Source organism: Medicago truncatula, chromosome 8 (assembly GCF_003473485.1).
Source record: "Medicago truncatula cultivar Jemalong A17 chromosome 8, MtrunA17r5.0-ANR, whole genome shotgun sequence".
Classification (NCBI taxonomy): domain Eukaryota; kingdom Viridiplantae; phylum Streptophyta; class Magnoliopsida; order Fabales; family Fabaceae; genus Medicago; species Medicago truncatula.
Window position 1 is genome coordinate 13,195,403 of NC_053049.1, and position 70,213 is coordinate 13,265,615.

At 30.8% G+C, this 70,213-nt stretch overlaps 3 protein-coding genes across 12 annotated transcripts; 2 read left to right on the forward strand and 1 right to left on the reverse strand.

Annotated features, from left to right (window-relative positions):
* The first annotated feature begins 13,148 nt into the window (after nt 1-13,148).
* On the forward strand, nt 13,149-46,573 carry LOC25500990 (MADS-box protein SOC1). Of its 7 annotated transcripts, XM_039829326.1 has the most exons (9): nt 13,367-13,621; nt 14,057-14,258; nt 20,305-20,389; nt 21,297-21,358; nt 21,471-21,570; nt 21,682-21,723; nt 22,328-22,369; nt 22,683-22,853; nt 46,329-46,573. In XM_039829326.1, the coding sequence occupies exons 2-8, from the start codon at nt 14,077-14,079 to the stop codon at nt 22,842-22,844; spliced, it is 675 nt and encodes a 224-aa protein (XP_039685260.1). In that variant the 5' UTR covers nt 13,367-13,621; nt 14,057-14,076; the 3' UTR covers nt 22,845-22,853; nt 46,329-46,573. The 7 variants fall into 7 exon arrangements, with proteins under 7 accessions (XP_013444984.1, XP_024627717.1, XP_039685260.1 ...); XM_013589530.3 differs by lacking the exons at nt 13,367-13,621; nt 46,329-46,573 and adding an exon at nt 13,149-13,353 and having other exon boundaries at nt 22,683-23,051; XM_024771949.2 differs by lacking the exon at nt 46,329-46,573 and having other exon boundaries at nt 13,366-13,621; nt 21,300-21,358; nt 22,683-23,051.
* On the forward strand, nt 31,989-46,579 carry LOC25500991 (MADS-box protein SOC1). 4 transcript variants are annotated; one of them, XM_024772066.2, is made up of 8 exons: nt 31,989-32,128; nt 32,918-33,117; nt 43,621-43,705; nt 44,826-44,887; nt 45,006-45,105; nt 45,182-45,223; nt 45,827-45,868; nt 46,145-46,555. In XM_024772066.2, exons 2-8 carry the CDS (start codon nt 32,936-32,938, stop codon nt 46,304-46,306), a joined length of 675 nt encoding a protein of 224 aa, XP_024627834.1. In that variant the 5' UTR covers nt 31,989-32,128; nt 32,918-32,935; the 3' UTR covers nt 46,307-46,555. The 4 variants fall into 4 exon arrangements, with proteins under 4 accessions (XP_024627834.1, XP_024627833.1, XP_013444986.2 ...); XM_024772065.2 differs by lacking the exon at nt 31,989-32,128 and adding an exon at nt 32,157-32,379 and having other exon boundaries at nt 46,145-46,579; XM_013589532.3 differs by lacking the exon at nt 31,989-32,128 and adding an exon at nt 32,215-32,438.
* A 2,506-nt stretch (nt 46,580-49,085) lies between these two features.
* Nucleotides 49,086-53,928, reverse strand: LOC25500993 (agamous-like MADS-box protein MADS3). Its single transcript, XM_013589533.3, has 8 exons — nt 53,739-53,928; nt 51,689-51,770; nt 50,919-50,980; nt 50,620-50,719; nt 50,315-50,356; nt 50,094-50,135; nt 49,829-49,980; nt 49,086-49,338 (listed from the first exon to the last, which is right to left on the reverse strand). Exons 1-8 carry the CDS (start codon nt 53,918-53,920, stop codon nt 49,245-49,247), a joined length of 756 nt encoding a protein of 251 aa, XP_013444987.1. The 5' UTR covers nt 53,921-53,928; the 3' UTR covers nt 49,086-49,244.
* Nucleotides 53,929-70,213: the final 16,285 nt, after the last annotated feature.

Genomic DNA, 70,213 nt, shown 5'->3' on the forward strand with positions numbered 1-70,213 from the left:
TTAGATATTGGCAAGGACTCAACAACAATTTATTAGTGCCAAAACTCTGCTGAAATTGTTCTGCATTCAAAGTTTACTTAGAATTTCTTATCAAAGCTCATATCTTAGAAATTCTAGAGTCTTAAGAGTCTGTATCTGATTTGTATTGTTCAACCTCAAACATTTTTCTTTGTAATTCTGTTTGAATTAAGAAGTCTTTTGCAGTTGTGCTTGAGCATTAGAAGTCTTTTGATTGTGTTTAGGAGCATAGGAAGTCTCTTGCAGTTGTGCTTGAGCATTTAAAGTCTCTTGCTAAGTTTAGCAGTGAGCAGTTGTAATCAGATATTACATTTTAGTGAACTCTCCTTAACAGTGCAAGGGGGACATGACTACTTCCGGTTTGTGGAAGGAACCTGTATAATTGCTTTGTGTCTTTCTTCTCTCTCTCTCTCTCTCTCTGTTTTATCCGCTGCTACTTAGTTCTGGAAATCACTTTAGAAGCAAAACTCTATTTGCTTCTGATCAGTGTTTTCAGTTTAGGAGAAAACGAAGAAAAAGCTAACACAATTCAACCCCCCCCCCTCTCTCTCTCTCTATTTTGCACCTTTATATTGTAACAAACTATGCATATCTTTTTCTTATTAAAAAAACTAAACATATATGTTTCCATGATACCAACAAATATAATATCATATAATATAAATTCCAACATTTATAATAGTAATTTTTTTTAAGAAATCATCGGGCTTCTTCATGAGATTGTCAAGACAATGCCAATTGGGGCTAGAAAGAAACTGTGTATGAACATTGTGTTCAAAGATAAAAGATATTATTTTATAATTTGTCAGCATAAGATGATAGGATTTTGTATAAGTTTGATAATGACCTAAAAGATGTCTTTCCTTATGCAGTGAGAATATAGTTGATATAACACTATGGGAAAAATATTACGTAGCTTTATCATTTACCATCTATTTACCTTGAGTTCTTTGCTTCCATTTTATAGTCAATGGCAACCCAAATATATATAACAATTGGTCAGGTTCGAGGCTGCTCATCAACCTACATTATCCGGTTGTTGAGAAGTTTAAGACTTAGTAAGTTTGCATTATGATTTCACAATACGGTGTTAGAGTAAATTATTATTTCAAAATCTGATTTGATTGTTTTTTGACCATGTTTCTTGAATTGTTGTCGTGACCTTAACACTTCTCAAGCTCAGAGTCAAAGCATCAGTCAGAACTTAAGTCAGAGTTCGGCTTCTTCTCAATGTACTTCATACAATGATTTTTTCAATCTGTCTCAGGTTAGGTCAATTGTTGAATTTATAAACTTAGTCAAGGTCTGCTTTTTTTATGCAAAAAACATGCTTTGAATTTTTTTACGCATAAATTAAAAATACATATTGCATTATTCTTTATTTCATGTGCATAAATTGTGTCAGGATACATATTGCATCACTATTTGGAAAGCAACTAAATTCAATCCTAACCAGTTCGTAGACATCAATGTCAAATGGTGCTAGCTATAGATGCACATGCGGGAGCGATGCTTAATTTCCATAATTTGTTTCAACAATTTTAATTGGTTAACGGGTTCATATAATGCACATGAATGCATTTATCTAGCCTTTTTAGGAAGATAATAGGAAGATAAATTAGAAGTCATGATACAATTTTTTTAGCTTAAAATCAATTATGCTACCTTTATTTTATAAATTATATATAACTATATTCGCATACGTCTTATCCATGTTAATATGAATTAGACTAATATTGTTGTTATTTTCCTGTTTAGCATTTCCCAAACGAGGTGTCAAGAACAATTCTAAAAGAAAAGCGCAAAACAATCACTCTCATTGATGACCAGACACGGAGAAAATATAAGTACCGCCTCATTACGGCCGAAAGAGAAAGCTATGAAAAATATTTGGGCGGCAGTGGTTCAATTTCTGCAAAGAACCTGTGATGGAAGAAGGTGGTAAGCTCATCTTTGATTTCGAAAAGTCACCGAAGAACTTGCATGTTTGAGTTGTTCCAAAGTAGATCTTTGTTGCTGAACTATTTGAACTTATACTATTTTGACGCATTGTTTTGGACTGTAATCGTAAATTATCTTGACTTTGGGATGCCGTTTGTTCTTTTCATTTTGTCTGATATAAATATTGGCAAAAATCCCTTTTTGGTTAGTCTATGACACTAGCAGTCTTTTTTATAAACCTAACTATTATGTAACGTTAATCTGCACATTGTTGGTTCCTTCATTGATTACAATTAGTATCAAGTTAATTATAACGTTGTTTTCCTAATCTCTTGAACAAAATAAAACATGTTCTTTTCCTACAACAAATCTTTACAATGCTTTGGTAAATGTTTTAGAAATGTATAAGTATCAAGGACATTTCGAAAAGGAACAGGGAAAAAATCACACTCATCGACAAACAAACTCAAAAAAGGTATAAGTGTCGCTTGATAACGGCAAAGAGAGCAAGTTACGAAAAATACTTAGGGGTCAATGGTTCAACTTTTGCCGAGAACATATGTTAGAGGTAGGTGATAAGCTAATTTTTAATCCTATATATTATGTCAATTCCTATATATTAAACAGATTATATGATCTCTAAATCAGCCTATACTAGTACTTTCATGCAATTGTTTTCATCCTATATATTATGTCAATTCCTAATCTCATAAACAGATTATATGATCTCTAAATCAGCCTATACATATTTTATGATGAATCACAATGTTCCGTCGTTTTAACATCTTTTCTTTCGAAGAATTAGGTTAAAATTAGAGCTGACATTTTGCATAAATTAAATATAGGGTTAATATAGTAAAGTCACGCGAAAAAATAGGTTAAATCTAGGGTTAACATTGCGTCACAGGTTAACATTTAGAAATAAGAGATGACATTTTGCATAAATTAAATCTAGGGTTAATATAGTAAAGTCACACGAAAAAATTAGGTTAAATCTAGGGTTAATATTGCGTCACGGGTTAACATTTAGAAATAAGAGATGCCATTTTGCATAAATTAAATCTAGGGTTAATATAATTTGTTTAGTAAAATTAAAGAGAAAAATTAGGAGCGATTTGTTTATTTTGATTTTCCTAACAATTAACGTTAACATTTTAATTAAATTAAACAGGGTTAATTAAATAGGGTTAATACAGTAAAATTAAACAAACAAGTTAGGTTAAATCTAGGGCAAAATTTTGCGTTCGGGTTAACTTTAAGAAATAAAATAGGTTAAGTATAGCAAGACGGGTTAACATTTATAAGTAAGAGATTAAGTTAAGTATATCGAGACGGGTTAACGGTTATTCCTTTCCAAAAAAATAGCATATAATTGAGAACATAATTTTATTTTACTTTAGATAAACATTAAATGCAAAAGTGTAGAGCGAAAAATTAGGTTAAAATTAGAGATGACATTTTGCATAAATGAAATCTAGGGTTAATATAGTAAAGTCACGCAAAAAAATAGGTTAAATATAGGGTTAATATTGCGTCACGAGTTAACATTTAAAAATAAGAGATGACATTTTGCATAAATTAAATCTAGTGTTATTATATAGTAAAGTCACACGAAAAAATTAGGTCAAATTCTCACCAGCTATACTATAAAGAATTGAAATTGTGAATTTTTCTAAGTATCTTCCGCAGCAAGCCCCAATAGTTCTCGTGCTATTGAACTTCGAAAGTAAGCCAACCCTATGTTGTTAATGGTTTGAATAATTCTGCAAACTAAAACAAACAAAAGTTTTGGACTTTTTGGAAAAGAAAAAATTATGCAATTCAAGTAAAAACAACGAGGCTAATCGCGAGTTTGCAATCAATAAAACTAAAAGAATTATGAGATGGAGTGACTTTTTAAAATAAATGGTTGAAAATAAATTTATGAATTTCCTCCCATTCAATGCATATTTAACGTGTGAGTTTGACGCGTATGTCTAAGTTGTTAATAATATGCAACTGCTCAATTTTTTGTAAACAAAAAAAACAAATTTCTTCCTTTTCTATATTTGTTATCGATTTTGAAGGATTATATATCATAAATAACCATGTAATATGTTAAATTAGAGTCATTAAGAAATTGATAGGGGCACATTAGTAAATTTGTTTGACATTGATCTTAATACTAGATATTGAACTTTTTTCGTTAATAATATCCAACTGCTTTACTTTTTGTGAAAAAAAATCTTTTTTTTTTGTTTGTTATCGATTTTTAAGGATCATGTATTGCAAATGATCATGTAACCCGTTAAAAATTAGGGTCATTTAGAAACTAACCAAAAACACATTAATAATTTTTTTTTTAATAATCTAGTGACTATAATTCATTTTGTGAATAAGTAGGTTGTCCGGGATTTGAACCTCATTCTCTACATATAATAATGTATTGTCTTTACCAACTGATCTATAATCGTGGGACCATTAGTAGATTTGTTACACATAAATTTTAATATAGTAGTAGTATATCAAATTTTAGTGAATTAGTCAGCTTCTTCAAAAAATACAGTAAAGATATAAACTCTAATTCACAAAAGAAAATAATTGGTAGTAAATTTTATGTAGTAAAAGTTACTTTTTGGTATTTCAATAAGTCAAATATACAATTTTCAATATAAAATTTTTATTTTTAATTTCTAAACAAATGCCTAAAGACATTTGTTAGCATTTCTCTTTAAAAAATACTCCTTCCCTCCTTATATCTAAGCCTCTTTTGTATTTCTCGCATTTTTAAAAAAAAGTTGTTAATGCAATTAATGTGTCTATTTTGTGTGTTAATATTACTAAATTGTCCTTTGTTTGTATGTGTATTAAATTTGACTTTTCATATTTCAAGACAAGTTAGTAATATTAATTAGGGGTATCTTTAGGAAAAAAATAATAAATGCATCTAGTAATTTGGAAAGGGTTTAGATTTAGGGACAAAAATAAAATCAAATGGATGTTTAGATATAAGGACGGAGGGAGTATTAGAATACTAATGAGTGTCCTTGAAACAAAAAGTTCTGTAATTATTCTTAATACAAAAGTAAAAATTTGTATTCTCAAGAAAAAATTATATTAATAGATTCCTTAACCATCGCGCTTAAACATTTGTTAACAAAACCTTAAAAAATAGGAAAATGTTAACAAATGCCCTAAGGGCATTGTTTAAGCATTTAAAATTAGCAATTTTTGCATTTTTGTACTGTTATAACTTCAACAAATATTTGACTTATATTTTCAAAGCATACTTTCTTTTTATGGGTTCCTTAAACAATGCCTTTAGGACATTTGTTAACAAGACCTTAAAAAATACTCCTTCCGTTCCTTTTTAAGTGTCACTTTTGGAGAAATTTTTGTTTCAATTTAACCGTCACTTTCAAAGTTCAATGCAACTTTAAATGTTGTTTTATCAATATTACCCTTAGTTATTTATTGCGGAGAGAGAAATATATGAAATGAGATATTAAATGAATAATGATATTATAGTAAAAGTATCAATTATTGTATCAAAAACAGTAACATTTATTGATTGTCTTAATTTGTGCAAAATACTCCCTCCGGTCCTATTTATAAGATAATTTTGGGTCAACAAAAGTTGATGTATCTAGTTAAAAATTCAGTCCAAATACATTCACTTTTGTTGACCTAAATTTCTCTTATAAATAAGACCGGAGGTAGTATCGCAAAGTGATAATTAAAAAAGAACGAAGGTAGTATTATATACTCGAAAATAGGAAAGGATTACCCATCAAATAGTACAAAAGGAATCTCGATGATACATAAAAGACAAGGTGCTTCGTTTACGATTTCTGATTGGTTACTTCACGTACGTTGTTGTACGGAAGACAGTGACGTGTTTCTAACATTGTACCATTTCCTTTGATTTTGCCGCACATTTCATGCTCTTAAAATCTTTCATTTTTTCGATTTTTTGTTTCTTCATGTTTTCAAAGGTTCTTCCTTATAAAAAAAAAAAAAAAGTAAATAGTCTATTTCTCTCGTGAAATTGTAGGTTTCGTCAATTACCCTTTTGAAATTAACAAAACTTCAATTAGCCACCTGAAATTGCATAACGTTAATCAATTTACCCAATTCGTCAAATTTTTCTGTTAACTGTTTACGGATATGATCAAATACCCCCTGAAATTTTGCACTTATGTGCAAAATGCCCCCTAAACTTGAAAATTTATATTTTTTTTCTCTGACTTAAAAGATATTAAAGGCAAACAATTAACAATTATTGATCATATAAATCATTATGGAATGTATGTTTATGCAGCTATTGGTCATATAAATCTTTATGGAAGGTATGTTACTCTCATGTGTTTTAAATATATACATACATAGAAGACTTTTTTTTTACACAGGCTGATAATTATGTTAGAGTATGCAGTCATAAAGTACACAAGTCTTTGATAATTGTGTGTCCATAAAGAAAATTCATAGGTTAATATCTGCAGAAGGAAGAAGAAACAAGACTTAGGTTTGTGAATTTGCAACTTAATTAATGATATAATTTTTATAATGCAGGAAATGTCATATCTATTAGCTGCAACATGTTAAATAGATTATGTCATAGACCTTCTGCATGAAGTCGGTATATCACATTGTATTACAAAGTTATGTGATAGATATCAATTTTCTGCTGCTATGACATTCTTGTCTTGGTTTATTTCAACAGCTTGATATCTTTTTAATGATTGATTTTTAGTTTTGCATTCTTTGTAAAAAATTTATCTTGCTCCTTGTTAATAAATATGAAATATGAATGAAAAGGCTGCACATGACAAAACCATGATTTCTTTAGCATATATTCATTCATTTTCTTATGAATAGAATATTTATGACAATAGGTACAATATACTACTTGAAGAACTAAATTTTTAAGTTTAGGGGGCATTTTGCACATAAGTGCAAAATTTCAGGGGTGTATTTGATCATAACCGTAAACAGTTAACAGAAAAATTTGACGGAGAGGTAAATTGATTAACGTTATGCAATTTCAGGGGGTAATTGAAGTTTTGTTAATTTCAGAGGAGTAATTGACGAAACTTACAATTTCAAGGGGAAAATTGACTATTTACTCAAAAAAAAAAAAAAGTATACAAAGGTTCTTAATTGTTTAATTAAACCTTCCAAGTGGAGGAGTCTTAACTTAATATTAAGACTTGTTGAATACTAAAAACCCAATAAGACTTAATAACATCAAATGAAAAACGATTTTTGTAAAACTATATGATAACTTTTGAAATTTAATAAGAGTTAAAACCCAATAGCTACATTTCTTTGTTTATCTTTGTTTGTTCCATAATTTATGGTAAAAATGGTTGTTCAAATAACATATTTCACATGATTAGATACTTCTACTATGGAAAAAAAAATTAGTACTTATGAGTTATAAATATGTCTTTTGCTAATCCCTCTCCTTATGAGTGGGATTATAACCCAATATATGTTAGTTGGAGCATATACATGTTGAACCAAAAATCTTTTTGATGAATGTTTTAATGATAACAAATTTTATGGAATAAACACTAAGTTTTATGAATGGTGATCTACTGATGTTTGCACTTAAGTCTTTTCAGAGAAGTAGACAAGAAATAAGTCTTTTACAAGTGCATATATATATTCAATGAAAGAATACCAAAACAGTAGCATCACAAGCTCAAAGAAGATATAGAAAAATATTGTTTGAATCAAATGAGTGTTGATTGAAGATTCAACAAGAAGATGTATTTTATGATCAATTGACTCATCCTCATCACCACATGGTTTTCAACAAAGCATTAAAAGATTTGAGGAATAAAGGGTTAATATTTGAAAGACACTTAATGAACAAGAAACATTGTGTGGAATCACTAAGAGGAATTATGAGAAGAATTGTATCATCAAACAATTCAAGGTTAATTAACCAAGAAGATATTGTCTTCTTATATAGAAGAGAACATTATCAACTTTGATGAAAAGAAGGTTCTCATGATGAAGATGATTATTACACTCGAAATTATTCTCATCGAAATAATTAGAATCAACTTTGAAGAGAAACCAACCGATGAATAAATTATTCATTAAGTCATTCATTAATTGGAGAACTATCAAGGAAGACAAATCATGATCATATGCATGAAGATTCTATCATAAAAGACTTAGGATGATCCAAGAATCTTCCATCATTTTTCAAGATATAATTTGGGAGAATAGAAATCAATAAAAGGAATTTTTACTTTGAGAAAGGTTTCTCATGTTCTTACAAAAGAACATTTCGGTCATAAAAAGTGAAGAGAACATCCTCACTTTATGTTTTAAAAGATAACACATATTTACATTTATTATCTTGTTATCTACTAATGTGTTTTGTGAGAATGTTTCAGTGAGAATGTTTTCGAGAACGTTCTGACCTCGCAAAGATAACAAAGCATCTTCAACAAAGCAAATGACAAAAATGATCTTTTGATAAATGTCAAGAATGTGCATAATCAAAGATCAGGAATAATTGCTATTCTCTTTGTCTCATCAAAAGAAGGATCAATGATCATAAAAATCAAGATCCTTAAAGGCAAGAAATCAAGACAAATCAAAGTATTATGACACATAGGCCATGATAGCAAAAGAACAAAGATTTCATCATAATGGCCTTAAAAGAGTGAAAATATTCATTAAAGAAATATCTCAAAGTTGTTCCTTGTGGAAAAAGCATATGACATCATCATATAGCATCAAGATGACATTAACCCATCTTCTCAAGTGGCTAGCAAGCTTCTACAACAATATTACAGCTGATAACAACTTGCAAAACGTGTTCCTTCTTTGTACAAGTCTGGCTGGTACAGAGAGAACGTTCTGGGTATGAAAAACCATCAAAGAAAGATCTCAAAGTTGTGCCTTAGGATATGACATCATCTTATGACATCATGCAATGACATCAAGCTTGCATCATCTTAAGTGGCCTCCAAGTCTTCTACAATCAGGCATACAACTCATTACATCTTGCAAAAACGTGTTGCTTTGTGCCCAAGTTATGGCTGGAACAGAGAGACCGTTCTCGGTGAACAGTTTCATGCTTTCTCTCCAAGCATCAAATGGAGCCAATTTATTTTGAATTTGAATTGAGCTCCAACAGCTCTTTTTTGACTTGTTCTCCAAGGATACATCTCCTATAAATAGAGGACGTCCATGAAGGTAAAAAGCAAGAGTATTGATATACAAAAGCTTTGACATCTCTCTCTCAAAGCTAAAGAAATCATTCTCTTCATCAATCTCTTCAACATCTCTTTCGACAATCACAAAGCAAACTCCATAATCTTTCACTATATTTATCATCTTTATCTCTCATTGAGAACATCTTTATGAGTTTGTATTTGTACAAGGATAGTTTTTTTGAGACGCTAGATCCAAACAACATCTTTCTCATTTTCGTTTGAGACATTAGATCCAAACAATCATCTTACAAAAAGATAACTAGATCTCAAGTCTATTGAGCTTAATAGTTTGAGATAGGAAGAGTTCCAACCTTTCTTGTGCGAAAGCAAAGAATTGTAGAAGCCTGCTGAGGTTGATAATACAGGGGTTACGGACTGATCTGGTGTGATCAAGACCTTATAGTGTTGGTTAGAAGTTTCTACCAACTGAATACTATAGTGGATAATCTCACACGAAGTGTGGGGACTGGAAGTAGCCGGGTTTGGTGAACCAGGATAACTCTCATGTGTTATTCTTCTTTCTCTCTCCCTCTCTCTATCTTTTACTTTTACACAATATGCACACACTATCACACGCATTAATATTTATTTATCTCTAAGATATACTCGTCCTAATTAATCACAATCAAATTAATCCAGAGTTCTCTGGTCCTTAAATAAACATTAATATTGTTTTATCATTCAGATTAATAATTAATTATAACTGCTTTATATTTATCCAGAGTTCTCTGGTCCTTAATTAACCATAAGATTATCTTATCATTCAGTTTAAATAATTAATTATATAATTATTATCAAGAACATTCTGGTCCTTAGTAGAATTGCTTAATTATTTAAACCTTACTTTATCCAAAACATTCTGGTCTTTGATAAAACAATTGTTTAAATATCTAAATATTTTATAATCTTCTTTCATCTAACATTTACCAAGAATTTTCTTGAGTACATAAACTTGTTAAGTTTCAGGATTAAATTTAAAAAGGGTCACAATTCAAACCCCCCCTTTCTTGTGACTATTTCTTCCACTTCAATACAATGATGCGTACTTCACTTATTTAACATCAAACTAAATATCCAATTGTGCAGAGAAAATATTGGGAGTTTATAGAGAATGATAGCTATGTGCGCACTTTTTTTTCCACAAAATAAAAATATTTAATACAGGAGGAATAAGATTATTTAAAAATAAATCTTAGGTATTTTTAGTTTTAACCTTCCCACTCTCTTGAGGGCGATCCTTATGACCTGTTTGGTTTGGCGGCGGGAAAGCCGAACTCGTGGTTTAAGGAGCAACTTTCGTGGAAGTAGAGAAGCTTGCTTTCCTAGCTTTTGATGTAGTATTTTTGCATCAAACAATTGTAAGTATTTATATCGTCTCCTCAGCGACTAGTGCGATATCACGGACCGTTCGACACCAAATATCATTCTAAGTTAAATGATAATTCGTTGTTTGTTTTAATAACTAAATTGCAAATGATAAAGTTGAGATTAATAAGGCGTGAAACTTGTTAGGATTAGAGTTCTTTGATCAAGCTTCACACGTAACCTAATGATTATACATGGATTCTAGATTTTCTTTGATATTATCATGTATCCCTCGACAAGACCATTCGTGTCCAAACAATATTGTGAAATCAATTGTATCATTCAATCGTCGATGTCTCAAACTATTGAATGATTCAAGAGTCGGTCTTATCATTTAATCGATGATTTCTCAATCTATTGAATGATAAGAAAGCTTTAAGTTTGGATACAAAAGGTGATTATCAAAACATCAATTCCATGTCTAGAACCTATGTTTTGATAGATGATTATTCTAAACCTAGATTCAAAAGTATTTCTCAATCACAATTAAATCAAACATATGCATTAAAGTGCAAGAATAACATCAATATCAAATCAAACGCTAGAACCATATATTTATAGATCAAAAGATTACATGTTAAGCTAAGATCAAGTACCTCTAATCCCAACAAAGGAGATTTAGCTACTCATTGTCATGGAAGCCTTGCAAGAATGAATTGAAAGGGAAGGATCCATTACACACTTGTGATCTCTCAACAAAATGATGTAGAATCCACTTTCTATCACTCTCACTCTATCAAGAACTCTCTCTCTCTCTCTCTCTCTCTCTCTCTCTCTCTCTCTCTCTCTCTCTCTCTCTCTCTCTCTCTCTCTCTCTCTCTCTCTCTCTCTCTCTCTCTCTCTCTCTCTCTCTCTCTCTCTCTCTCTCTCTCTCTCTCTCTCTCTCTCTCTCTCTCTCTCTCTCTCTCTCTCTCTCTCTCTCTCTCTCTCTCTCTCTCTCTCTCTCTCTCAGAATATTACAAAATGAAAACTATGAAAAACTAAGAGTCAAAACTCCTCCCATTGAAATGATTGAATGAGCTATTTATAGAATTCTAAATCTGCATCCACTAAATCTGCATCCACTCACCTCGCGAGCTCCTTCATTCGCCATGGCGAGTTGAAGTTCCTTCACCATTGGGTTTGTGCCACGTCATCTGTGAGAGGCCTAAACCACCCTAACTCGCCTCGCGAGTACTTTCACTCGCCATTGCGAGTTGGTGGCGTGTAATCTTTGTTGCTTACTGGAATTGCTCGCCTTTGATGCTCGCCATGGCGAGTTGGAGGCGAATGATCTCATTTTTCTGCCTCTTTGTACTTTTCTCCATTTTCTTCTCTTTGCTTGATGTCTTGAGTTCGAATCCTGCACAAATGGGTGAAGTAAGATAGATAAAGCGTAAAAGGGCAATAATCACTTATCTCTCGGCTTTTCCCTCAATAACTTGCAAAACAAGAACACAAGTGCCTAAAATATCATTTAAAATACAACTTTCTAGCACTTATCAGCTTTCACGGCAACGAGATTCCTTGCCACAATTTTGAGAAATACAACGTCATTTCAAACGCACACTTAGAAATTCATTTAGGAGGTAAGAACAGTATTCAAACTCATGTATTCCCGGTTGAATCAATCATTGTTTGCATAAGTATGAATTATATGTTACTATCATAATTATGTGAATATAGTATTTTTAACATTTTACATATAATAAAACATGTAGTCCATTGTCCCCATGAGCTTAGCTCAGTTGATAGGGACATTGCATAATTTATGCAGGGGCCGGGGTTCGAACCCCGGACACCCCACTTCTCCACATTTAATTGTGTGAGCTCTAGCCACCAGACTACCCGACCCAAAAAAAAAAAAAAAACATGTAGTCCATTCTATGAAAATAATTTGGATTTTTTTGTTAATCATATTATAAATGTGGTTTGAAGAATAATTTTTGCTGGAAAATCTAATTGACTATCTATATGAAGGTCTTTTCGTCCAACTACACGTTAAGTGAGAAGTTTGAATGTCAATCATCAGTAAATCACAGTAAAGAACAAACATACTATACATTTTTATCCATGAAATTTGAACTCGGTTTATTTCTTAAAGAAGATTAAACCACCAATTTTTTGTCTTGAATTTTAAATGTATGACAATTTGGGATTGATCACTTCAATTATCTATCGTTGGTCAAAATAATCTCTGACAAGCAATTTGTTAAAGGTGATAATGTGTCTTGGATTGTTAAATTGTCAAACACTTGCAATTAACAAAAAATATGATGATTTGCTCTTTAAACAACCTAAGTTGAATTGTAGTGAACCAATGTAACTATAATAGTTATACAAGTTTAAATATCAAATTAAATGCATACCAGATTCTTATTTCTATACATCTTTGGCAAAAGTACAAATGACAATTCACCATCAAGCAATTGAAACTGGCATTGGGAGATGAGTTGGCAATGCATGATATATATATATATATATATATATATATATATATATATATATATATATATATATATTACCAAAGAATCCATATAATTCATTGATCACTACAACCAATATCTGTCCTTTGCCTCCAAAAGAAAACCCATATCTGTCCTTTTTTCCATACAATATATTTTTTTCCTTTTCCTTTCATAGAAAATTTGGCAGTATCATTTCCAAATTACTATTGACTTTAATCTAGAAATTTCTCTTTTTGGGGAAGTAGAGTATGATTTTACCAAAACAAGCAAATTATAAAGTAATACCAAAACATCACTTGTTTCTTAATATGGTGGGGTAGCTTGTAGAAGCAAGATGGGATCAGGTTGATTAATAAGGAAAGGTAGGTTTGTGTCTTTGCTTTCCTCTCTTTGCTAAAAAAGATAGTCAAATCCAAATCCAATCCTTTTCCTTGAATTTACCTCAATTATGTATCACTACTTTTGGGGGTGCTTAGTTTCTACTTTCTTTTGATTCCTTAACTCTTATTCATTTTCTAACCTTCCCTTCCTTATTTTCCTATTCTAGACACAACCCTTTATACATTTATTTTCTTTGATTTTGCCAATTTGGTGCAAATCTGTTTCCTTTTGAAGTTGCTTTTCTTGCTGGTAAGTTCAACCTATATCAATTAATCAGAAAAGCCCTTAAATCTTTATAGGTATTTAGACCCTTTTTTCTAGGAAGCTATTTTACACCATTTAATTTAGTCATCAAATACTTTTAAGAAATTTTTTCATTAACTTCCCGTTTCTTTCATCCTTAATATTTCAAACACCCTTCTAAGAGTTTTTGTTCCTTTGGTTTTATTGGGTGGTAAGTAATTCTAATTCTAATCTCTTGCAATATTTTTTCCATTTCCCATAACTTTCTAGATCTTAAAGGCTAATATTTTCTTCCCTTTTTCTTTACAAATTTTAAATTTTGTATTTTTCCTTCTTGGTGATCAAGACTCTCTTGTTATATATTAAACTTTGGTTTCAATTTTTCTTTTTATAATTATTTTGTTATGTTCATACTATTTTTTTTTTTTTTTGTGATTTTAGCAAAGAAAAGAAAAGGAAAAATGGTGAGAGGAAAGACACAAATGAAGCGTATAGAGAACGCAACAAGTAGACAAGTAACATTCTCAAAGAGAAGAAATGGTTTGTTGAAGAAGGCCTTTGAACTGTCAGTGTTATGTGATGCTGAGGTTGCTCTTATTGTTTTCTCACCAAGAGGGAGGCTTTATGAATTTACAAGCTCTAGGTATGTACTTGTTTCAGATTAATTAATTAATTTCTTTGTTCACAAATTGTGTGATTATATTACACATGGTAATAATTAATTTATTCATCAAGGGTTTCTTTAGAGTTTGTTTGCTCTATGTGAAATTTTTTCTATCTATTTTTTTTTTTTTTTAAATAGAAAGTAAAAATATATATAACGTTTTCACAAAGTAAAGTTAGCCTTGATTTTTAATTGATCTAATAAATTTCTTGCAAACTTTTGTGTTTTTCAGTATATGTTTAGTACTCCTTTTATAAATATGTTATCTTCCGTCACTATTATAAACAAAAATAAAAGATATGATAAACAAGATTATAACGGTTTAATTCTTGATATGAGGAGTGTTATGAACATTATTTTTTCAAACTCATCCATGAGTAAAGTTAATGTACCATTTTATGTGAGATATATTTTCAAAATATATCACTCAATAAAAAAGAGTAGGTTAGATTCAGTATTAAAATAGATCGTATTTCTTGCACTCCTCTTTTCTCGTGATTAGTGTTTATGTTAGTTTGCAGGGTTCTAACTCTAGATTTCTAATATTGAAATGACAACAAAAAGTCCTAACACATAAACCCAACAAAACCATTAAAAAAAAGTACATAAAACTTATATTTTTAACACAATCCACAATCCAAGACCAAAATCAAAACAACCGTCAAATAGAGATAATTTTAACTCAATGAAATTAAATAATATTCTAGTACAGTAGAAACTCTATAAATTAATAATGTCGGGACCGGAGAAATTTATTAATTTAGAGAGTTATTAATTTATCGATAAATTAATAATTATTAATTTAAAGAGTTTTTAAGTAATTATACTGTACATACCAAACAAAAAGGCAAATTAGTCTATGTCTCTTAGAATTACGTTGCACCAAATCTTGGGACTCAATGTAAATTAATAAATATTGTATTCATATCCATTGGAAATATGACTTTTGATTTTTGAAGTGTATAGTAAATGTAAACAAGTGGAATGTTCAATATATTCTTAAGCAAGTTTGGCATATATAAATTACATGAATGTGTTAAAAGTATTCAAACCATATCTCACTCACGAAGTGTAATATATTTTTTTTTTCAGTTTCTATGAATTATTAATTTATGATTTTCTTGGGACCGAAAATTATAAAGGAATCTCCCAAAAATTATTATCTTATTATTTTATCGAATTATTCAATTTTTTACACTGGCCCAAATCGGAACCGGACAAATTTATTATTTTAGAGAGTTTATTAATTTATCGAGTATTAATTTAAAGAGTTTCTACTGTACCTCCACCATAACATTAAGTTACATTAAGTTGAACTAGCACAGAAAGAAGCAGCACATCACATGTAACAAGTACTGACATACAGTGTATTAAGATGAAGTGAGAGATCATACACAGTTAATTAAGAGAGGTACTATCCTTCTACATATGAAATATTAATTTAGTTATTAATTGCACCACATAACGAAGACTTGATTGCTCCTAAACTAGAAAATAGGAACTAACACTAAGTTTTAGTAACTAACCTAACCTAATCGAAAAACTAACCATAAAGTAGGATATGACCCCGTTATGTAGCAGTCGAAGTATTAATATTATATCATTGTAATTTAACCAGTTATTATTGCGGCGTTTTCTATAGATGAGTCGAAACCCTAAATTAATACTTAGAATCGATTAAAACAATTTAATTAAGAAACTTAGCAATTTACCACTGGTTCAGACGGAAGTAGGGTTGTCAATCCTATAATCCATCTAGAGATCATTTTTCATTGTTGGTTTGAAAATGCATTAGAAACGTGCATATACAAATTAAATCAGACACTTGAATTATAAACTGAATAAAAAACTTTACTAATTGAATCTAACAAATAATAAAAGGTTCATCTTGGAACCTTGATCAAAGAGGTTTAGTTGCACATGGCAACCTTCATCATTACAAAACAATAGAAAAACATAATCTAGAGAGAACAAGAGTAGAAGGAAAATCTTCTGCCTTGAAGTTCTGATGTTTGACCCTTGTCTTGTACCACTACCTTCTGAATAAATAAAAAAGTGTGTGCAAGGCTGTCTATTTATAGTGCATCGTTACTTAGGGTTTAAGATAAAAGAACCAAACTTTTTCCATCATCACTTAGTCCATCATTACGCATGGGCACATGAAATGGTGTGAATCGACACATGGGGTAGTAGTCAGGACTTCCACGTGCACATGGCACAACAGCTCCAGTGAGAATTTTGCACTTTTCGTCGCTTTTCAAGCGTTCTTCCGTCTTGAAATGCCTTGAAATTTGAGATGAATTTTTCCCAAACTTCTATTGTCTTCAAATATTTTAAGACCATTGATCTTCAATCTTGATTATCTTTGATCTTCCACGTGATGACTTGTTTTTCCGATTTACATTATTTCTTACTAAAAAGTACTAAAAACACCTATGGTATTGCATGATTTAGGATAAAACTAAATTACAATGACTCAAATAAAAATAATATAAAATGTACGTCAAACCATTGATAACCCCGCTAAGTGACCTCTTATTTGTCTTCAAATGCTAAAAAAATAACTAAAAACAAAGCCAAAAGTATCATATGATGCTCCATTATCATAATACCATACTATCTTGTGCCTTAGAGAGAAATAGTTAAGTGATGTTGTGAAGGAGATTGTGTTATCCAAAAGGCTTAGTGAGTCTATAGAGACGTTAAACACCAAAGAATAGTCAGGAGATAAGGAGGTAAGAATACTCAAAATCAATCTGGAGAGGCAGATGTAAGAATGAATACGATCAACATGAGAGGCGGAGGTTAAAAGGTGAAATGCATCGTGGATGGATGTACACGATTGGAAACTTTGGTGGAGAAAACTCATATGGAAGTGGAGTCTTCCATTAGTGGGACTAGGAGTAGACAATCAAAGGTGGAACAAAAACGGTATAACTATGGAGATTTGTGTGTTAAGCTCTTTTGGAGAGAAAGGAATTCTTCAGAAGGACAGAAGACACACTGGAGGTTGTAGAAGATTTCGAACAACTTGTGAGATTACCTCAAAATCCAAAGGAAATTGGAGGTAATGGGTCTTTAGGAGGAAATAACTGACCACTATTAGGGCTTAAGCGGTTATGATGAAACTTGTGATGCTGTCTAAAAAGCATAAGGTAGTTAGGCCCAAAATATTAATTCGAGAGGGCGGAAGGCATTGCGAGGGCTGAAGAGCTAAAGGTGAAATCTTGTAGGATTTCATAGTATAGCTGGATACAAGGAGATCAAACTTAGATGCTTGTGGGACTATTAAATGTGGTTTGATGCAAGTGGAGGTCGATATCTAGATCAAGGTTCATGAGAGGCTTGGACTTGATCGGTTTAGAATTGAAAAGTAGTTCAAGGATTGAGAGAGCAAGGTTCAAGTGGAGTTTTGAATCGATCGATCTTGATCGATTTAGGCTTGTTCCAAATACACCCCTTAAAAGAAAAAGAAATGTAACACATGACATGTATAATCAAACTCAAACATATATCTTTTGGAGAGTATGGAGAATCCAACCAAACATATATCTTTTGGAGAATGTCAACGAAGAATGCCAGACAATAATTCAATAATGTTAAAATTTCAAACAAAACACAAGATGACAAGCCACTAAAAACTAAGAAAGAAAAAAAACCCAAATGCCGAAATAGAGAGAGGAGAAAGGAACAACCAAAGAATGAACTCAATTATACCTATAAGAATTCATAGTCCATTAGTTAATCTCAATTTGGAAAAAACTATACATGTAAGAATTCATATTGCAACTGAATATGGCAAGTAAAAACTTTCATGATCATCTATATCTTTTTCCCCCTAAAAAAAAGCAAATAGACGAGCAAGGAGTGTCCGTCAACCACTCTACAATGGAAATTTGTAATCATCAATAGTCTATCCTCGTTGTTCTGTGAGTTTAACTTAGTTGACAGAAACATTGTATAATATATGTAGGGGTTGAGGTTGGAACCATTAATTGTACAAAATCAATTCTATTATTTTGCAAATTGAAATCCCCAATCTTACGTCCTCAAGTAACCTTTGATAAAATCGACAAACTATTGATATTTTGTTAAGTTATTCATGTTGAATATATATTGGTTTTAAAATGATTTTTTTTTTTAACATCAAAATTTATTATAAATATTAGAGAAATACAAAGGGTACTTAGCTCTAAAAAGAGGAAAAGTATAATTGATATTCGACCCGTTCCGAATATATATAATCACACCCATTCCTATCCACTTGAAAATCGAATACTAAACCCTCCCAACAAAAACTACATCTACAAAACAAATGACCCTCTGCCTCGAGTTGGTCCGAACAAAGCACACAATTCAAACCTGCTCCATCCGCTAAAACTCCCCTTCTAGTTATGTTTATGAGAATAGAAAGTCTTCTAAGAATTAATTGCCAAGTGAACATTTAGACCTTTTGTGGTACAATATTAGTCCAAATTCCTCTTAATCCCCTTCAACCAGACAGACTCAAACGAGGAGTAACATCCAAATTCACCTTAAAATGTCAACTAATCTCTGTACAATATATATCTGCACTAAAAACATAAGACATTGAACATATAAATCACCATCTCTTTTTTATATCATTCGTTTAATCCTTTCATACTTGATGAGGGAGAGTAACTACTCACACTTGTACTCCAATGATCTGTCTCAAGTGAATCTCCCACATCACTATACTTTGATCCATTGCATATGGATCCATCTTTCTCCTCCACCAAGTCGAACCAGACTCTAATATACAACTTGTTGGAAAATACGGAGGAGCACGAGCAACAAGAGACAAATGATCAGGAACACCATGAAGACTTGAAATAACATCTCCACTCAAAACATTAAGACATTGAATTTAAGATTGACCTCTCTTCATTTAGCTCATTCATTATTGAGGTAAAATTAACAACTCACATTTGAACTCCAAGAAGAGGCACAAAATCATCATAGGGAGCATATAAAACTCACTTGAATATCAGTCACACATGTAAGAAAGTTTTCTAATAAGAGCTTCCCATGAAAAAGTTGTGACCTAAAAGCTAAACTCTTGGACAACACGTTAATAACCATTTCCTTCAAGTCCAGTTTTAAATAATTTTTTACCTTTTTAAAACAAAGCTATATATCCTCATAGTGATTATTAAGACAAAAATTGCAGAAGTTATTTAGTTCAACCAAACTATTTTCTTTCTACACCAAAAGTATCCTCCTCCAAACAAACATGCAAACCTAAATGTCATCCAACCTTTTTCTTGCTTCTGCAATCAAAACAGTCTTTATTTTCACAAATATTCATATGCAGTTGAGGAAAGAAATCTTACAATGAAGAGTAGCCAATTTAAACACCCTTCCAAAATGACACTAAAGGCACATTTCTTTTATCCAATAAGCCTCCAAACCCCTACACCTCCCAATAGAGCACATTTCTTTCCACAAAACAAAAAGGAATTTAAAATTCCCAAGTAGAAAAATCTGGACTGTTACAAATATCATCACCTTATTATTATTATTTTTTTCCATAAATTTACACCAAATTAAACTCCTAAATTTCTAACAATAACGTTATATCCACTTTCCAACCACACTCACAATTCTTGACAGAATTACTAATTTAATAACTGATTGTATAATTATAATAATATATACAGATAGAAAAACCCTAATTATAATAGATAGTATCATAGTGTCCTTGAGATGCAAATTGGGATTGCTTCTCCAATGACTCTAGAGAATGAAAATGAATACCTTACTCTATAATATAATCTCTCGAAAACTAAAATAAAATTAGGTCATTAATAATTCCTTTCTAAATTACTGAAAAATATCTGTCTTATCTATTTTCTCTATATTTTACTTATCCCATTTTCATTTTTTCGCATGTACCCTTGTACGTGTTTGCTCATTTTTTTAACTATTTAGCAAGTACCTATATATTTTGTTAATACTTGAACTCTGAATTAATAATAACATTGTCTTGTCTCTAATGTTACAGCATTCTGGAAACAATTGAACGATACCGCAGTCATACCAGGATTAATAATACTCCAACAACATCTGAATCAGTTGAAAATACTCAGGTTTATTTTACATATACCTTTTATTATTGCTGTCTTCCTCCTCTCAAAAACAAATAAAAAAAATTGCTGTCTTCCTACTCATCATCCAGAAATTAAATATTACTTTTTTAAATGTTTGATTTTTTTAGAAGCATATGCAATTGTATTCACACCTTTGAGATGAAATGATAAGTTAAGTACTAATGCCTCTCCTCTTGTCCCACATTATTAAATAATCCACTACTAGTTCCTATACTATATATTTTTAACATAGCAATGATAAAAAGATGCAAAAGAGTTGAGGACCTTTCCAATATTCTTTCTCTGCTCTGGAAGATTCGAGCTCCCTCCAAGGTTCAAGTTTTCTGATGGCAACTCATTCTTGATAGGATCCCGACTAGGGTGAACCTGCTTCGGCGTCGGGTTTTGACCTATCAGGCTGCTTCTTTATGCACTTTTTGTGGGGAGGAGCCAGAATCGGTTAGTTACCTATTTGTTACCTGTGGGGTCGCTTCTAGGGTTCGGAATATGATTTTTAGGTGGTTAGATTAGGAGTTGGTTCTGGAAAGGGATTTGATGTGTCTTTTTTAGGGTTGTCTTGGGTTATCTGGCATGAGATGTTAAGGTGTGGTTTTCTTTTGATCTGACATTCGGTAGTGTGGTCCATCTGCTCTGCTCGCAATGATCTGGAGTTCTCTAACAGGTCATTAGATGTTGAGCAACTAGCTGATAAAATCCAGGTCACCTCTTGGTACATGCATGTGACACGCATATTGAAACATTTCGAGTGCAATTTATATCGTAAAAGTTTAAAAATAATGGACCTTGTAATCTGGAGTTCAATTAATTACTATACTTGCTTATTTAGACACTCCATTTCAACTTAAAAGACTTCAAAATTTGAATGAATTTGCCTTACATATTACAGCAGTTGAAGGAAGAAGCAGAAAACATGATGAAAAAGATTGACCTTCTTGAGACTTCAAAACGGTTAAATATTTTAAATTTCTATTCATGTTGACAAACTTCTTTAAATTTAATTTTTAACTATCCTTACTTATAACGAACAGACTATGTTGCATTTTTAATTTCATTCCCTCAGGAAACTCTTAGGAGAAGGTTTAGGGTCTTGTTCCATTGATGAACTACAAAAGATTGAACAACAGTTAGAGAGAAGTATAAGCAAAATTCGAGCAAAAAAGGTTAGCATGATAAATCAACAACCCTATATAATTTTTTATTTATTTTTATTTAAGCCTATATAATTTTAAATTTTATAGATATTTTTTTAATCTGAACTTTCTATTATTCAGACTCAGGTTTTCAGGGAACAAATTGAGCAGCTAAAGGAAAAGGTAAGTTGTTTATAAATTTAACAAGGTGGTTAAAATTTGCATCTGCTTCTTTGAACAAAAAAAATGTTTGTTATCAATTAGTATCACTTGATTAGGGTTTTAAATAGCAGTTGCGATTAATGCTGCGATTGTTTATATTGCAGAGAATAACGGTCCAATGTGAGAGATGCAGCCTCAATTGAGATTGTATCTTGCTTTTGACGACATAAAAAACCATTATGTTGCGATGCAGCCACAATTGAGATTGCATCTTGCTTTTGATGACATAAAAAACCATTATGTTGCGACCAGATTGCAGTTTCGAACCTTTATTCTAAAATATAAGATTTGTTACAAAATCAATTGCATTAGGATTAATTCAAATCCCAAAATCAATTGCATTACAATTTATCATTTTCTTATAAGATTTGTGGTCAAATTCAGACTACAATACAATTATGACTTGAAATGCTAACATTTTTCTACTGTACAACTGTGTTTACTGTTTAGTTACATGATACATGCCAAGAAAATAAAAAAAGCTTCATAAGTAATGCACATTGAAAGTATTCCCAGCAAGCATTACATCAAAAAGATTCTGACAATTATTTTGAATACAATTCAGGAAAAAACCCTAGTTGCTGAAAATGCCATGCTCGCAGAGAAGGTAAATTCACTTTCTATTCGAATTAATTCCCCCCCAAATTTGCTCGTTCAAAGCATCCAGATTCATGGAAATCTTGAAACTTCTAGAAAAAGTTCAAATGACGACGGAAATTTATCGATTTAAAAATGCTAGATTTGTCTCTAATTTCATTGTTAAAAGTTAGCGATGTCGATTTAGACATCTTTTTCATTTTTTATCGTCTCTATTTCTGTTATTATTTCAACTTTTGCTAGCTGTAACTTTAACTTTTGATATCAAACATGAAATATACAAATCTTTCAATTATAGAATGGAAATCCAAATTTGTGTGCAGTATGGTAACTATTCATCACAGGAAGCAACAAAGGATCAGAGAGAAAATATAGTTGAAGCTGAAACTTATGCAGATCAAAGTAGTCCAAGTTCAGATGTGGAAACTGAATTGTTCATTGGTCTTCCAGAAACAAGAACAAGGCGCATTTCTCCAAAGGTGTAGCTAGTTGAGGACTAATTAATCCCTCTGACTATGCAAAAGAAAAATAAGGGTTAGGAAAAATGTATATTTATGTTTCCTATATTTATAATGTATGCTATCATTCAGGTAGATAATAGTGGTGAATTGTAAGAGTAGTTATCTCAAACCTATGATCTAAAATTCTAAATGAGTATAAGAAGTACTCGAACCAATACAAATCAAGCAGGATACAACATCAAAACCTAAAACCAACAAATAATACACCAATAGAAGACTGAGGCCTTAATTTTTTTTTGTTTTCCTTTATTAACTTACACGATCGCTCATATATTTTTATTCATTTATTTGACAACACATGATTAAATACGTGTAAAATATAGTGATAATGTATCCCTTCAAAAAAAATGTGTATAAATTAATTTTTTTTAATAGAGATAAATTTGATTTAAAGAATTAATTGTAGGGGATAGAGTAACTTAATACAGCAAACATTGAGAATTAGCATTGTTGGAAAAATAGAGGATCAATATTGTATGCATTTGGTTAATTGACTCTTTCAACCGAATCTCTCCTATTGATTCTAGTCTCTCATATCTATTCTAGTCTCTTCATTTTAGAATGAGTGTCATTTTAGTTAAAAAAAATTGTTTTAAAATTAAAGTCATTTTTATTTTTAGTGTAAATTATAAATTTTTTTTTCAATTGTACCCTCTAATTAATACCATGTATACTACTTTTAAAATATTATATCTACTTTACATTTCTAATGGTGGGAAACCCAATTATAGATAATAAGATTAGTTTAGTAAAAGTGTGATGTCTTTTGACAATTTTATTGCATAATCTGTGTTTAATATCATTAAACAATACTCTTTTTAAATGGAGAGAGTAATACAACGAGTTATATCAAATTTATGTGAAATCATCAAATTTAGTGAAGCCCATTTGAAAATAATGTATAAAACGAGCAAAGATTGAGTTTAGCATAAGAGGTTACACTTTCACAACGTGGTTAACCAATATTTGATTCCTCGCTGGTGTGTCCACATTTAAATAAAAATTGTATTAGAGAGAGGGTTATTAGTATTATTCGTTTAGGGTTTAAGGACTTGTTTGGATATGGTTTATTTGAGCTTATTAACTGTTATAAAGTCTTCCCTTCAAAAAATATGGTATACGTCTTGTGAGACTATTTTGAAGAACTTATGAAAATAGGCTATGACATTGTTCATAAGCTCTTTTCAGCTAAGTTTCATAAATGATCTAAGATATCTTATGAAAACAACTTATAGCTAATTAATTACATGAAAACAATTTAACATTATTTTATATTTTTTATATCGGTTTTTTCTACATTACCTCTTGATGAATGTGGAGTAATTTACCATATCAAAGAAAAGTCCTCTTTTTTCATCTTTATTCTTACAATCAATTACTATTTTCAACTCAAACAAACTTATACATTTCTTTCATTCAATGTGTGTTATCCATCTCCTACGTTTCAGAATCGAATTCTACTTGTCATTAGAGGTAATTTATCCTCAATTCATTGAGGGGTAATGTTGGTCTCACCACATATATCATTAAACATAAAGATTCTCTCAAATTTTATCTCTCAATTTTCTCAAATTTTATCAATTTCACCGTTGAATAGAATAGACAGATAAACTTTTAATATAAAAATGAGAGTAAAAATTTAACGGTGATATGGATAACACATACATCCTTCGGTCACTAGCTATTATAAACAAAAATATAATTTTTAGATTCATTAAAAAAAGGGTCTTGTTAACGAATGTCTCCGGAACACTCTTTAAGCATACTAAAATATGCAATTATTCTTTAAAAAAGTTGAATATTTCGATTTCCAATGCAATTAACACACACATTTTCATAAATATTTACCACTTATAGTCCTTAACTAATGTCCCTGGGGCACTAGTTAACATTTTCCTTAAAAAATGATGTATATTGTTCATATATAGATCACATACATCATTTATTAAATAAATTTAAAAAGTGAATTTTTTTTATTTACATTAATGAGGGAAAGGTGTAAGTACAATGAAAGAAAAAATCTGAGAGAAAAATGAATCCTCTCTGCCAAACAAAAACTCTCAATTTTATCATATGTTATCAATTTCAATGTCATCATTAAATAGAATGTGTACCCCATAAAGGAATGGGGGGACAATATTCCAAAGAGTACTTTCTTTTAGGTATAACATTCCAATGACTATTATTTCATCTGAACTGAGAAGAAAAAAAAAATCTGACTACCATCTCTTAAATACTAGTTAAAGAAACAATTATATTCATAATCTCTTAGAATTTATGTAATCAAATATTTAAAAGTGTAAGAAACATTATTCTTAATGTAAAATTTATCTTTTTTTGTTCATGTGGGCACAAAATTAGTCGCACAAAGATCAGAGAAAAGGTAACAGCAGCAGGTTTAATAAGAAGCACACATAATTGTGCAACTATATATATCATCATCTGATTGATCTAACATTTTCAAAGGCATGGAAACAAACAGCTCATGCACGCTGCTCAGTGGTCCCCTCCACACAACAAGGCATTACAATTCACTGTTCCTTGGTTACATTAATTTGATACTTGATTAGTTTTGCGTGCTGTCCACTGACACGTTTCGAGAGTAGAAGAAACCTTAGTAGTTTTACATAAATGGTATTTTCTTCTCTCGCCATTCCCAGTGTATGACACGTGACATGACAGCCAATTCCACTTTCCGCAAATATACATCTAGGGCACTAGTGCTCTTAAAATTAAAATTAAAAGAGAAATGATATTTGAACATCCATTTAATGACAATTTTTGTGACAACTTTATCTCTTTTATTCACATTATTTTTACTTTATCTCTCTATTGTTTTGGTTTCCGTACAAATACCTATTTTTTCTTTATAAATTCCAGTTGTCAACCAAATTGGTTGTTCAAATAACATTCCTCCTCTTAAAATAACATTACACTATGAGCACTCGTCAAAATATGGGCTTCTTCACATCTAATTTTTTTTTTAGGGAAATTAATTTCATTAAAAATTAAATCGGTAATACATATGGGAATCTCATCAAAGATACGGAAGTTAGTATTAGATGTAGTTGCCTTAGCTAATTCATGTGCAAACCTCATTTGTTTGCCTTCTAATAAACTCCACATGAGAGTTTTAAATAGGAACTATAGAATTGGATACTACTATCCATAATGGAACCCAATTCGGTGACATCTCCTCGACCTTTGTTAAATAATCAGCTACTCTTTTCGAATCAACCTCAAAAGCAACATTTACGAGCTGAAATTTATGTATCCATCGAATTGCATGATATAGACCCAGGGCCTCTCCAATGTCAACATCTAAAACTATAAAGGATGTTAGTTAAGAACGACATATAGTCGAATTCTGCTCTTGTCCTATACACTTTTTCTCATTTCCACCTTAACTGTCTAAAATAACTTCAACGTAGATTGACTCATGTTGAACCAACGTGAGTTAACTTGCGTTGGAAGTTAACGTGAGTTAACTTGTGTTGATTTTAGGTAAACTAACAAACCATCAATTTTTGACATACATATTGTTTTTTTAAGCTCTTAAACGTACAATATGTTATGTTCATTTTTTAAAAGCATGTCTTAGCTTAGAAAGAACATTTCATTCGCTAATACATTAAATTAAATTCGTGGTTGTAATTTGCTAAAAATGTTGGCATTATAGTGTCTTATACTTGGTGTAAAAATTTGCAAGTCTTTTTCAAAACTCAAAAGAATGAAGAGAACATGACACATGTATTCTACCAAGTCAGTTATACATGTTCTCACATCGAATTCCTTCATATAAGATGAGTAGTAACGTACACGTATGCATTCCAATATTTTTTTTGGACTTAATCATACTGGTCTGCCAACTGACAAGTTTCAATTAACAAAGGAGCATGATCAAGCTCAAAACAACATCTTAGAAATGCATTCCCGTTTGTCACACTCATCTTATACGAAGAAATTTGATGTGAAAACGTATATAGTTGATTCGGTAGAATACATGTTGTATTCTCTTCATTCCTTTTGAGTTTTGAAAGAGACTTGCAAACCTTTACACTAAGTATAACACACTTCAATGCCAACATTTTCATCAAACTATCATGAATTAAACTTAATTCCAACAAAATAAACACACTACATAATAATATTACCTAAACATCTTCATCTAGTCGAATCAAACTCTTGTTAATATCTTCAGGTGATCTAAGCAATGAACAGACGAAGCATTCACCTCGATCATCGGGAACATGTTGTGCTGACCAAAAATCGAGAACATGCTCCTCACGTCGTCGTCGTCGTTTGCGAGCATCATTCGGTTGAACGACAATATGCCAATTGAGTCGAATGATGGACATTCATACCAAACTTCTTCCACCCTCTTTGTGTCTCCGTGGTTGAGTCATTGGTTGATTTCATCCAGTTGATCCTTCAGATCTTTTAATATGACATCGACCCGAACCCTAAACAATTTGTTGGGATTTCGACCAATGAAGCAGACTTCAGCTTACATTTTGTTCGGATCTATTGGATAATTGGTCATTACTTAAGATCTACACCATAAGAAATTAATAACAATCAACGAAAAACTCATTAAAACATTTCATCAAACAATTGGAGTGCAAAATATACTTAAACCCTAAAGCTAAAAACAACAACATAAACATGCAAACATCTAAATATTTAATCAACATAATATATTTACATGTAAAAATTGAATCATTTCTTATAAAAAAAACAAAATCTAAATAAACCTTAAAACTAAATCATTTCTAATTTAATAAAAATTGTAAGATATAAACATAAAATATCAATGGTAATTGATTATGAAAACTTACTTGTTATTCGAGTGGTGGGTGATTTGAACTTGATGAAATTTGGGGTTGGATAATTTGAGAGTTTTTTTAGAGATTTGAGATGTAAAATGGAGAAATGAGGCACTAACTGAGCTATAAATCAACACAATGTGACTTAACTCATGCAGGTTATAGCCCAACATGAGTTAACTCACGTTCTGTATGTGTGATTTGGCAAAACAACATAACTGAGTTATTTTCCATGTTTTCATTCATTCATTCTTCCATACACTCATTCATTCATTTTCATCCATGTTTCATCCATTCATTCAATCATTCATTCAAGATTATAACATGCAAAATGAAACTGAAAAGTAATCATAATGTCATAATAATAGGCAAAGGCACAAATGTAAACATATTACATCAAAATCCGCCAAAGTGTCATAAAAAAAACTAAAAATATACAAAAGTCATCAAAACACTAAACAAACTATCCTACTGCTCCTAACTATGGCTTCGCCCTCTATCATCCCTTTTAGTCCTCATCTGGGGAACAAACCCCTCCTGGATCATGCGATAATCCTCATCTATGCTCATCAACACATTGTGATAGTATGGATGTGGTTCAGGATATTACAATGCAGACTCAATTTTGGCAGTGAAGTTTCCCAATAATCTGGAGTGGGTCGGGAACTTGTCTCGCATACTTCTCCTGAAAAATAACCTCCTCATAAGGAGGGATAGGAGCTGGGTACTCAGCAATGGGCGCATGGTCGCTCATAATTGGATGAGAGACACTATAGAACCAAGCGATGTACCCCTTCCTACACCTCCATTGATCTGCTGCTATCTGCCGACCACGATCAACTTGTGAAAGGACATGAAGTATAGAATCTTGGAAAGCCACAACTACATCCTCTGGGTTAAGAGCCACAAACATAGGTAGGAGATCTGGGAAAGGCCTGCATATATCCGTATTATCTGAGAACCCGCTCCGGCAAGTGAAGGCACCTCGTTGTACTGTTGGCAATGACCCAGCCGAAGTACCAACAAATATCATGAAACATAATAATGTGTCGATGATCCTCGTACGACCTCCAGATGGCATCAACATTCACCACCAGATCAATGAGACCTTGATAATGTGAAGGATCAGAATGTCCCCTCATCCGTTTAAACCGGCCAACACGCGAGTCACGATGATCATACCCTTCACAAGCTTCCCCGGATAGAGCTTCTTGAAGTGCTCCAACCTATGTGTTCTGTTTTTTTTTTTTGTTGTTTAAGTTTTATAAAGCGTTTTTAATAAAGTGGGTATAAATTAGTAAAGTCGGTGCAAGTTAACAAACATTTTAAATGATACAAAATTAACCCTCAACTTGCTACTTTTAAATAATAAAAATCAATGATTTTTTGGTCCAAATAAATATGCGCTTATTTGTTAATTTATACCTTAATATTTAGGTAGGTGTAAATTAATGATTATCCGGCTATAAATAATATACACCCCGCCTATAATTATATAGTTCTTGTATTGAACTATGGAGTATCTTAAGTAATTTGTTATTTTAATTTCTATAACAAATATTTAAGAGCAATTTTTACAGGAATATATAGTAGAATTTAAAAGTATTATCCGTAAGAAAACTTAAAAGGCATTACTGTTAAAGAAAATACAAGAGGTATCTCGATGGGACATAAAAGTCATGATGACACACTTGAAGACAAGGTGCTTCGTTTACGACTTCTTATTGGTTACTTCACGTACGTTTCTGTACGGACGACAGTGACATGTTTCTAACATTGTACTACAACATTTCCTAACGTCAAAAATAAAATTGTACTACAATTTTCCTTTGTTTTTGCCGCACAGTTTCTGCACCACTATTCTAAAACCTTTCCTTTGTTAAAGAAATTTTTCTCATGTGTTTAAAGGTTCTTGAGATCATGAAGTGAAGTAGAGTTACTATGTTCACCAATATTAATATTAAAAAAAGGTCTTGTTAACGAGTGTCTTAAGAATACTCTTTAAGAATTCTAAATTAAAAAATTATTTATTGAAAAAGTATAATGCTTCAATTTCCAATTCATTAAATGCACAAATTTTCATAAAAACTTACTATCTAAACTATTTAAAGAGTGCCCTTGCCCTAAGGGCACTCGTTAACATTTTCCTTAAAAAAATTATTATAACCTGGTTGAACTAATTAACCGTAAACTCATATGTTAAACTTAGATCTAGTTCCTAAAAATCAGGTTCAAAGAAACCTTGCCAAGTAATGTCAAGTAAAAATAGAAGACATGCAAAGAAAGAAGGAAAACTAGAAAGTGGGAAATGAATGTGTAGTGGCTGGATCAAAGAAACTTTGCTCGTGAAAGTATATACATACTCTTTCCCCGTTCCAAAATATAAGAATGGATCAACATAAATTGATGTATTTGTTATAAATATAGAACAAAATATATTAATTTTTATTGACAAAATTTTGGAATAGAGAATCATTTATAGCCGGCGGCTGCAATTAGTAGTCATGTCGACACACCCGCCACAATTAGCTACTCTAGGGGCGATTTTGTGTCGTCTGTCCTGGCAATTCGATTGAATGTAAGTAAAATATGTTCAATCATTGTTCCAAGTAGTATTGAACTAAGGTATTTCTTATTGATTCATTCTTTATTGAATCAATCTTTTTTCTAATAGTATTTTTAGCATTATAGAAATAACATAACATTATTTCAAAAAATAATAATAATAAAATAACATGTAGTCTATTCTATAAAAAAATAAACTAGGATCTTTCTTGTTAAATTTAGCATTTTAAATATAGTATTATAAATGTTACTTGATGAATAATTTTTATTAAAAGCCATAATTGACTATCATACCAAAATATATTCACCCAACCACATTTTTATTCATTAAATTCCAAATCGAGTTTTGTTTTAATAAAGGAAAAAAAAATCATTTTCTGTTTTGAGACCCTAAATTTATGAAAAGGAAAATTGCTCCTCAAATTGTCTAATGTCGGTCGAAATACTCTTATGTATAATATCTCTATTAGAGGTAGTGTGTGTTTGATACATCATCACCTCTATCAGAATTACTCAACGGGTGAATGTTTTAACTAACTTTAAATAATTTATGAGAACAATTACATATTTTATATATATGAAGTGTCATGAACGTTTTAACTAACTTTAAATAATTCATGAGAACAATGTGATATTTTATATTTTGTTAACATCAAAATTTATTAAAACCGAATCAATGTTCAAGAAGAACAGAGACCGACAAGACAGAAACAAACAAAAGACGTTGTATATAGGCGGAACACCCAAAAGTAAACTACACCTCATGCATCAAAACACCCATAAAAACATCACCCAACCGATATCTATCACCAAACAGAATAAAAACTAACCAACACTACAACCAACAGCAAAGAATTAATGCCAAGTCACACACAACTGCATAATTCAAGTTGAGCTAAAACCCCAAACTCTATAGTGAATGCCATCTGAAACTAGTTCCAAACATCTAACACCCGCTACTTACACAAAAGCCTCCAAAAACCAAACAAAACACATTCCCGCTGCTGAGCCCAAAACCCCCCGAAAAACACGTAATCCATCATAGATTCAGAATTCACCACCAATCAACCCCTGGTCCGCTGGAGAATACACCATAACAAGCCCAAATAACATTTTTTTAGAAATTGACTTCCGATCTCGAAGCAAAAGCAATCGGCCCACCATATCACAGAAACAAATCACTCAGACACCACTCAACTCTCGAACCACCAGAGAGAACACTGTAACCATCTCAAAAACATGAAACTAGACCCTGACTTCCAAACTCAAAGCAAAAACGATCTGTCCACCAGAATCTAGACTACAAATCCCTAAGACATGTACAGTAAACGGGTGTCCGACACTTACAATTTAAACACCCAAAATAATGGTTTGTCCTCTATAACCTTTAAATAATGACATTTGAATTGTAGTGAGCCAATGTACCTGTAGCAGTTATATACAATTTTAAATAACAATCAAATGCATATTATTAGTATAGTAGATTCTATTTTTGGTAAAAGTACAAATGACAATTCACCATCAAGCAATTGAAAGTCGAAACCTGGCATTGGGAGATGAGTTCGCAATGCATGATATACATACATATTTTACTAAAGATTTGATTAAATTATTAGTAACACTACTACCAAATATCTGTCCTTTCTTCCCACAAAATATATTTTCTTTTTCCTTTCATTTTCAAATTGCTATTGACTTTAATCTAGAAATTTCTCTTTTTGGGCAAGTAGAGCCTGATTTAACCAAAACAAGTAATTATGAGGTTTCAATTTTCTAATATGAAACAATCATTTATTTCTTAATATGGTGGGGTAGCTTGGGGAAGCAAGATGGGATCAGGTTGATTAATAAGGAAAGGTAGGTTTGTGTCATTGCTTTCTATCTTAGCTAAAAAAGATAGTCAAATCCAAATCCAATCCTTTTCCTTGAATTTACCTCAATTATGTATCACTACTTTCATTTGATTCCTTAAATCTTATTTATTTTTACCCTTTTCTTCCTTTCTTTTCCTTTTTTAGACACAACCCTTTATTCCTCCTATCCCTTCCTTGGTTCATTTTTTCTTTTATTTTTCCAATTTGGTGCAAATCTGCTTCCTTTTGTTGCTGGTAAGTTCAACTATATCAATTAATCAGAAAACCCCCCTTCTTATGCGATATAATTCTTGGTAGGTGTTTAGACCCTTTTTCTAGGAATCTATTTTACACCATTTAATTTTTTCATAAAAAAACTTTGACAATTGTGTCATTTTCTTTTCATTGAAATCTGTATAAAAAATTATTTATTTTCTCATTTCTTTGTTTCTTCCATCATTCATATAACCCACCCTTAAAAATTTCCGTTCATTTGGTTTTATTGAGTGGTAAGTGATTCTCATCTTTTTGGTTTTTTTTCCCTGTCTTTTTTTTGGTAATAAGTTTTTTTTTTTTTTTTTTTCCCTTTCTATTTCCTATAGTTTTCTAGATCTTAAAATGGCCAATATTTTCATCCCTTTTCCTTACATGGTTTAAATTGTGTTTTTCCTTCTTGGTGAGGACTTTTTTTGTTATGAATTGAAATAGGCTTCAATAATTTATTTTATTTTTTATTTTATGCTATAAGTATTTGTATACCTAATTTTTGTTGTTGTTGTTTTTATGATTTCAGCAAAGAAAAGGAAAAAAAATGGTGAGAGGAAAGACACAAATGAAGCGTATAGAGAACGCAACAAGTAGACAAGTAACATTCTCAAAGAGAAGAAATGGTTTGTTGAAGAAGGCCTTTGAACTGTCAGTGTTATGTGATGCTGAGGTTGCTCTTATTGTTTTCTCACCAAGAGGGAGGCTTTATGAATTTGCTAGCTCTAGGTAAGTACTTTTTTTTTTCCGACTTAATTAATTTTTTTATCCTCAACTTGTGTGATTGCATCTCATGATAATTTTATACATCAAGGGTTTCTTTAATTTTTATTGAGCTAGTAAATTTTTTGCAAACTTTTTTGTTTTTGTGTGTTTGTTTAGTGACTGTTGTAGTATATATATATATATATATATATATATATATATATATATATATATATATATATATATATATTTTGTGGCTTTTCTAATTCCAATGTTAGAATGGAATCATAAGATGATATATATTATTATCTTTCTATATAAACTTTTTTATTGACTAAACAAATAGGAGTATACAACACTACAACTCATATATACAATTTTCCTTCGATTATATAAATCACAAATAAATCTCTTAAGGTCACACCAACAATAAAAGATTACCATGAAGCTACTAACTTTTCACACAATCGAAGACCGAAACCAACACTTGATATATCTGTTATATCTGTTCTGATAACATTAAGTTATATAGGGTTGAAGTAGCACGGAAAGAACTAGAACATTTGTAGTTGTTAGCTTTGATATATATATATATATTTCCATTTTAAAAAATAATGTGTACTTGGTGTATCATATATATGTATTATAAGCACTGACACACAAGTTCACTATATTAAGATAAAATGATAGATCATATTCACAGTTAAGAGAGTTACTATTCTTATAATAAGGGTAATATTAATACCGTAAACTATGGGGATCAATATCATTAATAGTAAGAGTCTTTACACGTTCAATTAATCATAACCGTTAGATCATTAAAATAGTTTGTATTTAATAATAATTACTCTAAAAAAGGCATATATATTTTATGCTTACATGTATTACAATCATACTCTTGTATTATTGAGTTGAAATTAATCATAACCTAAACTAGGGGATAAATATCATTAATAGTAACCATGGTGAAGGCGTGAAGCTATCATCATGACATATACATACAAACATTTATAAATTAACAAAATAAAATAATTAACAAACATTTGTTATTTTGAGGCAAATGAGCATGAATTATTTGAACATGTGATTTTGAATTCCATTCTTATAAATAATTTCTTCTTTCTCATTCAATCAAATCAACCCTTGGATTGGGTGTATCTTTATAGAGTTTTGTGTTTGCAGTCAATTTTTTGGACAAAAATATGATTTTATCTTTATAGAGGAGCATTACATTTGATAAAATTGGATGTTGAACATATAAATGAGAATTACATATATAGTCAATAACTTAAGATTTTGGGTGATATCATATCTTAAGTTATATGTGATATCCGATTCAATTAAGTTACTGTCCAATGCCTAATGTAACGATCCTCCTCCGGTACTTTAGGCTCCCTTCACGCAATATTCTCTTTACGAGTTGGTCATGGAAACTTCCCTTATGCTTGAATAAATAGGGATCGGATCGGCCTTTCACTCTTGGAGCTTATCGGGTTTTGGCACCATTTTTTAGTCTTTTGTTTGGTTGATATTCCATAGGATTGGTTTCCTTTGTAGTTGTTCTGTCAGTTCATGTTGTTTTGTATTTTTGTTCACGGTGCTTGCCCTTGTTGAGGCAGCCATTTCTATTAGCTCTTGACTTTTTTGTACTTGGTTTTATCTTCTTTGATATATTAATTTGCCATCAAAAATATTCTTTAGTGTAAAGAGACAATATACATTCTAGCTGAAATTTGAACTTGGAGCTTCACCTTGAAAAACCATTGGATTTATTTTTTTAAGGGATTTGTTTCTGTTTTAGATCCATTGAATTTGTTGGTGCCGTGTATTTTGGATTTGTGATATAGTTTAATTTGTCAGATAACTAACTTAGGAAAGAAAATTTCTCAATATGAATATTTATTAACATATGGTTTATTTAAATTGATCCCACACGTCCATTTTTTTAATTAATTAATAGTCTCTTGTTATGTCTTAGTTTTGGGAGAGGTTTCCCTTAACCTGTTTCAAACCCTAAAAATAATTGAACAAATGCATGCATAATTACATATTTGTTCAAGTATATTTTCAAAAATTTAATTTATGTACATTATTAATGTAAAAAATTTATACATCTACTTAATGAAATATTGTTACTTATTTTATGAATATAAAATATCATATGTTTTTAACTCATTGATTGACGTGACAAGACATTATTTGATACACCCGTAAGAGTTATTTAGTTTGACAATGTACTTAAATTAAACTTATTTATGATATTCTTTTGTTCCTTTTTACATGCATGAGTGATAAGTCTCAACTGATATATTATCAACAAAAAGAAAATCTCAAATGAAAAATAAAAAGTCACAAATGAAAATGACCAATTTTGTTGCATTAGAAATTGAGCTTGTCTAGTATGAACCACTCAAAGATATCAATTTTGGGAAAGTATATGAATTTTATAATAATAACAAAGATAAATAATGTAATATGTTTTTAAAATTTATTAAAAATGTTAATTTCCACCTTTAAAACTGGTTAGAGTCCATATGAGAGGCATCCTTAAATATCTGCACATCTTTCAGCACCAAGAAAAACGTGAGTGGTGCATACCTTTGTTTTTATTTTACAATGACATGTACATATCTTTCACAGTGATTATTTTTTTTGTTTGAAAGATTTAGTTACAATATAGTGATATTTTATAAGTGCATATGTTTTATAACTTTTTGATGATTATTGTTTTCATGTAATCGCAAGTTATCTATCATTTTTTGTTTTGTTTTGAAAAATGCAAAGATTATGAACAAGTCATCTATCATGCTCTTAACTCTAAAAATAATCAGGGTTAGCATGGTATAATACGAAGTTTCCACCGTTATTTAGTGGTGATTTATCTTCGTCGGAGAATCTACGTGACATATAAAACGGGTTCTCTATTCTTATGATCCTTTCGGATCTAAGATGGCTGGCCTGAGGGTTGAGAATTGAGATCCATTATGTAGAGGGAAGAAATCGTTAAGGGTGAAAAATACACAGAGTGGGGTGAATTGTTTTGGTCTCTTTTTTGAATTATAAAACGATTGTTGAAAGTAAAGAGATAAGGGAGAAGATATGATTCAAAGTGTTATACTAGTTAACAAATAAACATAAGAAATATTCTTTAAGAAATTCATATGGACTCTTGTTTAGTATACGTCTAATATATATATTCTATTTTAAACGAAACATGTTGTGTTTACTGCTTCTGCGCAAAAACGTTTTGCAATCCTTGACTCACTAATCATTGGTTCGTCTCATGCCTAAAAATGCTTTGTAATCCTTGACTCACTAATCATTGGTTCGTCTCATCTCTTGCAAAGACCTGTTTTTCCTTTCTACAACCCTATTTTGTTGTGGAGTCCCAGGAGAGGAAAATCATGGATGATTTTATGAAGACACTAAACACATCGTAAGACACATCCTTGCTTCTCAGAAATTTCATCCAAGTTCATCTGCTAAAGTCACCAACAATGATCAAACCATGTTTCTTTTCTTTGATACAAGCAATATTAACTGGCCCAAACAAATCAATGTGCAAAAGCTCTAGTGGCTTAGAGGTAAAAATAATGTTTTTAATTTTAAAGGAGTTTTAACTAATTTTCCTTTTTGACATACCTCGCAAAAAAGCGTTCATTCGACTCTCATACCCCCAAACACTCCACTACCATTGAAGAAGTTCACTCTAGAGGATAACAAATGGAAATTCAATTGCTACAAAAACACTATCACTTTTGAAACATCACAACGTTTCCACACTTTTCCCACCTCCCCGATTAAAAAGGAGGAATAAATTCCCGACATAAATATAGATAGGTAGAATTCACAACAGTGAACGTACTATGGTTGTGCATCAAACGAGTTCGGTCAATTTCGGGCCACAAACCTCAAACTAGAGTTGAACAAAATATGTGTATAACTCAGCCATTTCTGGTCATTTTTGACGTTTGATTGGTCAGTTGGCGGTCTGTTCAGTTTGGAGGATTCACTAATGGGTTTATTCAGTTTCTGATGCTCCAAAAAAAAATGGAAAACAAGAAGTGAAAAAAAAAATCAAAGCAAAGTTTGCTAGAAACAAAACGTAGAAAGGGAGATAATGAAGAAATAATAATAAACCTATCACAATTCTAGAGTCCTATAACATTATGTGAATAAAACCTTAAACAAAAAATAACAGGAAAAGTAAAGAGATAAGGGTAAGAGACAACACAAAGAATTTATCTTGGTTCACCCCATAACCCGAGATTACTTTCAGTCCCCTTGCACTTCTAAAGAATTTTTCACGATAATCAAAACCTGATTATAACAACTGTACTAAGACAACCTTGCCCTAGATTTCCTTGCCTCAACCTAGAGGACTTCCTAATCTAAATCCAAAGATATACAAGTTGTTTTTACAAAAGATAGTGTTTACGCACACTCTAGGAGGGGTAAACAAATATGAAGCACGATACACTTAAAGTGTAGCCTTATAGATATTTACTTTCTCTTTTTCTATACAAGGTATATACTATGAACAAGTATGCATATAATTACAGTAGTATATATGAACATGTTAGACTTTGTATATGCTTGCAAGAGCATCCACAATGGTAGCTACTAATAAGGACTCCTACAATGACCCACGTTACACATCATTTATTTATAATTTTTTAATAAAAGTATCTATTAAGGACTCAATGACTTCAATGGTAGTACACTAGTAAGGACTCCAATGAAAAGTACTTAAATAGGCCCCACTAACTTTACATCATTAAACAAAAATAATTTCTTTATTAAATTATAAATTACCTCATAATATTTAATTATAATCCTTAAAAAAAATTAAATTATAAAATATTTATTTATTCGCACGAACTTAAATTTCTGCCACATTTGCTAATAATTTGAAAATGCAAAAATTAACATTACAAATTTTACATTCCTTCGTTAAATAATAATAATAATTTGCATAAATTAAATTTTATTTAAAATGATGACAAAAACATAAAATAATATTTAAAACTACTATTAATAGGCATCCAATTATTAAAATATTACTTCTTTTGCAAGTGGGATCAACTAGTACATATTTTATTAATTCCTTTAAATTTGAGACTCGTTAGTTGCCTAGGAGAGAGGGTCATTATATAGTTGTCTGTTGCTTAATAAGGACTCTTTTTTTCTTCCTCCAATGGAGGGTATTTAACAGGGAGTGATCCTTGTTAAGTAAGGACCTCCTATTGAAGATGCTCTAGGTATGTGTAGTGTCGTAACCTTCTTCAATTCAACTTGGTCATTTATATAGAGATAAAGTAGATGATTGTTGATGAAGAAATTTTGTCTTTGAATGCTTGAATGAATGTTGAGATATCTTGGAGATTTGAAGCTCTGTGCTTTAGTCTTTCAATTCAATTAATGATGATCTTAAAGGAGTTTTATTCCAATGCATAAGTGAGAATAAACTTTCCTTCTTTGATATATTAGTTGTTGCGTGCATCTATAATGAATTACAAAGTCATACGCTTGGTACTGAGGATCCTACTCTAGAGGATTATACATTAGAATTGACTTTCACAGATAACCTTAATCTTGGTGCAAAGCTTTGCCTTTATTTATGACACTTTGCTAATTAAGTTTCAGAGCTTCTAAATACTTACGACGGAATCAACGAGTCTTCTCTCTGCATGCCTAAATCATCTAAGCCTATTTTCTACCAACTTTTCTTCTATAGGTGTTACCTCCACTCTTTCTAATGGTGTTATTCCTAATCTTATTCCGTCTAGTCTAATTGTTCTTAAATATGTTTTGTACATTGTTTTGTTATCATCAAAACTTTAAGGGTTTTGTTATATTAACCCATTTTTGTCTAACAATCTTCCACTCTTTGGTGATGACAAACACCAACAATTTAATTATACTTTAGCATATTGATGAACAATTTTCTCAATAAGGTAGAGCTTTCAACATAGAGGGAGGTTTGTAAGCTTGCCTTGAGTGCGAAAATTCGAGATTTAATCAGTAGCATATTAACATATGATAGATAAAACACTATGCTTTTTAATATAACTTATGATATTAACTTCAAACAAATATAAATAAAGCAGTGATATATTACTCTCCCTTTTGTCATCAACAAAATCTAATTTTAATTAATGACAGAGAAATTAAAAAACATGTGCTTAAATGTAAAATGCAGAGAAACATAACATTACATTGAAGTAACCGATCTAAAAAAATTACACGAAGTCTAAAAACAAACACAGAAATTAAGGAAAAATGAGTACAAAGGAATTCTAAAGGTCTTATAAGGAAATTTACAAATATGGGTTACACAAACAAAAAAAAGAGACACTCATGAAAGCCTTCACTAATCGAATACTCCAAGATGACAACAGTTCCTATCACCACGTCAACACTGAAACTTCAAACTGTTGAGGTGATGATGAAATTTGAGGCCAGGAGTACACAACCCATCTCCCAAAGAAGAGAGCTTGTTGAGGAGTACAAGGTAGGCATCCAAGCTAGAGAAACCACACGACATGAGATTATGAAAACATCAAGGATCACTATCTGGGAAACCTTGGTATCAACTGAGTCAAACTTCTTAGAGAAGATGCCTAAAAGTCGTTGATTTTGTTTCATGACAGAAGCTTGTTGCTCAAAGTCTTCAAAATCTGATGCCATGGAAGGATGAAGGTTTGGCGTGAAAGGGTTAGGGTTACACTAGCAATTTTGAAAAGGAGTTTCTCCGAGGAGGAGGAGTAAAAACTGAACGTGTAAGACGAAATGTGAGTAGTGTGTGAAGTGAGGTGTTTAAATACAGTTTATGTGCACAAGAATAAGAAGAGATTATGCATAAAAACCAAACAAAATTAATGACGAAAGGGGTGCATGCATCATAGCCTTTACTCTAGGAAGTTAACATCCAATGAACGAAGAGACTTTTTAAAAGCCATAATGAGTAGTGGGACACATGTCACAACTGCTTATTACACTTTTCTACGTCACCACTAACTAGAAGATCAAAATACCTCATGAGTTAGCACAAAATGATCCATGTCACCATGTCACTTTGCTCTAGAGTTTCATTAGCGTTGAGGGTTAATGAGTCTAGAGGATGAGTGATCCAGAAGATCAGTATCTCAACAGTGCTTAAACTACACCAGAGCTTAGCAATTGCACTTAAACATCTTAATCTTTGATAAAATGCATATTTAAATTTTTCTTTATAAAAATGAATTTATCCTCGGTAAGGGGTTTTGTTAAAATATTAGTCCATTGATAGTCTGTATTAGCAAATTTTATATCAAGAATACCTTTCTCAACATAGTCTCTAATAAAATGACGTTTAATTTCAATGTGTTTTGCTCTTGAGTGTAAAATGTGGTTTTTAGATAAACAAATATAAGTTTTATTATCACAACAAATTGGAATACAACTATCACTTATGTGATAATCCTTAAGTTGATGTTTCATCCAAAAAAGTTGTGTTCTAGAACTTGCAGCTGAGATGTATTCTGCTTCTGCGATAAACAAGACAATAGTTTGTTGTCTTTTGGTAGCCCAGGAGATGAGGTTTTCACCAATGAATTGACATCAACCACTTGCGCTCTTTCTTTCAATTCTATCGATATCATAATCAACATCACATAATTCAACTAGCTTATATTCACTTGATTTCTTATACAACAAACCAAGATTAGTAGAACATTTCAGATGCTTAAAAATCCTCTTAAGAACAGTTAAGTGTGATTCTCTAGGATCTGATTGGAATCTTGCACACAAGCATACACTAAATAAAAATATAAGGTCTTGAAGTAGTTAAGTAAAGAACTAAATCAATCATACCACTGTAAACCTTTGAATCTACTTTACCACTACTATCATCTAAACCTAGATCGCTGTTGGGGTGCATAGAAGTTGCCATTGGTTTTCAATCCATCAAATTGAACTTCTTAAGCAATTTTTTGTATATTTGGATTCATGAACATTGACACCATCCTTACACTAGCTAATTTGAATGTCTAGAAAGAATTTCAGTTCTCCTATCATGTTGATTTCAAATAATGAAATAGTATTAATGTTCATGTGCATTCGTTGAATTTCCTCCAAACACACCTTTGGGATTCTAGCAATAACACTTTTAGTCAATATCAATCACTCTTCTAAAAAACGATAATTGATTACCCTTCCAAGCCATAGGTTTGGAACTAACCTGGTCAGTTAAATATGGGAAGTCATGTCACTTTGATGCTTTATTAGTCAATGGAACACGAAGGTATTTCCCAAGATTGTTAGTTTCTCGAAACCCCAATGCTTGACCAAGTCTCTCCCTCATGGTCCTATTCATATTTTTGGAGAATATAATACTTGTTTTTTCTTGATTGATATCTTACCCTGACATGTTAAAAAAATGAGTCGGTATTCCCATGACATTCATTTAAGCGTCTGTCGCTTCTCCAAATAGTAGTAAATTATAACATCCCGATTTTCCAACTTGAAATTTTTTGCATAAACATCATAGTAATCAACTAAAACAGGATGTCGCACTTCCTTAAAATATAAATAGAGTAGAATTACTATTTATTCAAAACAACTCATGTCATCAATTCAAATCTCATTATAGCGAAAAACATTAATTAAACAACGTAATGGCACAACGGCCTCAACATAAACAACTTATAAAACTCCATTCTAGGTGGTTCATCAACATAATTCATAGTAATATGTAACAAATGGAAAAGAACACAAATATCCCCATCCCATTACGTATCAGAGTGACCCTAAGACGACACGTGAGAGAGTCAACTCACTTCAATAGTTAATCCTGGTTATCTGCACGTTACCCACGTAGAGGCAACATTCAAACAGAATGGGTGAGATTTCACATTCAATAATAATAAGTATATAATTCTTTTAAAGAATTTAACAATACATGACAACATCTATTCATCATTAGCAATACTAATAAACAGTAATTTAAGTAAGAGAACTTATCAACATAAACAACAATCAATTAAACAATGTTAATGCTTCACATAATTCGAACTGTACATCATCAATTAACTTCAAATCATCATTAACAATGGTGCACATAATTTCTCAATAACAACTCATTAATTATTTTGACAACTTGACAATACGACGACAACACCGACAATGACAACAACAGCGACTTTGCATCATAATATCATTTTTATCGATATATATATATATATATATATATATATATATATATATATATTCATATAGTAATACATTAATCATTAATAACATCATATCACATCATAGTTATCAACAGGTACATTCATATAAGAATTCAACTTCATATAACGTCATATTCATCAACATATACATTCATATAATAATTCATCAATAATGAACAACATCATATAACATCATATTCATCAATCATAAACAACATCATATAACATCATATTCATCACATGATAAGGGGTCACCTTGCCGAATTCTCCGTAGGGAACGAAAATACTTTGTTCTACCTCCATTCCATTTCACAGTAGTCTCTGCACATAACTGATAGCATTATAACATTTTCCAAACTCTCTGGTATATTGATCTCAATCTATATCCATATAAACTCCCAGTTAAACTCTTTTGGTGGTGGTCGGGGTTTGAACCCCGGACCTTGCATATATTATGTATTGTCCATACCAACTGAATTAAACTCCCAGCTAAACTTATCGTAGGCTTGAAGAGTTGTGTAGGTTTTCTGCTACAATTGCTAATTAATAATAACTGATTTTCAGAAATTGCCACTTGTCAATTTTTTTTCAATAAAAAAAGTAACTTGTTTTCATAAAAGCTATATTATATAGGCAAATTCTATGGTACACCCAAAAATTTGAGTGTACCGGTACACCAAATCGATAATTAATGATCAAATGAGTTGTTGTTTTTAAGAAAAAGAATTATTTTATATCATTAACAATTATAATAATTAAATCTTATTTAACAAAAGCTTCGACGAAATATTTTTTTTTTTTTGAATTTTTATTACTTATAATAAAGAATATTGATAATTTTTTATGAAAAAAATGTTAAAAATTCAATATGATTCTTATAAACAATAAAATGATTTTTGTTTTATATGAAATGATGTTTTCTAAAATATAAATATTGACTAATAGCTTTTTATTTCATAAAATGATCTTTAATTTATAAATTTATAGAGCGAGAGTACCGGTACACCTCAATTTATGAGGTGTACCGTAGAAGCAACCTATTATATATATAATCGTCTCTTTCTAATTCTAAATTAGAATTTCATTATTTGTGCAGTATATATTAAATTATAGAAACGAAATGAATGAGTTTTTTACTTTTGTATTTTCTCTTCATTTTACTAATCCAATTGATATTTCATTTTTACTTCAAAAATATATGTTTCACTAGTTTCCCTTTTTTATTTCTCACTTTGCTGTTTAATATACTTGATCATGCTATTTATTTAATATTTGGAGCCTAAATCAGCCAGTAACATTGTCTCTAATGTTACAGCATTCTAGAAACAATTGAACGATACCGCAGTCATACCAGGATTAATAATACTCCAACAACATCTGAATCAGTTGAAAATACTCAGGTTTATTACTTATACCTCTTATTATTGCTGTCTTTCTATTCATCATCTAGTCTAGAATTTATCTAGAATTTAAATAGTACTTGTTTCTAGTCTAGAATTTAAATAGTACTTGGTAAAATGATTGATTTTCTAGATGCTAGAAATTACGGGTTTTTCTTAGATAAATGCAAATTCCAGTCACATGCTTCGAATGTTTCACCTTAATTTCGATCATGTCTAGGAAGACTTTGTGCTATAAATATTAGTTAGTAAATAGGATTTTGCATAGATATTTGTGGCCCATTATTTTCTTTAAGACATCTTGAGTTTTTTCCTTGCCCATTTTCTTGAAGATTGTGGAAGTAGGGTTTTTAACAATGTTTTTAAAAATTTCTTCAAAAAAATAAAAACTGGTTTTAAAAATACTAAATAAAGTGAAAATTAAATAATAAATTTGTTGTTGTTAACCGAAATGGGAAATAAAGAGAACATGTTTTAGGAAACCAAATAAGCTTTTCTCAGCCTGAGTTTGGGCTTGCAACAACAATAAAACTTTTGGGGAGAATTTGACGCCAATTTAGATAGATCTCACAAGGTTCGAGAGATTAATCTCTACAATTGTAATTAAACTTTACCTAAGTAAAAAAAAGAAAGAAGAACACTTACTTAACCCTTAAAAAAAACACACAAATAAGCACATATAAATCAATACCTGAAATCCATGTCCTCAAATTTGTAACATCTTCAATGTAATTTATACTACCTCCGTCCCTAATTATAAGACCCTTTTGAGAAAAAATTTATCCCTTTTTATAAGACCCCTATGGTATTTCCAAGTACATTAATTATTTCTTTATTAATATACCCTTATTTATTTTGCATTTTTTTCTTCAATCAACAATAAATATTATGTTGAAAACATAAATTAACTCTCTCTTAAGGATAAAATTGTAAAAACAATAGTAATTAAATACAAATTTAATACTACAACCAACTTTTTTAATCTCCATAATTTTGGAAAAGGCTCCTATATTTAGGGACGGAGGTAGTATCTCAAATGTTTCCTATTTTTGTTTATCTAGACACTCATTTTCAACTTGAGAGACTTCAAGTTTAAATGAAATTTCTTTAAATATTACAGCAATTGAAGGAAGAAGCAGAAAACATGATGAAGAAGATTGACCTTCTTGAGACTTCAAAACGGTTAATTAAAGATCTTGAATTTCTGTTCATGATGACTATTTTTTTTTTCATTTTTCAATATTCAATGTCTAATTTCTCTGAAAAGAATATGGCATTTGAAATAATTTCATACCCTCAGGAAACTCTTAGGAGAAGGTTTAGGGTCTTGTTCCATTGATGAACTACAAAAGATAGAACAACAGTTGGAGAAAAGCATAAACAAAATTCGAGTCAAAAAGGTTAGTAGCATGATCAAAGCGTATAAAATTTTAAAGTTTATAGGTAGTTTCTAAATCTGAATTTTCTATTTTGCAGACTAAGGTTTTCAGGGAGCAAATTGATCAGCTAAAAGAAAAGGCAAGCTCTCTCTATATTTAACAGGCTGGTTTACACCTCATTTGCTTTTTCTAAGACAAATATTAGTAATTCGTATCGGGGTTTTAAATAGTTGTTGTGGTAACAATAGTGTCCGTATTACGGTGCTTGATACTGAATAGAATCGCAGTCAAATGTGGACACAGTCGCGGCTGCCTTGCGGTTTTGGCAACCTAAAAAACCATTATGTGCGAGATAGATAGCGGTTTTGAACCTTTATTTAAAACCCTAATTAGTATAAATGTCACTCATATTTATTACAAGTTGTAATCCCAAGTTGTAATTCAAAACCATGCTGGCCACATCTGCATATATTTCTTCAATTTTATTATAACATATGTGGTCAAATTCAGATTCAGACTAATATACTTTTCTAACCAAATGTGAATTTGAAATGCTGTCTAACTAAGAAGCATTTCTCTATTCATTCTTTATCTAAAGAGTTTGTGGTTAGTTCCTTTTCTATATATCATTCTTAGTTGAAAAGAGAAAAGCTTCACAAGTTAATGCACATTGAAATAACTCGCCGCTAGATTTGCATCAAAAAGATTCTGACCAAGTTAAACTGTTTTGAATACAATTCAGGAAAAAGCCCTAGTTGCTGAAAATGTCAGGCTCTCTGAGAAGGTAATTTACTTTCTATCTGGAAAGTTCATAAAGTTCTTGAAACTTCTAGAAAAAATTCAAATGACGAGGGAAACTTAGCTATGTAAAAAGGCTAAACCTATCTCTTAAGGGTTAGAAACCCAGCAAATTTATTTAGAGACCAATTTCATTTTGATTTGTCTCTATTTCCGTCGTTAATTATTTCAAATTTTTCTAGTTGTGACTTTAACATTTGATTTCAAAATTGAAATATATAAACCTTTAAATTATGGATTGAAAATCCAAATTTGTGTGCAGTATGGTAACTATTCAACACAGGAATCAACAAAGGATCAGAGAGAAAATATAGCTGAAGCTGAACCTTATGCAGATCAAAGTAGTCCAAGTTCAGATGTGGAGACTGAATTGTTCATTGGTCTTCCAGAAACAAGATCAAGGCGCATTTCTCCAAAGGTGTAGCTAGTTTAGGATTAATTAATCCATGACTATGCAATTGAAAATAAGGGTGAGGCAAATGTCTCATCAATGTATATTGGATATGTTTCCTTAATTATGCTCTCATTCAAATAAGTGGTGAATTGTGAGAGTATTGACACTTTTATGGTTGTATTTTCAAACCTATGTCTGTATTGATGCTTTTATGTCAGACTCATAAGTATAGACTTCCACTATATTGTATGATTGTTGCCAGGCTTTTAGGGTTTTAAATGTAGGACTTTCTGTTTCCTTTAATATCTCAATTATAATAGAAATTTTAATATGATATGCCTAATATAATTAATTAAATACATTTTGTAAAAAAAAGAATTAATAAAATACATGTTAGATCAGGAGAAAGAGAGATATTAAGGTGATTCATAATCACAAGAGTTTATTAGATACCATGTAAAAATTTGCACAAAATATAAAATAAAAAAAGACTCGCTGTCATTTATTAATTCGACAATGAAAGTTGACTTAGTTGACTCACCAACAAGATCGTGGGTTCAACTCCCGCTATAAATGTGAGGATCTCTTTAGTGGATGATGTGTAAGTACTTCTATAAACGCTCTTTGAGCCTTGAGGTCTACCCTTAATAATGGTGAGCTCCCAGATCCCAATTCATCTAAATTTTTCGCAACCAATTTTTTTTTAGGAAATTGGTCTTTAGACACCTCAACTGACGAAAATACCTCATTGACAATCAACTGCGGTTTGCTACCGGACGATAGTTAATTTATGTTCACTCGCGAACAATTGTTAATTGTCATTCAAAACTAATTGAATATCTTACATAGTTCACTTGTACCTCACTTATCCCTCACCACCTTTCTACCCTATTACATCCATATCCAAAAGTTCAAAAAATCATCGAACAATTATTTCTATAGGGTTTCTACACTCATATAACCCCATTGGCAAGTTGGATGAGTTGAAGATACAACTTAACCAATACTTTTTTATGTGTGAAAATCATACCGCATGTCATGTTGGTGTTCAGGTGTCACACATATACATGAGGGATAATAACGACAAAGGAACTTTTATCATCCTGAGATGCTTAAAGATGATGGTGAAGTAGTAGTATCCATGATTTTTTGGATGGTATCTGAAGATAATAATTTATATCTTTGGGTTTGTTTGAACTGAAAGTGTCCAAATTGTCAGTAGATTTTGTGTCATGTTGTGGAATTTTAATTAATTTTATGTAATGTTGTCATTTTCCATAATGTTGTTGAACTATTGTTGATTATAAAGCATTGGTGCATTGCTGATCAATTTAAGTTATGATGTATTGTTGAATTATGAACGATGTTGGATTGTTGTTGAATTATGAGCGACTTAATTGTTGTTGAAAAAATTACAAGTAGTTGAATTGTTTGTGTGTCTAGCCATTCTGTTTTGTGTACTGAGTTTGCATTTCAATTATGCAGTGCATTTTTCTCTGTAACTCATTCTTAACTACTGTTTCTAAGAAGTAAGAACGGTGGTTTATTACACAAGGGGCATTTTTTGTAGTTTGGGGTGTCTGTGAGCAAAAACGTGGCGTCTAAAAAGCAATTTTTAAAAATTTCTTGGTTTTGTGAATAGGCAGGCCCATCAGCTAGCAACTTCACAAGCATTTATCAGATGAGGTGTGCAAATATATACGGTTAACTTAACAAATAAACCATAAAAAATCAATTAAAATAGGAATATAAAACCTGGATGAAAATCATCCAGCTTCACAGGTTCGTTGACATTAAAATGGGTATATAGTAAACTTCACAATTACTAGGGGTGGCAAAATGGATGGATTTGATGGATATGGATTTGGATCCTAATGGATGGATCAAAAAAATTCATTAGTCCATTAAAATCCACCATTTTTTTTTTTTTGAAAAAAAAAAAAGACCATCTAATCCATCCATTAGATTTTATATCCATTCAATCCATCCATTATTAAATTTTAATGGATGGATTATCCATCCGATCCATTTAATAAAATGTATTATTTATTTTTTAAGTTTGTTTTACATAATTATTTAGTTAATAAATTGGTGCAAAAAGTAATAACATTCAAATTTCCTTTTTTAATTAAGCCCAATGCTTACTTTTTATCTAAGCCCAAACATATTTTTTTATAAAGTCCAAAACATTTTAATTTCTGAAATAAAATAAAAGGTGGTGGTGTACTGGCGTTGACCACCGTTGACCGTGACTTTTACGGCGGCGACATGTCCGAAAAAATCAGATTTTCCGGTGACCCACGGCGGAGCTCCGGGGAGACCACGACGGCGGACGGTGGCGGTCCGGCTGATGTGGTAGAGCTCCGGTTGCCACAGAATCTATTTTTAATTAATGGGCTGATATTTTTTTAATTGAATGGGCTGAATCTTATGGGCCAATTATTTAAGGAAAAAATAAGATGATTTCTTTTTAGGCCCCATAATTAAAAACATAGTTTGATTTTATTTATTAACAAAATTCTCCACTAGTAACTAACTCCACGAAGGCATGTGTGTGCTCCTTTTTTAGAACCAAGACTTTGTTTTTTTCCTTTATTTTCTTTAAATGTTAAAAAAAAATCATACATTCAAGTTCAAAAAGATATATAGGAAAAGGGATAGATGCATTATACACATGCGTGTGTAATGTAGGTTTAATTAAACTTCAAAGTTAACATCAACATTAACATTATTTTAAATATTGCAATAAAAAATAAACATTGTTTTAAATATAAGTTAAAGACCACTATCTATATATACTTGTATCCAATTATAAAAAACACTATATATAGGAGTCTGCAGTTTCCCATGCTAGTCACAAAAGATACTCCAATTTTGTGGTGATAATAATTGCCAAAACATAAATCTAGAAAGCATATAAACAATAAGGTAAATTAATCTTATACTTGAATATTGATTAAAGTTATCATTAAAGCATCCATCCCTGCATGAAGTTAGTCTCACAAGCCATGCTCTTGGAAACATTAGATGGTTCAGCTTGAACATACTGGTACTGTTGGTATCTGTCCAATAAAAGAGGTTAACATTAGATTTATATATTTTACCATTAAAAACTCAACCATTAAAATTATATAGGTTAAATTATATCGGAGGTCTTTTAAGTTATTTAATTATAACATTCAGGTCCTTTAAGTATTTTTTGTAGGACCTAAATGGTACATAAAGGACCTAAGTGGTATGTAAAAAATTTAAAAAATCAATTTATAACAATTAAATAACTTAAAAGATCTCTGGTGTAATTTAGCCAATTATATACCACTGCTTTTATTTTGGAATACCACTAACACAAGTATGGCACTTGAAACCCAAAACTAATTAGATTTTTTTTTTTAGTGCATACATTTACAAATTAGTAACAAATAATATTGTTTTTTTCTACTAAAACATTATCTTACGTCAATTTTTATGAACATTAAAGACCATATACTCATCTAATTAATTATAAGTGTAGTAAATAAATATATGCAAAAAGTTGAAGGAAATTTCACGTACCCTATTTGCAAAAAGGGTTCTGCTTGGATATCCATACTCATATTCATAGGGTTAGTTTGAGGCTGCTGAAAGGTAAAGTTGCAATTTCCAGCAACTGAATTAGAGCTCCATAAACTTTCCATTGCTTTAAGATTAAATCCCTCTCCTTCAAGCTGAAAATGCAGTTTTGGAGCATAAAATTAATAGAGAAATTAGGATAACTTAATCTAATTGAAATTAAATAGACATATATTTATAATGGTACATAACCCTTTATATATTTAACCTTGATCCTTAGTTGCTTGTTCAAGTCTCCTAGATGACGTTCCTGCAAAATGGTTGAAAATAAGAAGAAAAAAAATGAGAAATTCTATTGATCTAATAATTGAACTTAACTAATAAATTTTAACTTGGATAATAATAAATAAAAAAAAAATAATAATAATCATTGGACCAAACAAATTTTCATAAATTCAGCTATTGAAAAAAAATGATGATTAATCTTACCCTTTTGCGAAGCTCTTCCATTTGTTCAATCATAATTTGTGTCTGCAATTGAAATAAAAATTCAGCTATGATCATCCCAAATCAAGGTTTTATATACATTCACAACCATTGTTCTAAATTGTATTTTAATAAAGTTAATTAAACTTCTAGAGAAGCAAGACCTTATTTAATTTTCAATAGTTATATCATAACTAGGAAAATTTTACAACCAAAGGAAAAATCTCAATTAACAAAAATAGATAAAGAGCCACCAAATATGTATATAAAAGACCATGCATATATATGAAGATGCGTGCACACTACACCTTTCTTTGCCTTGCTTGTGCTAATGCACCTTCAAGCTGTTTTTCAAGATTCTGCAACTCCTTTATGTTCAAAGGTCCAAGATCTTCCCCAAGCAACTGCCTGAAATGACATTACATATTTGAAAAAGTAAAGTTTCACATTTTGTTTTGTCATGATTTTTTTTTTCAATCATTGTTACTGGTTTGTAGTTGTTGTCAGTGATTAATATATTTGAAAATTGAAAACAAGACAATATATTTACTAGGTGGATAAATTAAAATTTTATACCTTTAAAAAAAATTAAATTATATATTAGTACCTCTGAGTCCTTTGAAGAGATTCATACTTTGCCTTCAGTTTAGACACCTCTTGGTACCAACTCTGCTGGCCAAAACAGAAATTATATAAATTGATATAGTAATAAAATTATTATTAACCAATAAAATCAGATTATGATCTGATAGATAAATCATATCATCTAGAATTACTTAGAATTTATATTACATTTAACATACTGAAAAAAAGGTGAAAAAGTAATAAAATTATCAACGGAAATTGAATTTTTTTTTCCGACCCCAAAACGAAAATAATTTACAAGTCCAACATACTATGAGTATTATTTCGCTAATATACCCACTTTCTCAAGTTTTTTATTTGTCATCTAATGGTTGTCCCGCTCCTAAATGAAAAAAAAAAAAAAAAAAAAAAAAAAAAAAAAAAAAAAAACTTGAGAGAGTGGGTCATTTAGATAAATAACACTCATAGTATGTTCGACTTGTAAAGTATTTTCGTTTTAGGGTTGGAAAAAAAATCATGGAAATTGAAACAAATTTTGCATTTTTGTGTCTCTAGTGTACATTTGGATGTGAGGCGAGATTGGCATAAGCTATGTGATTCTTAATTTGGTAATATGGTGGGTTAGCCGAAATTTCAGTGAGCCGCGACAATTTCAACAAACCATCATAAAATAAAACATGCACGTAGCTTCACAAAATCACGATGGTTCATCGTGATTTTCAATTTGAATCTGACTGATCATTCAAACATGTACTAAGTTTCTTACATTATTGAGCATTGTTGATGACATACCTGTGTGTCACAATCAATTTGGTGGTCATCTTGTTGAGGATTAAATGAGCACCGTTGGTATCGCTCAATAGTTTTGGTAGTTCTGTCAATTAAACATTCTCAATATTAGTACAAACAACCATTAAAAAAAAGTATTAGTGTAAACAAATTTTAGACTGGAATATCAATGTATCCTTAAAAAAAACAATGATATCAATGTAAATGATAACCTATAAATTAAGAATGTACATAATAAAAGAACAACTAGGAAAACTCAAAACTTTCTGGATTAGTGGAATTTATATGTGGACAAAATTACACACCCAGGTACCTACCTTGTTTCTTTACTCTTATACAGATTATTAATTCCTTCACTCAAATTTACTTTTTTTGTAACACTTATAGTAAAAGAAATATTCTTGAATAAGAACATTAATTCCTTTACTCAAAGTACTGACTTAGATAAATCACCCAAATTTCAACCACACAGGATTTCATAGGGATTTTCTTTTCTGCAAGAAAACCTAGATATTTGTTTTTCTATGAAAATTATATGCCATGGAAGTCAACACATTTACACCATAATGTGTTATGAGTTTCAATGTTAGGTTAGATGTAAAAATATAAAACAAAAAACATAAAAAAGAGTGAAGCTGATTAATTTCGTCTTAATTTTCATATTTTTAATTTAATTTTTACTTTTCATTTTTCGAATGGAAATTATTTTTAAATTGGTCCAAAGAAAGGGAAGGAAACTTTTGAATGGACTAGTTTTACATTTTAAATTAAAGTTTCCCAATTATTTGTAAGACCTTAGCATCAAAATGCTGAGAAACTATTTTGTTTACAAAAGAAACTTTATTTTTTTCATTAAGTGAGAGACAAAAGAAACTTAATCACAAATAATTACTGATAGTTGTACAGTAAAAAAAAAAGAAGATTTTGTCATTCCTCAAAATGACCTAAAAGCCAAAGAGTGATTCCAAATTTTAAACCCTGCTCCACCTTGTAATAAAGCTGGACATAAAGATGGAAGATATTACTTATTACAGTATTTTTTTAGTGGAGAGATACAGTGATAGAGCCAAAAGATTAAACGTTTAAAAGGGATATGAAAAAAAAAGTGAACACATAAGAGTGAGAATTAAAAGTTTAAAGCTTTTTTAACCTTCAATTATTTAAAACATGATTTTGGAATAAACCCTAGATCTTACACAACAGTACATAAGAGTGAACACACACAAACACATAATTATATCTTATTTTATATAAAATTGCATAGTCTAGTACGACTAATATTGTCATATGATTGTTTTCTTCCTTTTCTGTTTTTCTTTTTTCTGACTCTCTTCTGAGAAACAAGAAATAGCTAGGTTGTACTGTTCCATTTTTTCAAAGCTGAAACCTTTAGACATTATATTATCTTTCAGGTGTTGTAAAGGACTATATATTAAACATGTCGATCTATGTTTGGAAAATACCAAAACTCATAATTTTCATTTATATTCTCTAACTTATCAAATCAAAATAAAAATAAATAATCCCATAAATAAATCAAAATAAAAATCTATCCTTTAGAAAGAAAGAAAGAAAGAAAAAATTAGAACCCTAAAACCACAATTAATAAAAAAATATTAATGTGTCATGGAGGATTTAAGATCCATCAACTGATCTAGAAAAAATAGAGATGAGGGTGTCAGATGAATATGTGTTAAGATAAAGAAAAAGAAAAAAAAAATGTTATAAAAAAATAAAAACTACTTAATGTGTCAAAAGTACTTATGTGTAGATAAATCTTAAAAGCATCAAATTCAGTTGTGGCAATTTAAGAGGAAAAAAAGAAGCAGAAAACCAGTAACCATTTTGGTGAAAGAAACTGATGCAAAGAAGAAAGGAAAGAAGAAGTTATACATCACAATATCTCAGTTCACATCATCACAAAACCCAAAATACAAAACTATAAGAAAGAAAATAAATGATTCTATTAACCATTGGGATTTGGACCTCACAAAAATAGACAATAAAATTGAAACTTTCAAACAATTAATAAATAGATCTATAAAAAAATTACCCAACACTTCCAAATTCATAGAGTTTGCCACGGCTAGAGAAAATGATAAGGGCAACTTCAGCATCACAGAGAACAGACAGTTCATAAGCTTTCTTGAGCAAACCATTTCTTCTTTTTGAGAAAGTTACCTGCCGGTTTATTTTGTTCTCTATTCTCTTCAATTCAACTCTTCCTCTTCCCATTTTTTCACTCTCTTTCTCTCTTTTTCTGTGTCTCTAAGAAATAAACTCTAACTTTATTTATAGTGATTTAGTGCAATATGGAAAAAAAAAAAGAGAGAATATAAATTTTTGTAGTGAGAAATGAAAGTTTGTGTGCTATATAAAAAGGGACACACACTTGAGAACTTTTTTTTACAAAAAAATGGAAACAAAAATTATTCTTAATTTTTATATTATTCTCTTTTTCCTATTTAATTATAGTATAATGTGGGCTCTTATATGAGTTATAAGTTACTATCATATTATTTTTCTCTTGATGCATACTTTAATTGTTGCAGTTTAGGGCAAGGAAATTATATAAGGTGTATGTATGAATGAGTCACGCGCCTGTGTGTGTTCACGCGCCCATGTGATGAGTCTTTAGACTTCAACATCAGATAGCAGTATTTGTGGAAATGTACTAACCACCTTCTGATGAGTCTGGTTGCAATAGTGATGATGAAATTCTGCAGGTTTTGACCAATATTTTTGTAGAAAAATTGGTTCCTTAATTTTAATCACCAATATGCAAGAATCATGATCCATCTCATGATCACTTTTTTAAGAAGTGTATTAGAAAAAAAAAATTGTTTGTGATGCTATTATTTTATATGTTTGATATTATTAATATCAAATTACTATAAGCATACAATTTTTAGTTTTTTTTTCCTTTTGCAAAATTATTATGGAAGACAAAAAAATTATACTTGTTGGTTTGATAAAGAACCATGATGTTGATCAATGCCATAATTTGAAGTGAGCACATCATTTATATGACAAGGAAGTAAATTTATAATTGACACATGAATTACATTCTAAATGTCAAGTCTTATTTCAACTTTATGATACATGGACATGACCATGCATGTTCCATATATGTTGCTATCTTTGGACCAATCTATATGATGATTGTTAGAGAATCAAAAGATTACAACATTGAAGACTATGAGACGAGGAAAAATAATGGTAGTTTTTGAACTTGCACTGGATTATTATTTTTTAATAAGCAAATGAATTAATGAGAATACCATATTAAGGGGTACTCAATCTCATTACAAACTAGTGTTAACCACTTTGAAGACAACACAAAGGGTTAGAGTACCAAAGAGAAGAATTTACAGTAGATGTAATAATTGTTTAATTAAAGTTTAAATAACAATACAAGTCATTTTTTATACAAAATTAAAAAGTATACATGTAACAAGTCTAGTTTTTGTGCCACGTATTTTGTAACAAAAATGATTAAAGGAAGTTTACTTAAATGTTACTAATTTAGTGTTTCATGAATGTTACTAATTTAGTTTAGTACTTTAGCTATGTCATTCAAATGGGCTACTCATGTCTCGTACACGTTGGCCCTAATGGGTAGCGGGTTCTAATTTAGTGCTTCATATATGTTACTAATTTAGTTTAGTATTTTTAGCTATGTCATCCAAACAGGTTACTCATGTTTCGTACATGTTAGCCCTAACGGATAGCGAGTTTATTTTTGGTGGGGCTAAAATGCCCTGAAAAATCCGAGATGAAATTTTAAAGCATATACCCTATGTTTTATCCAGTTTGATAGACTAACCCATGTGAGCTAACATGCTTTGACAACTCTATTTTTAGGCCTTTAGCAGCTATCAAAAACAAGAAATGAAGCTACTATTTAAATTATTTGTCTTTGAACCTTTTTAAAAGAAAATTAACTTCATAATGTGTTTATAGAAGAGACATTTTTCCTTCTTTTATTTTTGTTTTTCTTAAACAGTCTGTAGGGTATTTGGTATATTGGCTTCATTATTGCTAAAACAAATACTCTAGTATGATGTTGGATATGTTGTTCCAACATCCTGGCATCTTGTACGATGTTGAAAATGATGTTCCAACATCTTGGCACGGTTCAGTGGGCCCTGGTTTTGTGGCTTGGTTTTCACGCACTTTATCTTATTAAGGAAACCACGCCTTATCTCTTGTTCACCAAGTAACGTATTTTTGTCCAAATCTTCTGGGTGATTTGTTCCTAAAGTATAGATAATATTTTAGGATTCCTTGGTGTTGTGTTTGGCGGTTCCTAAAGATGTTCCTACTTTTTAGGAGTTGTTATATTTGTTTCTATTTTGTTACGTGGAGATCTAAAATGTTCTGAAGCCCAACAAGCTTATCAAGCCCGTGCTACTTCAGTATATATACAAGACTAGAAGACCTAATTATTCATTCAAGCCTTCATTCAAGATAATAGAGTTTTTAGGGTTTTGAGTCTTTGTTATTTGTGTGTATCATTTTATACATGATAAGGACTGTGTTTTAGTTTGTTAATTGTGAGCCTTTCTTGTATCATGTTGATGCAAGCATAGGACTATTTTATTGAGTTGTAAGTTGTTGCTACTCCTAAGCTTTGAAGCACGGAGGCAGTTTCTTTTTGAAGGTAACTTCACCAAATTGAGTTGTAATCTGATAATCACAGGGGTTGTGGTTGATTGAGGGAAGTGAGATTGGATCTTAAATCTAGGAGTTTCTAGGTTGACGTCAAGACGGGTAGGTCCTAGGTCTACAGTTGTAAACGAGGAGTTTGCTGAGAACTTAGAATAAGGACTACACTAGTGAATTTCCTTCCTGGCTTGGTAGCCCCCAGAGTAGGTGTGTTTGTCACCAAATTGGGTTAACAATTCTCTTGTGCCTTTTATTTTCTTGTCTTTTACTTTTACGTAATTTGTGATAGTTAGCACGATGTTGAAACATTAAGTTCAAAATTCGTATTTGTGCGTCTAGTGTTGGAACATCACATAGAACATCTTGAAACTAACGTACTAGAATTTCACAATCGATATTAGTATTGTTTGATTTTATGTTGAAGGTGGGGATCGAATTCATGAACTCCTAACTACTATAGAAATGAGATTTCACATCACTTGAAATCGACTTTTTCACATCGGGTGACACCCGATGTAACTAAAGGTGAAGTGAAAACCCTGATGTGAAATGTATCTTTTTTAGTAGTGCCTTTTCAATTTATTCTTTAACTTCCCACCCAACCCCAACCCCAACCCATTCTTATATCACGCTACATTTTTCCAATTTAGAGGAGAAAATAGAAGATATAATTAAAATTATGGCCGTAAATAAAAAACATTGAGAGATTTAATAAAAATATTATTGAAAAACGACTCATACCTTGATCAGAAATAAGGATCAACAGTCTATAAAGAACTACCACATTTAGTTTCTATGATGATATTTTTGTAGGATAAAATCATACATAAATTCAAATTCTAAGAATATTGAACTATAAATCAAGAAAAATAAAAGAGTCATAATTATAAACAAAATATAAAATAAAAAAAATACTAAATTTCGATAGACATGAAAGGAAAAGTAGAACAACACATTTATATCTTACAAACGAATCTGTTTCAATCATACTAGCAACATCAACAATAGTATGCATCATGAGACATGAATCACGATAAGCATATGATTCACATGTCTGGAAATTAAAATAATTAGATCAGCTAGCAAAAAGTAATATTCAATTATTTTGGCTTAAATAACAAATAAAATGTTGCTTAATAATAAAAGGTAATTGACGATAATTTCACTATTTTTTTTAGATAATTTCAATATTATTAAGGCTCTTTCCCACACAGAAAGAAAAATTTGCTAGGATTCGTTGATGGTGGTCACTTCAACACCACAAAGCCTTATATAAAGCATTGAAAGCAATATGAAAGATGTTCACTTGGCTTCAAAAGTAAAACGCTATGGTACTACTTAATATATAGACCTATCCATGAATTGACAATACCTTTGCAAATTGCAATACATAATATGTGTGAGTGTATATATGTGCGATTTCTAAGGAATCTCATGTGCAAAAAAATAAATGAGTCATATTTAAGACCACAACTCTTTTAAGTTCACCGTCCAAGGGTCAAGTGAACCAAGATAGGACTTTAGGCCACATAATTTTGAGCAAAAAAAAAAAAACCTTGAAAAAGTATAAATATCTTAAAAATTTAGTAAAAGTAATTATCATTAATTTAGTAAAAACCTTTAATATTAATTTAGTAAAAGAAATTATCATTAAAAACAAATTCTATAAAAAATATCTTAAAAATAAAAGTTCAAACCTTTAAAGTAAAACTATTTTGTTTATTATTTAAAAAAAAAAATCAATTTCATTATGATGTTTATTTATTTTGTCGAAAATTTCATTATGCTCTATTATCCTCTTAATTGCTACTTTTAGCAAACAGGATATTATTAACGTACTAAACGAATGTTGGATGCATTTGATATATTAGTACAATTGTAAAATTGTCTGTTTTCATTTTTAAAAGTATTTAATTTGGGTTGGACGGTTTCATGTCATAATCGTGCCCAATTTAGAAACTGCATTAAGAACAATGGTTTTGTTTAATAGGGAAAGGTTTTTCATGTGCATTTTCAAGAGAGATATGGTTACACGTCAAAGGAATTCTTCTTACTCTCTAGTTTCTACATTAATACTTCCAACACGTCCCAAATTATAAGATACTTCAACAATTTCGCACAGATCAAAAACTGTAGTTAATTTTGTATGGTAAAGAGTACAAAATAAAAGAATGGACAAAAAATAAAGTAATGATCGTAAAAGGTATAATAGAAAAATATAAATGTTTCATTAGTATTGTAAAATGGCATAGAAAATAAAATAAATATTTTTAGCTAGAATGACATATAATTTAAAACAAAAACTCCACAAATTGGTTTTATTTTAAGTTGATTATGAATAAGATTTAAATTCACCGTAGTATGTTGGAGGACTTTTGTGTAGGTTATGCATCTGTCTTCAAAAAAATCAAATTGGTTGTTTCATATCATCAGAGGTTTTTTTTTTATCATTCTTAAATAAATAAAAAATAGATTTTAAAAGGATTGTTTTAACACTCTTTTAAATTCTCTCAATAGTTTGAGTTATTTTTCAACAATCATTTTGATCGTTTTTTAATATATAAAAAATTGATTTTAAAAGAAAAATAACTACTTTGTCATATATTTTGATGTACTTTAGATATTATTTAATGTTGATGTGGGTTTACTAATTAAAATCATATTAATGTTGATGTTATTTTGAGATATTAGGGTTTATGATTGTCATATATTTTGATGTACTTTAGATATTATTTAATGAATTGAGGATGCAATTTGCCACTTGAAGTTATCAAGTAAGAATGGAAAATGAGGCCAATGTAATGTTGTTGTCTTTCTAAAAGAAAAATAACTACTTTGTTGCACGCAAAAAATAATTTAAGATCACTACTATAGTTTTAACTAAATTATAATTTGAGTGTGGTTAAAAATTTACTATTTTATCGTTCAATTGAAAAAATGGGGTAGCTTTTTTTATATGGATGATCCTAGGCATTGCATAAAACGTTATCAAAATTCAAATCATAGAGTATAACGATGGAGACATAATAAAAGAAGAGAATCCTATAATTATTTTCTTTTCTCTTCTTTGCTTCTCTTTTTTTCAGTTCTGACAACACATGCAATTCTGAAAGCAAAAACGTGTACCCAACACCTCTTCTAATCAATATGGATTTATAACCTTGCCAAGGTTAAGGTTAAGGTTAATCCTAGCTATAGTGCCAAATGCACTCATAGCACATTTCTTCTTTATGTGGTGTCACATGGTTGGGACATATTTGTTGTGACTATAACAAAATAGGCACTACCATAAACAAAACCTTTTCCAATTAAACCAACCACCTCCAAGAACAAGGTTTTACCACAAAGGGTGTGGGAATAGGAAAAGAGTTGAAAAAAGATAAAAAGAGTAAACAAAGTGTGAGAAGTCACATGACATTAAAGTGATTTATATTTTTCTCTATATGTGGGGTCCAATAACCCTAAAAATATCAAATAACTTATCCTTGGGTATAGGGTCTATTACAAAACGATAGAAGGTGGGGTAGTTAGAGGTTTCTAATTAGGGAAAGGTTGCATGGGTTTGTAAGGTACATTAATGATAGTTTCTATTTTTGGTTGTGGACCCTTTACAAGTAACTATCATCAGCCAGTTGAGCTTTCAAGTCCTCACTGAGCGTGCTGGCTTGCAGTGAATAGGGAACAAAGAGTACGAATTTTTTTGGAATTGTAGTTTGTCTCTTATTTGAAGATATTTATATATATAAAAAAAAAAAACATATGATTTTCCTTAAATTATTATGAGTGGTTGTGGACATTATGTGGGATCGCATATAGTTTGAGAGACATACATGACACTACAGCTAGGTTATCAACATTGAACTTTAAAGAGGCCACTTTCATGACACTTCTCCAGCTCATGTGTGCAACATGAGTTTAGTACTTGTGTTTTGAAAATCAACTCAATAATCGAATTGAAAAGAGTACTTGGTCACAAGATCATTGGTCGAACATTGAGTCATTTACTGAATCACATAGAAGGCTTAAATAAAATGTTTCGGTTTTTATTTTAAAATTTCTTATAATGAATTGGACTGAATCATATGATTTGAGCTCTAAATTTATATGCACCTTGTGTTTAGCTATGTTCTGAGGTCAAGTCTTTGGCCCACAAACATATGTCTTGTATTATACATAAAGTTGTTTCTATCATTACATCAATAAATCGATCACTAGTAAATTGTTGGCTTAATATATCCACCGGTCCCTTAACTTATTTTAATTTCTCAGTTTGGTCCCTTAACTATTAAACATTTCAATTTGGTCATTATCTTTGTTTTCGTTATCGATTTGATCCTATTTTATTAATTTTAAATCTCTCAAAAATAAGACCGTTGGATAAAGGAGGTTCATCATATCTAACTCTGTATCACCAACACCTAATTTATTTTACTTATCCATCATCTTCTTCCTTCATCATCATCTTCATAACACCACCATCAACATCATCTTTCAAACACCATCATCATCATTGTCAACATCTTTCATTTTAAAACCCCAAAATAATTAACAAAAAAGAAATCTCAGAAGTCATCCATAAAAATAAAATCCAGATTTTTTTTTTTAGGGAATAAAATCCAGAATTTGTTGACCCAAAATCAACCAAAAATTTCCAGAATTCATCACTATCTTCATCTTTCCACTTTCTAGAATAAAAAGTTTCTGGCTCTCTCTCGTCTTCTCTGCATATTGCATCTCGTCTTCACCTCTCGTCTCTCTCTTTGTAAGCCATTCCATTTGATTCTTCTTCCATTCGATTCGATTCTTCTTACTCACAATTTTGCATCGCATAAATTGTTAATACCAAAATTGTTTGTTATCTTCGGTACAGAGATAGAAAACAAAGGTTATTATTGGCTTATTGCTCACTATGGTTTCATTCATTTGATTATCATCATTGGTATGAACTCTGATCCAAAACCACAACTTTCTCAGCTTCTCAGCCTCGTGTAATCCATGTGCACATTTTCACTTGCTTACTTGATGGGAGATTATGGAATCAATGTGGACATTCTGTAGTTTTTTCTTTTTTGGGATATATTTTGAAGAATTAAGATTGTGGTGGTGTTATGACCAAGAGAAGTTATCACCCCCAAACATTTCAATTTTTTGTTTAAGGGTCGTATAGAAAACTTAATAGTGCCATAAGATGGGTATGAACGAGGATTTCAACATGGATAATGAATATGTTGTAGATAATAAATAGTTTAGAAGTAATTTGATGTTGAAAATATGGGTTTGATTTTTATGAATTTGATAAATGGGTGTTAGTTTTGATTGTGAGTAAGATGATGGTGGTTATGTTAATTCTTAATTTAAGGGTTTAATAATGTGGTTTTTGTTGAAGTTGAAAAGATGAATTTTTGAAAGAAAAAAAATGGTTTTTTTTTAATGAAGATTGATGAAGGCTATATGAAGATGATGATAAAGGAAGATGATGATGGATAAGTAAAATAAATTAGGTGTTGGTGATACACAGTTAGATATGATGAACCTCCTTTATCCAACGGTCTTCTTTTTGAGAGATTTAAAATTAATAAAATAGGACCAAATCGACGACGAAAACAAAGATAAGGACCAAATTAAAACGTTTAATAGTTAAGGGACCGAACTGAGAAATTAAAATAAGTTTAGGGACCGGGGGATGTATTAAGCCTAAATTGTTGGAATTGGAATTTATTTCGTCTTAAAACTGTTGGTTTTTGGATTTCCATACTATTATATTTGGATTTCCAAAATCTATTTTGAAAAGGAATTTTCATCTACCGAGGTTGTTACTAGGTTGAGTCACGATCAGGTCACAAAATTTCGTGGCACTGCCTAAAATTGTGCAAAGCAAACTATCAATCACACCGCCTCCAGGATAAAACAAGTTCAGGTACAACTGTGCGACTAACTACTGCACTGTATCCTTAAGTATGGCTATTAAGGTCACTTTTATTTAGTACTGAAACCACTCTAATATGGTATTGTGACCACTCTGCTATGATATTGTGACCACTCAAATATGGTGTTATCGCCATTCTAATTTTTAATTTCTCTAACTATAGTACTATGACCACTCAAATATAGTGATTGATAAACTTTTAGCAAGTGTGCTAAAAATATATCGAAGTAATAAAATTTATAAAGTTCGTATCCACATGGACTGTTTCAATTTCTACTCGGCAAAGATGTTAAAATAAAGGATGTGTTAAGTTTATGGGTTGCCCTAGGCAGTAGATTAGGCTGCTACAAAGCCTTTTTGTGTTATTGTTACTCTTGTATCTTCGTTTGAGAATTATTGATCTTATTTGTTGGTTAAAGTTCTGATTTGGTATGTATTGAGAATTAAATGTTGGATCTTATTATGTTTGTGCTCAATTAATGAGTCATATTGTTTACACTGAACTTTGGTAAACAATCGCTGGTTTTAAAGATGTTCACTTGCAAGATCAACCAGTAAATCTTAAGAGCATATCGTGCGTTTCACTATCTGTTTCAGATGTAATACTTGTTCTTAAAGAACTTTGATAAAAACAAGAACAAAATGCAAATGATCGAATCCAACCCAGTTGAATCCAATTGAAGTTTAGTGTAAATGACCGTAAAGAAAATACTTAGAAATGCTTAAGTAAATTGCAAAGATGTTTAAAAAAATGTATTGACATTGCAAAGACATAATGAAAATTGGTGCACATATTCATACTTTGCAACTTATGACTCGTTTGTCGCTTCCATACGGACAGTATTGATTGTAAGTTTTGAGTATGATTGAATTGTGACATGTTTTTCCTAAGAAAAACTGCTATTTATACAAATAGACCTATAACTACCTAGTCACATCCATTCGATTTGAATATCGAATATAGCCGTTACTATCTTTTGACCTTATCCACAAAGATGATAGCGCTTCGATAACTTATCTACCCATCGAACTGGAATTAGCGTCTTCGATTCTCGCCACGAACATATCTTCGATAGGTTTTTATAAAGTCAAGTTCATCTTCTTAGGTCAAACCCTTGACTGTATTAAATGATACTCTTTTCACAAATATTGACTAACACACACACATATATATATATATATATATATATATATATATATATATATATATATATATATATATATATATATATATATATCACTTTTTTTTTTACATGTTTTAAAAAAACTGTCGAATTTTAGAAAAAAAACATGTTGCTCTAAAAAATAATTTAAAGATTGGACAATAGATTCATCTTTGATTTCTTTGCTAACACTTCGTATTTATAGTCTTTAGTAACTAGTAGGCACTCTATGTTATCCTACAGCTTAGGTCTTTTTCGCTCACTATAGGACTAATTTTTTAGTCAGCAAAAGAACACCATCATCATTAATTGGGTAATTGCTACAAACTTATCGATTGATAGTAGGAATGGTTTTTAATAGTGATACATGATTTAATAGGTTTAATGTTACAATAATTTGAACTTGCTCGACCCATTTAATTGTAACTTTATAGTGCAATCACATTCACGTACATAATACATCAATCTAGGAAATTTCATAACTCCCTTGTGTATCTTTTACATACAAGTTCAATCCAAGTTGGTAACAATATCTATAAGTTTTTCAATGTTTTCTATAAAAAAAATAAAAATAAAAAATAAAAAAAAAAAATAAAATCCAACTAAAAACTTTGCATTTAAAAAAGAATTCTTACATATGCTTAACATTTACAATTTTTGTAATTTTTGAATTGTTTATCAAATATTTAAATGCAAGCCCGTCCTTGGGCAAGTGCAAAGTGCTCTACGGAGCCGGACCTCCAATTTATAGGGGCCTCAATTATTTGTAGGCGTATGAGTATAATTGTTGGGATGTAAGATAATATTTTCTTTTGTTATGTAGGTTCAAATCAAACACTTATTATTTGACAAAAATAAAAAATAAATTGACAAGTTAGGCCAAATCTCACACATCTATCAACAAAACAAATTAAAATCAAAATAATGTTTATTGTTAATTTGTAATTGTTTAAATTATCATTAATTTTTTTTATCGGGGGCCATTTTTAATATCAGAACCGAGCCTCCAATTTTATTGGAACGGTCCTGTTTAAATATCTATTAGAAATTGTAAGTATAATTTTGTATGATATATGTTTTTGCTTATATATAAGTGTGAGTAAGAATCTCACATTGGATGGAAGAAAAAAGAAGATGTTGAACGACAATTTATTTAGAGAGGTTTTAAAGTTTTGAGTGAATATATGATGTCCAAGTCACTCATGTGGTTGCCCCTAACTGTTTGATGATCTCCATTGATTAGACTATTGCCAAAATGAAATAATGAAAGATTTGATAAAAAAAACTAATGTTTGCGGAGAAAACATATGAACGAGGAGATTCATATATCCACGTTGCCTTAAGATATATGGAGATATACTATTTAAATCACTTATGTGGCTCTTAGTCTAATAGGATGATTTCTCAATGTTTAAATTTTCCTCATGATCCAACCGTTTTAGAGTCACCTCACTCATTTCATGAAACAGACAATTTTTGAGTTAAAGAAAATATATTCATAATTATTTTAGAAGCAAAAAAATAAATATATATTCATAATTATTGACAAACAAGAACACATACGATGCTTGTAATGTACAACTCAAAAGATTAATGCTGAATTTATGACGAGGATCGTCGAGCAAGGTCTGCTCACTACACGATTGCAAGGTCTGGAACCTCTATAAATAAATAAAGGCTTAATTACTCTTTTGGTCCCTTAACTTATTTTTTGGTTTCGTTTTGGTCCCTTAAATTACTGTTTGGTTTCGTTTTGGTCCCTTAACTATTAAAAGTTTCGTTTTGGTCCCTTAACTTATTTTTTGGTTTCGTTTTGGTCCCTTAACTTATTTTTTGATTTTGTTTTGGTCCTTAACTATAATACATTCATCCTAACATAAAGGGCCAAAGTGGTTGACGGAGGAAGAGTTAAGGGACCAAACGAAACCAAAAAATAAGTTAAGGGACTAAAACGAAACTTTTAATAGTTAAGGGGCCAAAACGAAACAAACAGTAAATTAAGGGACCAAAATGAAACTTTTAATAGTTAAGGGACCAAAACGAAACAAAAAAATAAGTTAAGGGACCAAAAGAGTAATTAAGCCATAAATAAACGATAGTTAACTGTCGTTATGAGTATTTTTGTCAGTTAGGGGTATCTGAGAGCAAACTATGTGTGCCTAAAAGCAATTATCTTATAACAATGCAATCCAAGGCACTTCTCATCATGGGCCTTTTGACCAGCATGGACGACACTTTGATTTACTTGCAACATAAAATAGTTTCTCTTTTCACCCCCACAATTGCTCAAACCATTCAGTCGTAACAATCGAACGATATTTTTTGTGTTTAAAAGAGCTTCAGTAAATAACTACCCAACGTTGTTTTCAGGATTTGTGAGCAATTAGGAGGTCAAAAAACAAACCTTCGCAACATAATTAGATGTTTAAAACCCATTACAAAAATATGACAATATTATACACCTTAACATCATCAAATTGATCATAATTAACATCATGGACCTATCCATAAACAATCAAATAATGACGACTCTATTATTGACAATAAAATTAGCTATTACAAAAGTTATGCTATTGTATATAAAAAAAATTGAAGACAGCTTATTTTTGAGGAAAATTGCAGATAACTTGACATCAATAAATTATAATTGTTCAACATATCTATATTTTTTTAGTGTGAATGCGGTATCTTCTATATGCAACTGCAGATATTCATCCATCGAGTCAGATAGAACCACAATATGTGGCAAAGCACTCCCTCAAAAGATTCAACATTACTGCATTTGAAAGTGCTAAAAGATTTTTAAGCTATGGAAGAATATCTCTCTATGGGCAAACAATCATTCAAAATTCATCTCTTATGTATATGATTTTGCTTCACAAAGTTTATACTCTTGATATTTTTAATTATAAGATTCTTTTGAAACATTCATTTGTCCATAAATATAAAATTCTTTACAAATTTTTAGATTTGTTATTATTATGTTTTTAAATACATCTCTTATTAATACCATAAATTAGTTTTAAATATATAAAAGAAAAATCAATATTGAATATTCTATACACAATGGATAATTTAATAATAGTCATACAAAAAATATATCCATTAATTACATTACTAATTTTTATTAACATATGCAAAAATTTAAAAAAAAAATAATCTTATAAATAGTGATTTTTTTTTTTTGAAAGATTATAAATTAGTGATATTGAGAGTGGAACAAACTCCCTTCATGTTATAAGTTTCCATTTTGTGGGCCAGTACACAATATTAAGTGGGCACATAGACGTTTGTCCGAAAAGAAAAAAAAAGTTAACAAGTGTCCTAAATGTATTGATTAAAGATACTATAAAAAGTACTACCTCTGTCCCTAATTATGAGACCTTTTTGAAGAAAAAAAATTGTCCTCTTTAATAAGATCATTTTGCTATTTTCAACTACATTAATTATTTCTTTACATACATGCCCCTATTTATATACATATTTTTCTTCAATCAGCAATAAACAACATGTTGAAAACATAAACCAACTATCTCTCTTAAAGGATAAAATTGTAAAAACAATAGTAATTAAAAACATATTTAATACAAATATTCACTATATTAATTCCCGTTATTTTTTCAAAAGGGCTCTATAATTAGGGACGGAGGTAGTAATAACTTTTACATTAGAAATTCTATAGTTATGACTTTCGCATCTATTAGACTTGTATTTTTAAGACAAATTTTCTTTTTGTAGGTTTCTTAAATAATGTCTTTAAGACATTTGTTAGCACGAAAAAGAAATAGACACATAAACTAAAATATCTCATACTAATCAACACAAAATTCAATAATAGTTGAATTGCTTCCCACACCACCTTAAATTCATCTCAGATTAACATTAACAAATTTTTGTCCGTGTTTGTTAAAAAAAAATTATGTCCGTAATGTCTAACTCAATTAGCAATATCATCGTTAGACTAAACATCTTTATTTAGGTTTGAATCTAAAATTTTATAGTTGTGCATGTGAAAGTTATGTTTGCCACTTCCTTTAAAAGTATAAGAAAACAAAAACATTAACCAATTTTTAAAAAAATCGAAAAATACAATTGATTGTTGCTCCTCAGATTTGTTAACAAGGAGGAGGTCGAGGATGGTTTTTGGTGTGTTCCACATAAGGACCACTTGTCGGGGTCTGGTGAGTTCATTTGACTCATTAATCTTGTCAACACCAATTACAAACTAAGTCAAGTCAATCAATGCAAACATACGTCAAATTTAATTTTATTTTATTTTATGCAGAACAAACATATACTAGTACCCTTCTCATAAGCTGACGTATTTGTCATAGATATTGGCATGAAACACCCAAAATGGCATCTTGGTTCAACAAGCTCTCAATGATATTTTCTTTTGAGGAGGCATTTTCTTTCTTTTGCGCGTTCCATCCCGTTTATCTTACGTGTTTGGAGTGAATGGATATGCATGCCAAAGACACACATGACATTCTTTTCAAAATTGAGAATATGAATAGTTTGGTTCGATAAACTATGGATGAATTTATAATAACTATGTTATATTTTAATTTACCATGAATAGGTTAACTGACTTAATTTAGCGGTTAAATTAAATTATAAATATGAAATGCCATAAAAAAAATATTGGTTTAATCAATATTAGCATTCATACGGGCACTTTGTGCGCGTCTATCATCTCTTTTTATTGTACTAATTCGTATAAATAACGGACAATGATTTTTATAAAATTGCGCACTTTCATATCATAACAAACTATACTTATTATCTTTAATGACACCAAAAATATAGCAAATATAACATTCATATAAACAAATTTGTTTAAGGGTAATTGGGAGTGAAAAAGTCGTTTCAAAACAATGTATTTTCTTTATATACAGTATAAATTTAAGCTCATAGATAGCAGCCACTTGTTAGCCAGGTGGACCGAGTTAGCACAAGGAGGGTACACTTCGATAAGGCCAGTGGTGGATCTTGAGTTAATTTGTTGCGGGTGTCGAAATTCTATAAAATATATATTAAACGGTTTCATGAAGCAACAATAACTAATAATCGGCCTAGTGATTTCAATTGTTTGAAAGCTGCAAGAGAGCGGGTTCAAATCTGACGGAAGTGCTTTTTTAATACAATATGTAAAAAAAAAAAAAAAAAAACTAGGGAAATGTCATGGCTCCTGTGGGTCCCTAAAGAGATCCGCCCGTGGGTAAGGGGCCTATAACCTTGGCCCGTCTTAAATTCGGATCCTCCAAGCCCATACCCAAGGTGGATCCTAAGGCACGTTGGTATTTGATCAGGTCCCCTCTAGAAACATGTGGGGTTGTTATCAGAGTCAAAGGAAGGCTAACGACGAACACAAAGAGTGTTGTGACAACTCTACTCTAGTACATGACTCCTGATAAGGGGGAGCTGGCAGCCTGCGTCGGAGGGGACATTCCTCTTTCCACTAGCTCAAGCTCACTACAAATAGATGAACTAAAGTCATTTCAAGTATCACGTTTGTAACATCCCAGACTGCTTTCAGGATTGTCGACTGACCCCACAAACCAACACGAGTCTTTTTAGCGTGTTTTGTCCTCACTCGCACACTTACCGGGAAACTTCCCGGTAGGTCACCCATCCCAAAATTGCTCCAAGTCAAGCACGCTTAACTGTGGAGTTCTTATGGAATGAGCTACCGAAAAGAAGATGCATCTTGTTGATATAGGTAGTACCCAACAATTCTTATAAGCCTTCCTTCAACCAAGTAGTCCCATACCTACAAGGCCTCAGGATCCCTCTCATTCCGGCGTGATTCGGTTCTTCTAGAAGCAGTCAGGAGCCGCTCATTGTCGTGCCTTGTGCACCGGCGATCACTCCCCACCCTCGTCAGCCTTGGGTGTTACAACGTTCACAAATCAGAAAACACTCAGACCCTTGTTAAATAAATCGTTGGCGAGGTAGATACTATGGTTCTCTCAGCAAGAACAAGTTTAACATTCTTAAAAGAAAATGATTGAAAGAAATATAGTTTTTCTTAAAATAATTATTTGGTAACTTTTATTATAACTTAGTATTGACTTAATAATTTTTTAGAATAGAGTCAACTATCGTTAAGAATTTGAAGAATTTGAGAGTCAACCAAGTACCAACACTGAAAAATTTGAACTTGATACTTATTTAGATGAGTTGCAAATGCCTCAGTCGACGAAATTTGATATATATCTTGGCTTATTGGAACGAAAGAAGTCGTTGAAGTCCTAATCTTGTAAGGATGGCTTGCGATATATTGAGTATTTCAATAAAAACAGTGGCATAAGAATCGGTTTTTAATATTGGCTCTCGAGTTCGGAATAAGTATGTAAGTTCCATGAAAGATAAATCAGTTCAAACTCTCATGTGCACACGTAGTTAGTTACATGATTGTGAAGGTATTTTGTTTTGACGTTCTATCATTTTTAAAATGGTTTTATAGTTTATATATTTATTTTTAACAATCAAATTCCTTATTTTGTAGAATTAGATGATGACAAAAATGCTAATCAAGAGGGTGAAACTCATGAAAGTGTACAAACATCTAACATCTAAGAGTTTGGTCGTGGTCTTGCACACCAATGAGGATCAATGTTGATGTATTCACTCTGACAACGTGTTATGGTTGTTGATCAACAATGGCAATGAACTGTTTAATTTGATTCCCATAGACAACGTCAATGATCCGGTATATACTTTGATCAATGACCTAAGAGACAAGGTGAATGTTTAAGTACGATTGTT

What these genes read in the sequence shown, in the direction of transcription:
- LOC25500993 (XM_013589533.3), bottom strand. Translation starts at nt 53,920, where the DNA reads ATGGGAAGAGGAAGAGTTGAATTGAAGAGAATAGAGAACAAAATAAAC. An exon ending in AAATTGATTGTGACACACAG is followed by an intron (nt 50,981 to 51,688) that starts GTATGTCATCAA and finishes TTTGGCCAGCAG; the next exon opens with AGTTGGTACCAAGAGGTGTC. An exon ending in TCTCTTCAAAGGACTCAGAG is followed by an intron (nt 50,720 to 50,918) that starts GTACTAATATAT and finishes ATGTCATTTCAG; the next exon opens with GCAGTTGCTTGGGGAAGATC.
- LOC25500990 (XM_013589530.3), top strand. Translation starts at nt 14,077, where the DNA reads ATGGTGAGAGGAAAGACACAAATGAAGCGTATAGAGAACGCAACAAGT. An exon ending in GCAAAATTCGAGCAAAAAAG is followed by an intron (nt 21,571 to 21,681) that starts GTTAGCATGATA and finishes TCTATTATTCAG; the next exon opens with ACTCAGGTTTTCAGGGAACA. An exon ending in TTGAGCAGCTAAAGGAAAAG is followed by an intron (nt 21,724 to 22,327) that starts GTAAGTTGTTTA and finishes AATACAATTCAG; the next exon opens with GAAAAAACCCTAGTTGCTGA.
- LOC25500991 (XM_024772066.2), top strand. Translation starts at nt 32,936, where the DNA reads ATGGTGAGAGGAAAGACACAAATGAAGCGTATAGAGAACGCAACAAGT. An exon ending in AATCAGTTGAAAATACTCAG is followed by an intron (nt 43,706 to 44,825) that starts GTTTATTACTTA and finishes TAAATATTACAG; the next exon opens with CAATTGAAGGAAGAAGCAGA. An exon ending in TTGATCAGCTAAAAGAAAAG is followed by an intron (nt 45,224 to 45,826) that starts GCAAGCTCTCTC and finishes AATACAATTCAG; the next exon opens with GAAAAAGCCCTAGTTGCTGA.